We start from the raw sequence: 70,078 nt of genomic DNA, 5'->3' as shown, positions 1-70,078 counted from the left end.
GGGGTCCGAGTCACTCTCGGCCCCCTCCTCGGCCATGGGCATCGCTCGCCCTGGGTGCCGCATGCAGCCGGGCTGGACGGCTCCTTTCCCCCCCGCACGGCTCTGAAACCCCCCAGCAACGCCCCCCTCGCCCAGATCTGGGCCCCGTTTTCTCCCAGACCGGCGCTTCCCCCGCTCTGTGGGACAGCAGGCTGTGCACCGCGGGCCGGGCTTTGCGCAGCCAGCGCGGCCGAGGAAGACGCCGGTTGGAGGGGTGGGGAGGAAGCATCTTGGCGGCGAAGGGAACCACCCCGGAGCGTGTTGCTCTCGTTGGCCTTTGCTGCGGACTCCGTTACGGTTCCCCGCGCAGGCACGGCCGGTTCCCCGGGGGATTTTCCCTGCAGCAGAGCGTCGCTGCGCCGGGCGCCGCTGGCTCCGAGCTTTGCGTGTAACGTCTGCGGGCGGGTGCGCGCGTCCCGCCGGAGGCGCCTGCAAGGGCATCGGCCCCTCTCTGCTCCTCTTGTGCTCAGAGAGGAACGGGTCTGCTCCAGGCCTGCTTCACGGTGCTAAAAAAAAAAATAACATATACCTGTTTATTCTGCCTGGCTGCAAACCATGTGCTCTAGCTGGATGGCTGGCGCTTGGGTTCGCCCCTGTGGTCCCTCACCTGGCAGATGGAGCGTGTACGACACACCCTGCGACGCTCTCCCATCGGGCTGCGGCAGATTTATCAGATCAGGACGTGACTGACAGATAAGGGACTCCCACAGAGCAAAGACGGGAGTGGGGGAAACAGAAAGCTGTGTGCTTGGACTGGATTCAAGGAATTTGCAGCCCCTCTTGTTCAGGCAGGTTCTGACAGAAAATTTGCCAAATCAACCGAACACCATAAAAACTTTTCTTGAGGAAGGGTTGGGGCAGAGATGGGTTTATAAAAAACAACCACCAGAATACCCGTGTCCCACCCTGGTATTTATGAGATGCACACGGAGGGTGTTGATAGCAGAGACATTTTTGTAAGTAAATAAAACGGAAAAAGAGATTCCACTTGGTTAGGAGGGGTGGTGACTTTGAACACATTGAGGGCAATGAAGGAGATCATTCCATTGTTTTAAGATTTCCATAACTCACTGTGCTTAAGCACATAAAAATGTAGACATTTTGGCAATAAAGTTTGGGTAATTTTTGAGTATGAATCAAAAATCTCTCCCTCGTGCTCCTCTCCCCCTTCTGCCTTTTGTTGTTGCTGCAGGCAGCTGCCCCCCCGCTCCGCCCGCTCCACCCCATGGCCTCATGAACGGAAAAATGTCTTCAACAGAAACCTCCCAGCTTTTCATTTTCTAATCTGCAGCATCTGTGCCCAGCCCCGGCGCTCCCGTGGGCTGTCACGGCGTGGCCTTGCCTGGGAGCTCACGCACGCAGGCACGTGCGGCTTGAGCCTCTCTGGCTGGGCAGATCGGCCGGTGGCACCGGCACCGGCACCGGCACCAGCACCGGCACCAGCACCAGCACCGGCACCGGCACCAGCCCCGGCACCAGCACCAGCACCGGCACCAGCACTGGCACCAGCACTGGCACCAGCACTGGCACCAGCCCCGGCACCAGCCCCGGCACCAGCACCGGCACCAGCACCGGCACCGGCACCAGCACCAGCACTGGCACCGGCACCAGCACCAGCACCAGCACCGGCACCAGCCCCGGCACCGGCACCAGCACCGGCACCGGCACCAGCCCCAGCACTGGCACCGGCACCGGCACCGGCACCGGCACCAGCACCAGCCCCAGCACTGGCACCGGCACCGGCACCGGCACCAGCAGTGGCACCAGCACCGGCACCAGCACTGGCACTGGCACTGGCACTGGTGGCGAGGGCCATCACGCGGGCGAGGGCCGGTGCTGCTCGCGCAGGCTGAGCGCGGTGCAGGGCATCCCGTCACCAGGGCTGCTCACCACCACACAGGGGCCTGCCCCGCGGTTTGCTGTCCTTAACTCTGCACCGAATTCCTGCCAGAGAGATCAGGTTTGGGCTATCTTCTGTTTATTTATTTATTTATTGATTTATTTTAAAACTTTTCAGTACTGGCTGCAGAGCAGGGATGGGCTGCGTGAGCTGATGCAGCCTGCCCACACATTCATCAGCATCCCCTTAACTAACGGTGCTGGGGGGGGTCCTGGCCTGTTGCAGGTAGTGCTGAGCGTGGCAGCAGCAACAGCAGCATCAGGGCCGGGTTCCTGCTCCCACAAAATCCACTTTCCCCGGGCAGAGGGTGGGTGCGGGTCCCTGCAGCACCCAGGGCGCAGGCAGCGAGCGCTGTCCCGGTGCGCCGGGGTCGGCAGCTCCTCCAGCCCCGACAGCCCCGGTGGTGGCCACTTCGCCACTGTTGACCCCTCTGACGTGCCAGATGGAAAGTTTTTCACCCAGAAATCGGGCAGCCAGGGTGGTTTTTGCACTGGCCCGGGGCGGGGGGCGGGAAGGCTCCCTGGGGGTCCCTTGAGCAGCTGCTGAAGCACGGTGGTACCGGTCAGTGTGTTATGCAAAAAAGCAAGTTTTTAAAAAATACACGTGCCTGAGAACAGCCACCACCTCCACCCCACCTTGCTGCCGCCCAGCGCCGCCCGAAAACACCGGTGTGTGTTTGTTAGTGCTAGCCCCGACCGACGTTCCGAGAACCAGATGATGGCAGAGGCGGGAGCCGCCCGTTCCGGCACGGCGGCGAGCCCCGAGCAGCAGCACACGCTCCCGGCAGGAAACCTCAGGAACCCCGGCCGGGCGCGCGGCAGGAGGCCGAGGGGCCACGGGTGACAGGCACACGCTCTGTCACTGTCACTTCATCTTGCATTGCGCTTTTAGCCTGCTCCAGGCCCCCAAAAGCCACAGAGGCGGGAGGTGGCGGTGCCAGAGCCGTCGTGCCCGGCGCAGCGTCAGAGCGGAGCCGGGGCTCTCGCGATGCTCCATGTCGGGCTCACCCCGCTCCTGCCCGAGCGCCGGCAGCTCCCATGGGCACAGGCACTAGCACTGTGCTGCTTGGGCTTTTTTGTCTTTTTTTCTTTCTCTTTTTTCTCCTTTTTTTTTTTTTTTTTTTTTTTTTTTCCCCCAGCAAACAACTTTATTTCCCACTTTGACATTTTCCAGACCCACCTGGGAGCCTGCCTGCCAGAAGGAGAAACGGCACAAGAGGAAATACATCTTCACAGCCTCGGGAGAGGAGAGGGTTGGAATCCGAGTCCGTAAACAGCGTTGCTGCGCAGTGAGCAAAGGCAGAGCAGGTTGTGCTCTGGAGAGTGTAACCCCACCTCCGCCACTCCTCTTCCGAATTAAAAAATAAATACGAGAAGCAGAGCCTGGCTGTTTGTCGCTCTCGGACTGGATGCTGAAGGCTTGGGGATGCTGTGTGGGTAGCAAGTGCACTCCCCCCCCAGCTGCTGGGCTGCAAAAACCCCTTTCGCAGCCTGTTTGGGAGGTTTTGTCTTGTGACCCACCCCCGGGGGCACTTACGGCTCTGACCTGGCCTGGCTGGGACCCTCCGGGGAGTCCCTGGTCCAGCAGTGCCCCTCGGTGCCGATCGCCGTGGCCTCCCTGAGGGGCAGGGAGGTGGCACCCGCGGCTCCAAAAGCCACTGCGGCAGGTGTGGGGACAGCACTCCGTGGTGGAGTGGCAGCCGGGAAGAGCAAATCCACAGCCAGGAGATGGGGACCCCCACCCTGAGCTGCCCAGCACGCCCAGCACCCCCCGGGGGGGCAGGATCCCCGGGAGGCAGGTGAAGACCAGAATGCTGCCCCAAACCGTCGGCCGGGCTCCTTCCACTGCCCCGAGCGTGGCCACCAGTGCGAGACCCCCCTGGCCCCCACCCCCGGCTGCCAGCCGTGTTCTCCCCGTGCCGCCTTTCCCACTGCCCACCAGCCGGGAGGTCTGGTTTAACTGGAGCAGTGCTGCCACCTTTGATTTCAACAGGTTTTCTCTGGCTTTGAAGAGGGCGGGTTAGAGCAGTGGTTGCCAGTGGATGGCAGGGAGGTGTCAAGAAGCTGCTTCCTTCAGTGCATTACACCCTGCAGCCCCGGGGAGCTCCACACCATCCCACCGGCCTGGGGAGCCGGGCACGTCGGTCCCATCACGGCTCCGTGTCACAGCGCCTGCCTGCGTCCCTGCTGATGGCCCAGAAAATGTGACAAATCAGAGCCTGATCGTGATTAAAGCCCCTTCCCAGCACTGCCCACCGGCGGTAACCCAGGGCTGTCCCTGACGGTGAATTACACAGGTGTGGAGCAGAATTTCCTCTCCCCACATCTTCCTCCACCAGAGCACGACAGCATTTTCCCGTGACTGAAATCACCAGAATAACCTGTGCCTTCGTCATGGCCAACACCGGGATGAGAAACGTGCCGCGGTCGGGGAGGAAGCGCTGCCGGGGCTGCTCGCAGCCGGACCCCGCAGCCTGCGCCGTCCTGCCCCACCACAACTTTTATCCCTTCACCTTTTTTTCCAACTCACTGAGCAACAACTGCCATGTTTATACTCTCCCCCCCCGCCCCAAGTCCTGCTCTACCTCAAGGATTAAGCTTTCATCCTTCATTATGAGTTTCTCCCCCAGGCAACATTTTCCACGAAGAAAAAGGAATTTCTGGGATTTCGCTTTTAAGAGATTATGTTACTAAGCATGTGTGTGTTTGTGCGGCGGCGAGGAGCTTTCCCACACACCCGGGCGATTTGGCACATCCCGGGGCAGCACAGCAAGTGGGGTGGCTCTGGCAGTGAGGGGTTTTGGGGAGACAGGTCCCCGGGTGCTGCCCGGTCCCGGCGGCTCGTGGCCCTTCCTCCCCTTGCATCCCGCATCCTCCTCCCCCCCAGGGCCGTGCTGGCGGCAGCACATCCATGAAGGCATCCCCGGCTCTGTGCTGGCAGGAGGGTCTGGGGACCAGGAGGGGTTCCTGCCGCCGCACTGGTGCGGGGTCACCCCTCTGGGATGGGGGAGTCAGGGTGGGCATCGCTGGGGATGCGCAAAAGGAGGGGGCTCAGCCTTGCTCACTGTTTTGGGGGTCGCTGCTGTACAGGCCCCACCATTTGAGCCAGAATCACCAAATATCGGTGCTCTCTGCCCGGGGCTGAGCTGCTGCAGCTTTGTGGCTTTCCCCGGTGCCGTCGTGATGCTCCCGGGGGGCTCGTGCCCTGGCAGAGCTGGGACCCCCCCCCGCTCCTGCGCCGTGAGCGCTGACCTTGCGGCGCTCTCGCCTGCACTTACACGAAACCTCAGCTACTTACAAGGAGCTTATACCACGCCTGGAGGCTTGGCGTTAAAAATATTTGGCTGTACAGTAACTGTTGAACAAGGTTGTGCTTTCATTGGCAACAGCTCTTGTTATTAAATCCTTTTCGGGAGCTCATCTAAGCCCAACAAATTAACATAAGGGAAACACGATAGCTCATGTCAACCTACCAAAATAATCCAAATCCGTAGTTACAACAGGGAAGACATAAACACGGCCTAGGAAGAATAACTGCTGCATGTTTTGCTTCAGCATCTGGGCTGCTGCTGCTTAGAAAGCCGTCCAGTTTTGCTAGGAAATAACTAGGGAAGGTCAGGTGCAGCCTGAGAAAACTGCCAGAACCTCGGGCAGCCAGGGATGCCGGCGCGGGGCTGCTCTGGGGACACCCCGGGCCAGACCCCCCGCCCCGAGAGCCGTGGGATCCCCACCCCTGCTCGCATCCCCGGGGCGCGGGCTGGGACCCCCCCGCCCAGCGCCGCCGAGCCTGGACCCCGGGGATGAGCAACGGCTTCACCCGGTGAGTCACCGCGCTGACTCAGACCCTGCTCGCCCTCTGCGCACTGAATACCGCTTATTGTACGTGTTCTGGGGGCAACACGAAGACACGTTCCTAGAGAGATAAGAAGCTTTTCCGTTGCTTTGTCTGCAGCTGTTACATGCAATAATTAAGCTGCGGTAGTTGGTGGTTGCTTACTCTGGATGCTCGAGCGTGGCCAGCACACTGCCCTGCTGCCAGCGCAGCTGCCGTGACCCTGCTGTTTGAAATTAAACAATTATCAATTTTCCACTGCTTTTTGACAGGTTGTTTTCAACTTTCCTTTAGATGTCAATTATTATTATTATTATTATTATTATTATTATTATTATTATTATTATTATTAACAATAACAACAACAATAATAATTAATAATAATAATAATAATAATAGACTTTGCAGAGCTCAGACACAAATAGGAAAGTGCATTGAAAAAAGACTCCTAAACACAGAGGCAGCCCAAGCACCTGCAGCCTGCAGCCCCTCTCGTCCCAAACCAGGCATAACAGTAGGTCTGTATCACACACGCAGACACACACTATTGTGGGTATTAAAGACCCTAAATCTGATTAAAGCCTTTCTATCCCCACCAGTGGTCAATTCCAGAAACCAGCTCACCCAGGAGGCCGAGCTCATTTCATCCCCGAAGTCTAATTAAAGCCATTAGTGTATTCCTTGTCTTTCTGATAAGATCAAAGCATTCCAAGAGCCAGTCATTACCTTATTTTCAAGACAATTATGCAACGTATAGCATCGATTTATTCTGCCTCCAGCTGTATGCATTTATCTCTGTCTATCATCGGGTAATCGGTACCATCAGACGCAGCCCAGCCCGGGCTCTTGGCTGACAAGGGTCTGCTCTCCCCGTGCTGGGTTTCTTTTCCACCCTTGGCTGCAAATTAAAGCCTGAGGCAGCGCCAGGGGTCCGGCCCCCAGCGCCCACGGCCACGGCGGGACACGGGGCACGTCCAGGCCACCGCGGCGATGCTTGGGCGGCTGGCAGTGACCGGCTCCTGCAGCTCACGCCGGGGCCCTGGAGAAGCCGGGACGCCCAGCCCACCCCCCAGCGCTGTCCCCGCGTCCCCGCTGCCCCCACTCAGCCCCACGGCTTTGGGCAGGGGCCGTGGCTCCGCAGAGCCGTGACGGCTGTCCTTGCTCTGGGGCACGGGGGGTGCTTTCCCCTCGCATAAACACGTCTCCAGCATCTCACGGCCCCTGCAAGAGCCGAGCTGTGAATTTTCAGCTCTCAGCTAATCAACTCGCCTGCTAGTCCAAACTTGTCAGGAGCTTTATCCCTGCCCTGCCAGCCTCCTCCCGCCCCACGAGTGACAGAAGACGTTCCCATCCCTCCCCGAGACACATCCAGCTGCTGCAAAAACAAACATCCTCCCGCCGGCGATTCCTCCTCGTCCAACAGGCCTGACCCCGGTCCCCGCGGGCAGCCCCCGCGGTAACATCTGCGCTGCGCCCGTGCCCGGCGAGCGGCACGTCCCGAGCCACAGTCAGGAAAAGGGCGATGTTTGCAGCGGGGACGGCAGAGCCGTGTTACTGCCTGAGCCGGGGGTTTATTAATCGCTGGTTCTCCCTATTCCTCCGTGACAAAAGATTAATCACCCGGCCGAGGCTGCGCTGCCCGTGAGGCTCCTGCAGACGAGAGGCAGCTGTGGCAGAGCCGGGCTCCCGCCGGCCCCTCGCCGTGCCCGGGGAGGACGAGCTGCCCAGGGCCGTGGTGGGACTGTGCTTTCGGGAGGCTCGGCAGCCCCTGGGCAGGTTGCACAGCAAGGAGCTCCTGGGAACCTTCCTGGGAAGCTGCTGCGGGCTGTAGGGTTGAGATGGAGGGGGCTGGTGCTGCCCCTCGCTCGCTCGTGGCCAGGCCATGTGTCTGTCTTGGCCCATTTTGTCACCACGCTGTCTTGCATTAAACACCCTGAGTGCTGCGCTCCTGCTTGGCCCAAACCATGGCTGTGGGCAACGGAGGCTCCAGGACACCCCAGAGATCCTCCTCTCCACCCTCCAAGCCACCAGGATTTATTTGGGGTTTGCAGCCCTGCCGGCCCCCGTGCACTGGATAACGTTTCACCATTTCTGGCACCCAGCTGTAGATGCTGGCAGCAGCAGCTCCATCCTCGGGCCGGGGCAGGGGGGAGCCCTGGGCACTGCTGGGCGGTGAGTGGGCTCCGAGGGGTCTCTGCCCCTGGTGTGTGGGTGCAAGGTGAGCTTGTGCCCAGCCCCAGCGAACGTGATGCTCTTCGCGAGCAGCACATGGAGTTGCAGTAACGTGTAAACAGCTCTTGGACTCCACAAGAAAAAAATTCCCCTCTTGCTTTCAGAGGGGGATGAGAACCATCAGAATCAGCTCTTCAGCTGGATTCCCTCTGCCGCGCCGCGCTCCAGAGCCGTTCACCAACGTGGGAGGGCGGCGCAGGGGCCTGGAGCCCGTGCTGGGGTGCTCCACAGCCCCTGCCCGGGGACGAGCCCGAGACCCGCCCGGCCTGGGAGCCCGCTGGGACCAGAGCAGCCAGCCCGGCTGCAGCACCGGCTTCAGCTTCCAGAGCATCACCAGGCGCATCCAGCGCGGCTCTCCACTGGGCTCAGCAACCCGACGGATCCACCGCGCCGGCTCGCTCGGCACAGAGCTGGCCCCTCGCCACCCCCTCGCAGCCACGGGTTCTTCAGCCAGAGCCCAGAGCAGACTCGAGGCACGTGGTGCGTGGGAACCGTGGCCCAGTGGAGCCGAAATCATGCAGCCGTGGGGGGGGGGATGTGTTTCCACTGGGCATCCACTGGTTCCTAATTAGCTGAGCCGAGCGCAGTTTGTGTGGCGATGACGTCCCTGCAAACACGCGCTGCGATTTTGCCAGGGCGGTTTGCAACCCTGCGGCGGCAGGGCGGGAGCTGCCTGTGCCCCCCCGAGCAGGTACAGACACACGGGGCCGAGCAGCGGCTCCAGCACAGGCCAGCACCGGGAACATGCACCAGCAGGATGCACAAACCGGACGCAGAGGACTGAAAGCCGGGCACGTGGCATTTCAACCTCCGAATCCAGCCCTGCGTTTGCTACTTTCTCTGTCCTCACCCCAAAAGACGTGGCTGCCCCCAAAGTGAGTTTCCCGGACCCTTTACCCTGCTGCTGCGGCTGTTGTGGTGGGCTGTTGCCCGTGGCCGGCAGCTGGCGGGTGACGGGGCCGTGGCGGTGACGGCGGCGCCTGGACGGCGCCCGGGGGTTATCAGCAGCGGTGGCCGCGGCTGAAATAGCAGGGCAGGAAAGCAGGGTGGGCAGACCTCAGCTTCTTGGCATGTTTGCTTGTGCTAAACCTGTGTCATGAAAGCTTTTCACAACAACACTCAGCGCTTGAAGCCTTCCTTGGCGGCGTGCGCCCCGGCGGAGGGCGAGAGCCAGGCCTGGTTCGCGGGCTGGGTTGTGCAAACAAACCGCGTCCGCAGGCACCGCGGCCGGGACGGCCCGAAGCCGACGCTACAAGGTGAATGCACGCCGAAGCAAAAGCTCTTCCTCCCGGCAGGATGGCAGGTTAGAGCGTCTGGGGGGGCAGCCCCGCTTCCCGAGGGATGCTCCCAGGAGCTGCCGTTACACCATGTGCTCGCACCGGCCCCCCTCTCGCTGCCGCCCGACAGAACCTCCCCAGCACCCGCCGTCCCCCCGCTCCCCGCCACAGGCCCCCCCGCCTGGTTTCTCTCCCCAGCAGTGCGGTTTGTCGCCCCGCTGTTGCTCCAGGGTGTTGCTCACCCCTGGGTGTTTCTCACCTGTCAGACGCTCTGGAGCAGCGTGCCCGGGTACCGCTCTCCCTGTGCAGCGGGGCCGCTGCCTGGCCCTGCAGCCCTGCGCAGGGTGGGGACACCCGGCTGCCCCCGCACGTGGGAGCCAGACCCAAACACATCCATCCCTGTTTTGCCAATTAATTCAGCAAACCAAAGCTCCTGGAGCTTGATGGGAGGACTTGGCGCTTGGTGGGTTTTGCTGGGCCGATTTAGTTACGGTTTCTCGTGGCATTTCTGCGACGCTGTCAGTGACGGTGGTGCTGGTGGCATCAGCTGCTCAGCGATCACCCGTTTTCCTGGGAGAAAAACGGCCAAGCGTGAGGCCGGCAGCGAGGCGCAGCAGCTCTGCTGCCGAGCAGCCCGGAGCCGTCCTGCCCTCCCTGCCAGGCAGCTGCGGCCACGCTCGGCGTCACGACGGTCCCGCAGCCCGTGTCCCCCGCAGAGCGGGCGCTGCTCCCGCGCCCCGGCCCGCGCCGGTGCCTCTGCGCTTGCGGGAGCCTGGGGCCGGGGGCGGGAGGGCGAGAGCTGGCACAGGGGCCCAGCGCCTCGGCGGGACTCGCAGCGCACAGCCAGGAGCAGCCCTGGGCGGCCGGCACGTTTTCCTGGGACAGCAGCCGGGGGCCGGAGTCTGCCTCCAGAGCTGAGCTCCTGCTGGGGACAGAGCCGGGGGCCGGTTCTTGCTGGGAGAGCTGGGAATACTGGGAATACTGGGAATAGCTGTCACATCGCGACAGCGCAGCAAAGCTGTGGCTGCTCTGGTGAGGTGGCCTGTGACAGGGCATGGCCTGCGAGGGGGTGCACTGAGAGGGGGGTGCCCTGAGATGGGGGGGTGCCCTGAGATGGGGGATGCCCTGAGAGGGGGGTGGCCTGAGATGGGGGGGTGCCCTGAGAGAGATGGGGGATGCCCTGTGACAGGGGTGCCCTGAGTCGGGGGATGCCCTGAGATGGGGGATGCCCTGAGATGGGGGGGTGCCCTGAGATGGGGGTGTGCCCTGAGATGGGGGTGACCTGAGAGGGGGGTGCCCTGAGATGGGGGGGTGCACTGAGATAGGGGGGTGCCCTGAGATGGGGGGGTGCCCTGAGATGGGGGATGCCCTGAGAGGGGGGTGCCCTGAGATGGGGGGGTGCCCTGAGATGGGGGATGCCCTGAGAGGGGGGTGCCCTGAGATGGGGGGGTGCACTGAGATAGGGGGGTGCCCTGAGATGGGGGGGTGCCCTGAGATGGGGGATGCCCTGAGAGGGGGGTGCCCTGAGATGGGGGGGTGCCCTGAGATGGGGGGATGCCCTGAGATGGGGGGGTGCCCTGAGATGGGGGATGCCCTGAGAGGGGGGTGCCCTGAGATGGGGGGGTGCCCTGAGATGGGGGATGCCCTGAGATGGGGGATGCCCTGTGACAGGGGTGCCCCGAGTCGGGGGATGCCCCGAGATGGGGGGTGCCCTGCAGTGGGGATGCTCTGAGATGGGGGTGCCCTGAGTTGTGTGTGGGGGTGCCCTGTGATGGGGATGTCCTGAGTCGGAGGATGCCCTGCAGTAGGGATGCCCTGCCATGGGGGGGGGAATGCTCTGAGCTGGGGGTGCCCTGCGGTGGGGCAGGCGCACCCCGTTCCCCGCCCCCCCCAGCCCGTTCCCGGCCGCAGGGCTCCCCCTAGCGGCCCCGCCCCGCCCCGCCGCCGCTCCCGCGCGGGAAACACCGACCCGGCTTTTGCCACCCCCGGGGACGTTTGGGGTGAGCCCGGGAGCGGGGGGGTGGGGGGTCAGCCCCGGGAGCGGGGGGGTGGGGGATCAGCCCCGGGACCGGGGGGGTGGGGGGTCAGCCCCGGGACCGGGGGGTGGGGGGTCAGCCCCGGGAGCGGGGGGGTGGGGGGTCAGCCCCGGGACCGGGGGGGTGGGGGGTCAGCCCCGGGACCGGGGGGTGGGGGGTCAGCCCCGGGAGCGGGGGGGTGGGGGGTCAGCCCCGGGATCGGAGGGGTGGGGGGTCAGCCCCGGGACCGGGGGGTGCAGCCGCGGCTCGCCCGGGCCGGGGGGGTGGGGGGGGTGTCGCTTTGCACATCGCGGTGGCCGCGCCCCACCGAGCGGCACCGCCGGGCTGTTTGAATGAAGCCGAGAGGTGACACCCGGCCCCCGGCCCCTCCCAGCCGCGGCCCGGCGGGGCAGAGCCCCCCGGGCGACGAACGGGAGCCTTGGGACACGCAGGAAAGGGCTGCGAGCGGGGCCACGGGGCCAGGCTCAGCTCGGCCAACTGTGAGCGGGTTTAAGCCTCACCCAGGGCTGGAGCCCCCCTGAACGCCGCCCGGTCGAGCGGGGGGGGGGGGGGGGGGGGCAAGAGCAACGCCGGGCGGTGCCGCTCAGAGGAGGGTTTGGAGGCATCAGCCGTGGGCAAAGAGCCTTCGGCCTCCGCTGCTGCACAAAGCAAACGGGGCTGTAGCGGAGACACAGAGCAGCTCAGACCAGTTCCACCTCCTGCCCGGGCCCGGCTGCTCGGCTTCGGCCTCGCTGCAGGAGATGATGGTTACGGGAAGGAAGCGGCGCCGGTTCGGTGGCTGCTGCTCCCGCCCGCACCGAAGCAGGTGCCATCAGCAGGTACCACCGCAGCCCTCCTCCGGAATGTCATCGAGCCTGAAGAGATGAACAAAGAGCTTCTTCCCAGGTTGTTGCAAAACCTGCTCAACCGAAGGGTTGCAGAGATAAGGAAATCAGGTCGCTAGTGAGGTATCTATTAGGGAGACAAAGCAGCTGCGGACTCTTCCCGGCCGTGGGGCTGGGAGGCAGCTGGGGCAGCCCCCAGCTCCCCGGGGCAGAAACAAGAAAGGTCCTGGTCTGCTGCAGGGACACGCAGCATCCCGGGCGGAGGGGACGGGGCTGGGGCCAGTGCCTTTACCGGGCTGGGCCGCTCAGCTGCATCCCGCGACAAAACTGGGCCCGGCTCCTCGGCCGGCGCTGCTGGGGAAGTTCCAGGAGACATTCCCTGCCCAGCCTTAAACAGTCAGCAGGGCGCTGGCACACCTACTTCCCCCCAGCCCCCCGTGTTTGTTAGTATAACGCGCCCAGAGTCCTATCAGTTTAATCACTGGGGTGAAGAGGGACCCTTGGACGATTTTTTTACTGAAAGCCCGAGGTGTCCGGTGCTCGCTGTGCCATGGCACCTGCAGCGCTGCTGGCACAGGGACCCTCCCCAGCCCCAGGGGGAGAGGGACGAGCAGGGCCCCCCCCCCCCCCCGGGGCTCATCACCTACCCTCCTCTTCCTCGGGCATCACAGAGCGAAGATTAAAGCCCCCGTCTCCACAGGAATACAGACGCCCAGCTACCACCACCCTGACCCTTTCCTGCTAGGCAGCCTCAGTCCCCACAGTCCTGACTCCAAACATTTTCTTAAGCAATTTGCACATCTTAAAAATAAAATCCTTTATTGATAATATGAATGTTTAACATGTTTAATGCCATCAGCTATAAAAATGATTAAAGACTTCAGCTCGGTACATTTGGCTTTACAAATTTACAAGTGTTAATGAATTAATACTAGTGTATACATTTTGCACTTCATTATACTCCATTAGCCAGTGACAAACTCTGCAACAACGTCTGCTTATAACAGATGTGACTTATAGAAGAAATATTTAGTTGCTTCCACACAGAATCTACATCAACAGTTAAATACTAACTCTAAATGTCTTACTGAATTAGTTGGATCCATTTTAGTATCTTGTGCTTAGTTTCTCTCAGAAGATAGGCTACTAGCAAAAATACATTCTTTTGCACACCCCCTTCCCATATTATATTTTAGAAGAAACAGTACTCAGTGCATTTCCTAATAGACTTCATCATAGTATCTCTCTCTAGAGCTATGGATAAAGAAAGGGGATAATACCAGTTAGATTAATGTAAAAGCAAAGAAACACATTAAAGCAGTGTATACAAAAGCCTCACTTTTGAATTGGAAGTGATACGTGGGCCAAAATCCATGTGCCCACCAGTTTTTACAGTTACCCTCATCAAGAGGAAAAATCTGCTGTGGATACTTAAACGTTAAAAAAGTTATAAATGTGCTTCCAAAAGCGTCACTGCCCATTTATCTCTAGGCTGTCTCTGTCTCCCTACTGTCAGTACACAGCCTGTTCCCCTGGATTAGGAACAATACACATAATACCCTAATTCAAAAGGCTACTGAAAGGTCTGCAAACCCCTCTTGTTCTAGTCTAAATACCTGCCACGGCTGTGCGGGAGAGGACAGAGGGGCACCTCAGCCAACGGCCGCCTCAAAGCGGCACAAGAGCTCCGATGTCCTGCGGACCGAGGCTCAAAGCCAGACGGAACCCATCGGGTCGTGTACAGTAGTGCATCCCCCCCGCTGCCGCAGGGATCTTTCCTACAATAAAGGTGGACGTGTTTCGTCTAATTAAATACTGAAAAATGACAAAGGAGAAAGTGTCTCTGGCAGTGGGAAGCTGTGCTCTGCGTAAACGTGACACTGCTGCAGAGGGAGATGCTGAACATTGACTGGCACGAACAGCAAGTCCAGTTCCTAAACTGAGGATCAGTTCACATGCACCACCTGAGACAGTTAACTCTGGGTTGTGCTCTTGGCCTCTGCGACTGATCTCTGCTGCGCCTGTCCTGTATTTCTCGCCGTGGTGACTCAGGAAACCAACCGTGCTGTGCTGCAGAGCGGTGGACAGCACACGCAGCGCGCCTGCAGCGAGAACCACGCTTCTTGCAGCCAATGTTTCTGCGCAGGAACCAGTTGCTTCTCCCCTCTTGGGCCCAAGTAATTTTTCACACACATAATTTGCCTCAAAGTTCAGCAATTCCTCGCTAAATGATTTTTTAATCTCCATGAATTCCCACATTTTCTTCATATTAAGCAGAAGATCAAGAATACATAAAGATTTTCCTAATACATTGTGTATTTAGTATGTATGTGTGTGAAACTACTTACACATATATACGTATTCGCTTACAGGACAGTAATGATTTGGTTCCATATTTGCAGCCAAGGAAAGGCAGCAAGATCCCACAGCTAACTAGCGGGTAAAACTCAGGTCAGCCAGGCACAACTGATAGAGATGACGAACAAAATTATTGCCTTTGTTTATAGTAAAAGATCCCACGTTGCAAAAAAACCTGTATCACGTGGACTAGTGATTTTTTTCAAGTAATAGCAAGATCTTTGTCAAATAATAGCAAGATCTTTTCTCAGAAGTTCTACACACAACAGTAGAATGCTTGAAGAGCTTGAAAATTCAAGGTGACACACCAGAAACCAGAGTTTTACCACTTAAAGCACACGTAAAGGCATCTCTGCAGAATGTGTTACAGGAAAGCAAAAATAACTACACAGACAATGAATAGGGAGAGAAAAGTAAAGTAATCTAGATTGTATTATGGCTAAATTTTACCCCAAGAAACTTATGTGTGCTTCCCCGAATAGCTAGGAGCTACGTCCTAAAGGACAAAGTATGGCTGGCTGCATCAGTCTGGTGGTCACCCTACAGAATTTGTAGCACATTTGCCAACTCATTTTAGCAAATGAAAGAATTAAAACCAGTGTTGGTTTCAACATTCAGGACTCAGAATAATTTGTTTCTGCGCCTGGATGGCCTCCCTCCTCACCTATTTCAGAGAATCACATTCATATTGCAGGCTTAGTTCAGGCACTTTTTATAAAATGTTCATCCGGAGTAAAAAGTCTGCAAAAGTTATTTCTGCATAATTTAAAAGTAGCATTTCAGTCCCATTGGAGTTTGATAGTTAGGTCCCATCACATGATTATGGTTCTTGTTACCTCTAATGATCTGACTGTTGCCATGAGACATTTTGAGGCTACTGTATAGCTGTAGTTAAGGTTTCTTCATAAACAAAAATATTTTCTTACCTATCAAAAAAGAAAAAATACACTAAATGCTTTATACAGACAGAATCTGCTACTATGGAAATAAATAACATGGAGTGGAAAAACAGTGTCTTAGCTCTAGGATGCTGAGCCGTGGAATGTCACATTCACATTTTCTGGAGACTAGCTGCTGGTTGGCAGGAGTATCTCAAGGTCTTTGCCATTTGACACCACAGTATTGTTAGAGCAGCTACTTGCCACGTCCATGGGGGCACCCAGAGAGGGTGCCTGGGAGGAGGTTTTGGTTAGTGGAGCAGGAGCAGCAGGCGACTGAGCGAGGCCGGGTTTCTTTGGAGGAATGGGTGGAGGGTTCCCTCTTTCTGCTCTAGGAATGGTTGGTGACTTAATCCCAGGAGACAGCGGGCTCAGTGGGCTGGAAACCTTGCCAGCGCTTGGAGAGTGACCAGATTCGTTTTTGGGGCTCACAGCATTTGCCAGATTTCGATAGTCCGTGCCAAAAGGTGAGCTGTTAGGGGAGACGGGTTTGATAGGTCCCTGCTGGCTGGTAAATCTGGAAAGGACCTGAGTGACTGTATTGCGGGCCAACTGCTTGGCGGCAGAGTTGTCGGCTAGAGTGGGAGACAAATCCCGTGACGGTGGGCTCTGCAGACCACTGGACTGATGGTCCTGTTCCGCCTGAGACTGAAACTTGTGCCGAGCTGCATGGAAACGCTGATTGATCCCCACCTGGTAGGATGACTGGTAGCCCGGGCTGCTTGCTGAAGCTCCCGCTAAGCGCTTAGTCAGAACTGGTGAGGAGCAGGGAGAAGGTGTGAGCGAGGAGGCAGCGGTGCTGCTGGGAGACAGGGAGGCCCCACCCGAAGGGAGCTGGGACATCAGAGGCACCGGTGACTCTGTTCTTACGGGAGAACTTCCATTCTCAACTGCGTTTTCTGAGGCTGCACCGGCAGATTTCTCCTTCTGAGCCGGGTTCTCTGCTGCATTTGTCTGCAGCAGCTCACCACCCGCCTGCACGTCTGTATCACAATGACCATTGGATTTTGCGTAGGGATGAGCAGGTGCGGCAGGGCTGGGAGACGTGGTGCGTACGGCTTTGCTGGTGCTGGCAGGATTTGCTCGGTCTGCCTGCAGACCCTCCGTCTGGCAAGACGTAGACTTCACCGTGGGACTGTCAGTCGCGACACCTCTGGACATCACCGAGGGGCTTGGCTGCAGAGGCTCAGTAGGACTGTGCTCCTGGCAAGAAGCCTCCAGCTCTTTCAGGGCTTTCTTCAGACACTCCACCTCTTCTTTGAGTGCTTTTGTACGGTTTTCTTCTCTGTTCAGCTTGGCTTTCAGCTGTTCTCTTTCAATGTCAAACTCTGAGAGCTGCTTTTCTACCTGTGCTTCCATCTGTAAACCCCGCTTCCTCTTGGATGCCAGCTCCTCTTCCAGTTTACTCACCTTACTCTTCTCCTTCTCCAGTTTCAAGCTCAATTCTGCTGTCTTCTGCCCCTCTTCAGCTGCTTTGGCAGTGGCTTTCTTGCACTCCACGACAAGAATGGAAGACAGTTGCTTGTGGCGTGCCCTTTCCTCCTCCAACTGGCTTGACAGCTTCTTCTGTTCTTTTTCAAACTTTTTCACTTGGGATTTTTCAAACTCCAACTGGAAGACAAGAACAAAAAAGACTAAGGGAACCAAAAAACCTCTTGAAAATAAATGAAGTACAATGCCCCAAAAGGGAATTGGGCTACTACGTATCTTGGAGAAATCCCCCGGTAAGAGGTGGCAATGGCTAAGAAAGAGGTTCTTGCTCCAGCTATCTTGGCCAGACAGTCTTGTGTGACTTAGGTTGCACGTATTACGAATTATTATTTACTAGTAGTTTTACCACGTATGAAATTCAGCTGACCTTTAGTGAGATATACAGCCAGTCTGGCACGCACTGATCGAACAAGCGATCTGGAGCAAAGCTTCCTTCCACCTCATTTACTACTTTGCTGGTTTGCCTTTTAAAGGCATTTAGACTAAAATGCTGGTGTGTTATGTATGTTTAATAAAAGTCTACAGTGCTTCAGTAACAGAAAGTAGTAGCTTAAATATTTATTATTGTCTCTGAATAAGCCCCCTGGGAGATCTTTCACGACCTGTTCTGAATTTTGAGTACTAGAGAGCCCTATAATTTGTGAGTGCAGCCCTGGTCTTGAGAACTTCTCAGGTTTCAGGCTGAAGTAAGATGTCAAAGCATCTGATTGCCTATTAATAGTTTTCAGTGCTGCTCAGCTACCAAAACGCCCCCCAAAATTCAGCTTGTTTGTCGTATCGGAACGAAAAAAGCCAGGAGCACCTTAGAGAGGAGGGAGGTCCCCACTCCTCTCTCCGCACGGGGCGCAATTAGACATCAGCTCCGCCTTCTCCACCCAGGAGCCCGGGGTTTCCGTGGGTGGGGTGATGCCCAGCTCCCAAAGCCTACCTGCTGGGTGAGCCGCTCCCGCTCCTTCTCCAGCATGTAGGTGACATCATCCCCCTCCGCCGTGTCCTGGGCGTGCCGCTGCCTCTCCTCCTCCAGGTCCAGGATCACCTGCCACACAAACACGGGTCCCTTGGGGGCCCAGGCACGGGGCAACGCGCCCGGTCCCCAGCCAAACGAGACGGGAGAGCAGGCCCCGCCGCCGCCCAGCGCCTGCTCCAAAACACCCCACAAAAGCAGCTTTTGGGCCAGTGACTGCGCTATTATCTGCTAGAGCTGAGTCAGTTTGCAAAAGAACTTAGGAAAACCTCGCCTCGTGCGTGTTTCTTAATTTCGCTCTTAAATACCTGAATCGGATGCTTTTCCCCCAGACTGCACCACAGCCTCGCGGGTCCAGGTTACCCGTGCCCGGCGGCGTGGTGCCCGCCCCGGGACCGCCCGGCAGCCCCGCTAACAGAAACCCCAGCGGGAGCAGAGGCGCCGCCCGGGGCACCAGCAGCCACAGCCCGGCCACTGGCTACGCTCTCAGTGCTGACCCGCGCCCAGGCTGCTCCCCCAGCTCCTCACGGGGGATCTGAGGACTGCAGCGCAAAGTTTATTTTAAAGAACATTAATTTGTTCTTCCACTTAAGAACAAGATGAGCTCTTGAAATGAAACTGCTCGCCGTAAGGACCCCGCTAAGGAGCTCCTTCAGCTTTAACACTGAATTACATGAATAATTGAAATTCTATTAACTCAACAGAAAAGCCAGAACACAAACTTCCCAAGAGACTCTGATGTATCTCACCACCAAAACTCTAGGCTCTGCATGAATTTAGCAGCTCCTCAGTCTTCCTGAAATTTAAGCTTCCAAACAATGCTTCAGTATCCTTAAGTACTTTTTGCAGAAGGACACAAGAAGGACAGAAGGAGAAGGGGAAAACATATCTGACTTTAGTAGTAGGATTTAGCTAGATACTTGGCTGAAAAGTGAAACGCAGCCTTGCTGTTACTTCCAGTGACTTAGAGGACAAACCGAAAGCTGAAGATACCTCCAGCTGCCCACACTAAGCACAGGGTCTGTGATGTAAAAGTCAAGCTGGCTGGTTGCTTGTGTCATAGTAAGGTTTCTGCAACAGAAACGCTTCAGATTATTCACAGACTGAAAGGAATTTGCTCTGTCTTGTCCCCAACAAAACAGAATACAGGAAAATAAACTTTAACCCACATGCTGATGGGCAATGAAACAGAGGATTCAACTTCGAACCTTTTGATTAGAAACAGAACGTGACTACTTGCTTTTGAGATCTTTGTACATGATTTAGTAAGTTTTAATCAAAGCAAGAGTGACATACCTGACAAAATACAGGATGGTATTAGCCCAGGCACTAGCCAAATGTACATCTAGATGTGATATTGTAAGAGGCAGGTGCTAGACACCAGGGTAACAGCACCACCTCAGTCTGCCACTGATGCAAGTAAAAGCAAAAATCCCAGCTATTTTTTAAGATGGAAAAGTAGTATGTGAAGAGGCTAAGACAGAGTGCTGCAATGCAGGTGACTGTAGGGATGCTCCAGAGGAGATTCTCCCAGTTGGAGATTCCAGCGGTGCACGCTCCTCTGCCCTGACTATCTAGCAGGGACAAATACTGTAATAATTTTGACTTGCTTAAATATACTGCAGGACTAAATAAACATGTAAACATGCTTTTATTAAAGGCTAGCTAGCCTTTAACAAAGAGAATATGTTGTAGCAAGACTCCAAGAACAGAGTTCAGTGGCCTCTTGCTTTCAGACTTGTGTGCCCCTTTATGTTCCTCTAGTAAACTACGGTATGCCAGAGGAGCAAACCGCTGTGGAAGTACTGACACATGGACCAAACACTTCGTTGGTGTCAGTATATTGTTAAAGCTGTATATGAAGAATAATAGGTGCCAAAGTCCTTACCAAGACTCAAGGCGCTGAAGTGTTTTTACTGAAGTCAACATATTACCAAAAAGCAACTATCAACTTCTGCACATCTTATGTGAAGCAAGACCTACCTTTCTGTGTCTGCTTTCCGCAGCAGCTAGCTGGGATAACATTCTTTCCTGCATATTCTTGCAGTGTTTCATCACCACTTTCAAGATAGATAAGGGATTGGAGCATACTGGTTGCTTTTCACCATGATTTCCTTCTTTTAGGGTCTCAAAATCTCTCTGCAAAGCCATTAAAGGATCACTGATGTTGTACTTCCCATAGCGTTCTTCAATGAACGTGTCTCTATGCTGGGCCTGCAATACAAAAGCAAACTTGCATTTCAATATATTTAAAATAGAAAGCTAGCTAAAGAAGAAGGTACACTCTGTAGTTAATATTCCTCTTCTCCAGTTTTCCACCTAAAGAGATTGTAACACAGTCTGATTCATATCCTGTTATCTGCTAGAATAATAAGAGCTTTCAGACAGGAAAGAACACAAGTGTGTCGTGTTAAAGGCCCTTGGTTAACAGACAAGAAAGAGTAATTCCTCAGACAGGCCCGCCAGGTGATGTACCTGCTGCACAGCGGTGCAGGCTGTGCCACGTGTGACCTCCAAAGCCCACCTGCACCTTGCCATTTCTGACTGGGCCAGTGACAAGGGGACAAACACCGTGCTTTTCACATGCTAGGTGCACATACTGTTCCTCCAGTGGCAGACTCTGCTCCAGCAAGTTAAAACTACGGAAAGTTAAGTGTATGGTGAGGACAATAATCCTTCTCTCATCAAAAGGGATTTTTACACTATTAACATTTAAAGTTTCAGCTGGGCTCCAAGCTAATAAAAACACTCATTAATACATTTAAAAGAAGCAAAAGCTGATGGTCCCCCACTAATAAAGATAATAAAAATCTAGAAGGATCAAATACAGGGCAGCGAGCCCAGGGCTCGCAGGCTGAATCAGCAGCGCCCAGCTGGGTGTCCCCCTGCTTCACCACCGCTCCTCACAGCCACCCGCTCTCCAGCTGAGATACTCGAGTCTTGAAAAAATTTGCAAAAGACACTTGCATTTCCACAGCTGGAACACAAGCGAATGCATACTCTTCACAGGCAGTCCGAAATAACCGCGTGGGAGGTTGTACAAAGGATGTGCTTAACTTCTCACTGTCCCTCCAGTTGAACAATGGCTTGTAACCAAGTGGCCCCAAACAAACTAGAAACAAAGGAAAGTTGCTGAAAAACACAGCATCTCCAGAATATACTGCTCCTACTAACATCCTCATACCACAGCTACCTGCTACGTCCATGACTTACATTCCACAACTGTGAGAAATGAAAAGAAGGTAAATATCAATTCTTCCTCAGCTAATCATTTACTGTTGGACTGGTGGAAGTCAAGAAGCCACACAACTGCTCTATGTCACCATCAAAGAATTTAATGTTGAGCAATTAAAGAGCTTTATTCTGGCAATAGCTTAAAAATCTGTAAATTGTTAATGAAATCCTTAATATTCTCATCCAGACTAAACAAAGTTTAGTTTCTCAAGAAGCAGGATAGGAATGATTAGGTTTCTTTTGGTGACACATAAGAATTAAGGAAACTCACACATGCTAGGCTTTACATTTACAACATTCAGAATCAGCCATTCCACCTGGAAATCTGTTTGTTAGGATACCAATAGCCTTATCCTACCAAATGACTGCTGGGAAGTTCTACAAAACAAAACAAAATTTCATAAGCACACAGATATTAAAATATTATCTACATGTTTACCACCATGATAAGAAACCACATGAAAAGAGATCTCCACGCACCAGAAGACATAAGAGGTAAAACAGACCTAGATTCAAAAGAGCCCTCAGAGCTGATCTATCTCTGCTCCAAGAAATTTAATCATTGATTTCAACTGCAATGGTTTTGGGCTAGACGCTATGGATTTGTGGAAAACTCTGATGGTGATTCATTCCAGTGTATATCGCTGACAGCACAGTCCCGTGCACATCAGAGCTGATGCACTCTGCCAAGAAGGAACACCTTCCCAATCCAAGGTGTACATTTGATTCTTCTTCATTCCTTACAGTCACGGTAACCAGTCCTTGGGACAGAATTCACACCTTTACTTTTCTAGAGTGTATAAATGACCATGTACCGTGCAGGTTCCTAGTGAGGCCACAGAGAGGGGCGTGGGCTTTCCCCTGCACCACTGACCCACACCGCCCTTCTCTGAAACGCAACCGCCCCGGCACCTTCCGCCCCGCTCTCCTTCCCCCCTGTGCCACCGCGTTTAAGGTAATTTATTTTGGAGCGCAGGTTAGCGCGCTTGGCTAGCAAAGCGCCGCCTGACCTGCGGAGGGGAGGTGCGATGCCGGCTGCCCCTCTCCCAGCACAGCCCACGCGGGACACGGTTTGCCTCGGGAGCGCGTCGGCTTTCGAGGTGTGCTCGGCTGGCACCTGGGCAGAGCGCGAGCCATCCCAAATCAAACGCAGAGCTGGTCAAGGGCTCTTTGCACAAGCTGCACAAAGCCCCGGCGCTGCTGCTGCTGCTGCTGCTGCGAAATGGCATTTGGCTGTGGCGGGGTGGAACACAGCTCTCTGCTCGGAACGGAGGGCGAACCTGCCAGCCTGGCTGCGCGCAGCTTCAGAAAGCCCTCCAGCTGGCAAGAACGGCAAACTGTCACTGGGAAACTGTGAGCCCTTTCGGATGGGACTGCTCGAGGACAGCTTTCAGCTAGGGAAGACTGAGTCTGACTAAAACGAAAAGACAACTTAGAAGGCAGGAACTGTTGGAATGGCTGTTTCCTGACATCCAGTAAACTGTATCGAAAATGCAAACACTTCCCCCAAGCACACAAGAGCAACAGTGATGCTCTAGACACCTCCCCACACACCGCTCGGCACAGATGTTCTAAAATAGAAAAGCAAACTGCTGTAACTGAGCTGTGTAGGTCAGAGGACGGCTAGACAAGCAATTTGCTTAAATAACTGATGAGATTTGCTGGTCCTGACTATATTTTAAGATGCAACCATGTGATTAGCATGAAATAATCAATAAAAGTCAATCTCTGCTTCCAAAAGGAGAAGGGTATGCATTACCCTGACAAGCGGCATAAAAATCCCTAAACCAAAACGTTCTTCCTTCCATTTCTCCTCCATGACCAAGCCCAATTAGGGACATGATACAGGTTTGGAGTTGTATTTTAACCCTTGCAGTAAATAAATACAGAGGAACAGCTCACACTCACAAATACCCCTCCCTCTTTATCAGTAATATCCACCTGGAACGGTGGATACCTTTGATCAGAGCTGAAGATATTGTTCTAACTTTACATAATAATAATAATAAAAAAAAAAAAAAAAAAAAAAGAGGAAGGAAAAGATCAGCCCTGGAAATGGGAGGGCAGCCCTGGATAATGAGCCACCCCTGGTTTAATGAATCACAGGAAAAACTACAGGCTTTTGCGTTTTTTTTGAGAGGCAGGAAATCTTCAGTTATTCTGAAGAATTTCTAAAAATGACTCAACCAAACCTCACTATAAGTGTGTTGGGAATTTCTAGGTGACTCAAACATTAAGAAGTCTGTAAATACAAATTGGGACATTCATCACGCTGACCCAACTGCTTTGACAGATGAGCTGCTCTTCCTTCAAACTCAACCCACCCCAGTGCTGGTCCCTCCACGGCCACACAGAAACATGGGCGACACCAGCACTTTAACAGCATAAGCAAACCAGGGGACATTTGGAAAGTGTACTCCTGGGCAAGGTCTTTCTAAGAAAATCTTAAAGAACTGGGATTAAGGTCACAGCCACTACCTCTAAGGTCTGATTTTTTGCAAGACCGAAGGTGTAACAGGAGCCACGTTCCCCCTCTGCTCCTGGCAGCACTGGGCTCTGAATTGTTGAATTTAGCGGGGCAGTTTATTTCCTGTGTGGGAAAGAACAAGAAGTTCTTCCTCGCTACTTTTGAGCAATTAAGTATTTTCCTGAACTAGCATAACAAACATGAGGCTATTATAACATTAATAGCTTTCTGAAGTCCACCAATTCTTTAGTAGCCAGCAGAGCATAAACATTAATTAAAGTGGTCTAGACTAGGAAAAGTCTTAAACAGGCGATCTTACCCAACCACATCCAGTTCACAAACCCAAATCCAGTGCTTTGGCATTTGGGCTGCCATGCACATGGAAATGAAGATGCGGATTTTTCAGTCTGCTGCCTGTGACACCTCTGAGCAGCCACCTCTGTCACCAAAATAACTGGGACAGCTCTTCTAAAACTAAGTCACAGTGCCATAATCCACACAGGTTATTTCATACTGAACGGTCACATACATGAGTGACTTCTCCCCTGGCTTATGCTCCTCACTGAGGCAACTCTTCAGCTCAACTTTTACCATCACTGGAGGTCATGTATAAACATCTCCAACAGTTTTTTTTTGTCCCATCTGAACAGGAATCCAGTCTTAAATACGGTTTTTGTTCAACTTTCAAAAGAGAAGCAACTTGATGATTCAACAGGAATATTCTATTAGTGAGCCCAAAGTGGAAAAATCCACTTAGACCTCAGATCCCAGTATTGACCTATTAAAACACAAATCCACAGGAAATCAAGGCTCAATAATAAGGAAATAAGGTTACAGTAATCATTGTTAGCTTAGGAGTGGAAAATGTAATCTGGAAAACCAGAGACAGCATACATACTTCCAACATCAACTGCGCTTTGAAAGAAGATACAATACTATCTTCTAATTCAGTACCTTCGCCTGTAACATCTCAAATATGTAGGCTTATGGTTTTCCTATCAAAGCAGTCAAACTCCAAAAAAACAACAAAATTTGGCAATTTTGGCAAAACAGGAAAAAAAATAACATTTAAAGCGTGGGCTGCTCTGAAAAAAAAGGAAGCAGCTACACACGTTAACTACCCTTAAAAACGAAACTCCTGACTATCAGAAAAATCAGGCATATGCGGAAAGGGCACCGTTTCGAGCTGGCTGGCTTTCAGCTCAAGCTAGGGTAACTGACCACTGCTAGTCCATTTGAAAAGAGAGGATTTTGATTTTATGGAGCAGAAGCAGTATCTGACAAATGAAGAAATGTTTCCTGTGCAGGCAGGCAAAGCAAAGGCTTCACTTTGTTAGGGAAAAGCTACTGTTTCCTCTTGGGATTTCTAGGCTGTTTTGGGATGAACGTTTCCCATAACCTATTTGTGTAATTTTTTTTATATGAAAGGTTTCCTTTTACTGAAACCTTGTTTATGTGACAGCATTTTCTCTCTGCCTTCAATAATCTTTACAACTTGTTTTACTGGAACATCAAACGGGGAGTTTCCAAGACTTGTTTCAAGCATTTTTTTGGACATAAAGGAGAGTATTACTCTTGCCTGTAATTTTAGAGTTTAGGTTTTAACCCTCGGCACTGCACAAACACACTGTTAATTAACTTTAGCTACTGTGTATGCAGTTCTCCAGTAGTAATTTGCACAGAAGTTCCTCCTTTATGTTGCAGAGAGTGGTTATAATCTTTAAATAGCTTCTTACTGCCTTGAACTTCCTTATTAGCTTCTCTCCCCGGAGACAGATATTGGGAATAAAGACAAGCTGAGGTCATAGCAATCACTGACAGGGAGAAGGGAAATGGGGGTGGGGACCACTTGCTTAGCACAAAAATAAATGTCAAAATTCTGGAGTGGGATTCTGAGTCTTACTTTGGTTGCAGCTCTGAAGCAATGCCTAGCAGAGCGCCACACAGCAGACACTACATTGCTCAAATACAGTAGCTGTCTTAATTGCCATCATTATATCATATGAATAAAACAGGTAAACAAGAGCTACTCAGATTTGCCCACATAAGGCCTGTTATCAGCTTTGAAAAATGTACGAAATTTTCTCAGGAAACATCAAATGGCACAAAACTGCAACTTCTTTCCCTGGGACCTTTTGGTCCACAGTGCAGACGGTACAAATCCCAGTATGAGCCTGGCCGTGCCGCTCCCAGCACGCTCATGACGACGGCCCAGGGACGGTTTCGTGCTCACGACCTGCACTTTGGTCACCGTTAAAACAGGGAGCCCGGCTGAAATCCAGATCTGGAGCCATTCCAGCATGGAAGCCACTCCCACACCTCTGCTCCTCGCTCAGCACCTATCTGGGTACTGAGAAGCTGGAGAGAATCAGTCTTTCAAAAGACACTAGCAAACAGGGCTGCTTCAAGTAAGAAATAAAAAATTCCCCAAACTTGCAAGAAAAGCGGTAAGAAAAACCTGCATTCCAGCAGGACAGCGCCCATGGGAACACTGCTAGATCTAAGCTGCTTTATAAGTGATGCAAAAGCCCATTTTGCCCCATCTGTGAAAGATTTACTAGCATCTGCAGTAAGGTTTTATATTACTGAACTTTTTTTTTTTTATTTAAATAAGAGGTAGACTTAGTTTTTGAAACTGCACTGTAAACTTAATTTCTAAATCCACTGACAAATGAACACTTAATTTTGCAATGCATTAATACTGCTTTATAGAATGAATCACTGAATTCAGAAGCAAAGCAATGAATACCAGCTCCCAGTCATTAACACAAAATAGATAGTTTCTCTTCCAGTGTAAATTGCCTAGGGCCTTATTAACATAAAAAAGTAAGCCAGAAAGCTGTTTCCTGTTTTCTAAAAGTAAACAGAACTTCATTTCTAATGTATGGAAAACTCTTGTTTAAAGACCATGGGGCAGGGAACAAAGTGCTCTAACATTGTGAGAGAGACCCATTTAAATACTGAATTGTTTCCAGCCATGGTGTCCTATTTTAGGAGACTAACCTGTGGTTCACGCATGCAATCCTTTTTACATTGCAATAAGGATTGAGAATCTAGCCCTTAGCATTATGCAACTGACAGCATCTGTTTTTTTTTTGGATGATTTAAATATGATTATAACTACAGGAAAAGGAGCACAATAAGAAGTGAGAGAGGTCTGTTCTGAGAAGATTTATTTAATGGACAAGAAGCTACTTTTAGGAAAAAAAAAAAAAAAGCTTTTTTTTTTCAAAGGTTTTAAAATAGAGAAAGCAAACTGAAACACTGGAAAAGAATATTCTGAATACGGTATGTATTCCCTTAATCCTTTATACTAATACCTGATGTTTGAATCGAAGCAGCATTGCACTTTGAAATGGATATCAAAAGTCAAGACCAGACCCACTGCAAATACACAGACAGAGATGATGGTGCCCATCACAAACACCCACCACTCAACTTAAAACAATACTCAAGAAAAAAGTAAACCGCAGAACAAACCCAGTGGAGGACGGAAGTCAGCAAGGGCAAGTGCTAATAAGCTAGAGGCATCAATTAGAGGTGATCTCACAACTGCTCTGTGCAATATGAATCCGAGCAGCAGACAAATAAACCTCGGGAGTGAAACCTCTCATCCCAGCACGCAGGGGAGGGATGCTGCCTCCAGGCAGGGCGCGAAGACAGACCCAGGGAGATTGCAGCAAGGAAGATCAGGGGAGGGGCAGTGGAGAGGAGGGAGGAAAGCGAAGGAGTGAATTAAGCAAGAGGACTGTGGGAAGCCAGGCTCAGACACTTGATTTTGACAGTGAGAAACAGGGCCAGTGCCAACCAACAAGTGGGCTGCTATCATGAGGCAGAACAAAACTATTTTAGGCTTTGTCATCTGCATGCATGGATTCCCTCTGGTAAATGCCAGATAGTAAACGCTTTTCTCTAAGCATGTAGGAGTATCAATTATTGCAGACTGTACTATAGTCAAATTACAACTTTACAAATTAAGGTACTTTTACGCTGCAAGTGCTTGTTCTTTCCTATGATGTAACCAAGGACCTGCCTCAAACATCCAGAGGGTTCAGAGGCATTTAAATCTGAATTAGGAGTCAAATTAGCCCATGCGGGGAAAAGTATTTTTCTTACTATATGGGAAGTAAATAGGCAGATAAACCTCTGATTTTTAACCACCGACATCTACATGTCTAATGTAACTGCTGGAGAAAAACACCGCCATTGTTTAAGATCATGCAATCCTCTAACAAAGGTCAGGTTTCACCCCGCCTCTTTCCCACATACACATGCACTTAATATAAAACCATCCCGCCTCCAGAGAAACCCGCCTGCCGAGGCCGAGCAGGCTGGTGGGCTCACGGGGGGGGGGGACAGGGATGGAGCCAGCTGCCAGCCCACAGCCCCACGGCTCCTCCAGCCCCGGGCGCTCGACCCCTCTCGGTGTCGGTCACAGCTCCGTTTGTCCAGCGCGTGCCAGCCAAACTCCATCCTCTCAGAGTTTCAACCTTGAATTCAGCCTTAGAAGGCGTTTTCTTCAGGGCAGCACTCTTGTATGGATCAAAACATGAGTAAACAGATTAGCAAGGTGGGTCTTCCTTTAATTAGTCACGCACAATAAAACCACTTCAGCTGGTGAAGCCCTGTACAGCTGTTACCACAGTTACTATCAGTAAACAAAACGCACAGTAAGGCCAGAATTTCTCTGCCTGTATGTTCCAAATAAATGGACAAAGCAGAGCTGGGCATTTTCTGCTTCTGAAACTCTGCCCAGCCACCAGAGTAAGTAGTTACAGAACTTTTTTCCTTCCCTAACCCGAAGGGCAAGGCAGGCTCCTGCCAGCAGGACCCGAGACGGGCAGCACCTCGCCGCTCGCACGGGCCAGCGCTGACCTGAGGTCGTGCAGCCAGAGCCAGATCCCATTCGAAGCTTTTACTGCCCTTTCCTACCACCTTCAGCTTCCCACGCATTCTTAAGATGAAAGTCTACAGTGTATCCCTTACAAAAGAAGGGGAAACAGCAGTAACCTTTGACTAGCTTGGTATTTTATACTACGTAACAGGTTACAACCTCCTTTCTTCTCAGTTATGACTACTTGACAAATTATGTCAAAGGTATTCTGACTATATTAATCTCCTCATGCAAGAGGGGACTGCAGGTTAAAGTTCAACAGAAAAGATAATTGCTTGATGCTATTGGAAGGTACACAATAAAAAGCCCTGGGAAGGGAGCTGCTGCATTCCTTCCCATCGGTCTCTCTGCGCCCCACTGCGTGCATTTCACACCGCAACACTAACGTGATGCTTGTCTTGGTAACACATTCTGACCACACAGAACTGGAAAACTGATCCCAGGACAGAGGAGATATTTGCAAGTCTGATCCAAGAGAGCAGCCAAGCCTCCCACCTGACTGGTAGCTCTGAGAGGGTAACAACATTCCTCCAAAATAAAAAGATTCTCTAAATGCGCACCCAATTATCAATAAGCACATAAACATCCTGACTGTTTTGGAGGAGGATCTCCTTTCACACCCCCCAAAAGGTGTTTGCATTTGGAATCAAGCTACAGAAGCTTTTGCTGGAAAACCAAGTCCCTGCAGCTCTCAGGCCTGCCATTCTTCTTTTCAAATAGCTGAAAGTTTAAACATTACGAGCAGCGACAGGTCAGCTTGAAAAAGCCTTCAATGTTCAACCCTGCCACAATTCATTTCTTCAAAAACTGACCCCTTCCATCATTCACACCACTATTTTTTTTCTCCACCTTACTGAGGCCGAGTGCCAACCAGGCATCCTTCAAAAAGCAGCAGTATTACACATGGACTACATGGTTTTAAAGTATTTTCTAGGCTCAACGTTAGCACTTCACGGAGTACCCCAGCCCACACCCTCTGAACAAGGGAAGCAGAAGCACAGAGCGCTGACATCACTTCGGCCAGTTTTCCTGCAGCATGAGCCACCCCTGCGAGAAGAGGCGTGCCTGCTCCAGCACCACCCCTGCCTCGTCCCATCACACGTGCTCACACAACCCTGACGTCCGCTGCACTGACACGGGTTGAAGCTAACTTTTTTGATGGGTTCGTTTTAGCTGGTGTCTGCCTCACTGGCAGGTTACACTGTGCTGGCTTGTGCCAGCAAAGGGAAAGAATAAGGAACTGAGCACCCAGGTCCGCTGCTCTCAGCGCCAGCTTATTCTGGCTTCGTACAATACCAAGCCACAGATGCTTTTTTCTTAGTGTGATCGCATTCTCACTAGAAGACTAATCTGTGATCCCTCCTGGCGAGGAGAATTTCTGCTTTAAGAAGCCCTCCCTACTAAAGGAGAACAAAACCAACAAAGGAAGTCTGACAGACCTTTCGCATTTCTCTCGATAGCAGGAATACTTGGATCTTTATCAGAAAGGATGAAAGCACATGCATAACACTGTATTTCAACATTGAAATGCTTCTTGCAGTCAGTTTTCAATAACAAATTCCAAGACATAGAATGATATACAGCATTTATTACCTCGTACTGCTGATATTAAGCTGGTATTCTGAATCACTAATAAATCTTTGCCTCTGAACTTCACCTTGGATGCAAGCGCTTTGCAGAACCTATAGTAGTACTGTTGTCATTTTTGTCTCTTACCATGGTACTTACAACATACCTTTAAGGCTTCTATGACAAGATCTCTTGCTTCTAATTCTCCCTCAAGAATGCTAAACAGCGTCAGTAGTTCTGGTTTGCTGAGTTTTTCCAGATTCATCCTGAAAACCTGAAAAAAAATGGAACACAGTTTACTAGGTATTTCTTTGTACATTAAAATCAGTATTCTAAGCTATGACATAAAATCTCCATTTAACTTCTGCTTCCAGTTTTTTGGACTGCAAACTGCCATGGGGGGAAGGCAACAATACACAGGGTGAACATTTTCTCTTCAGCTTCCAAGACCAGTTGTAGAAGATTCATTTTTCACCTTCTCCCAAGGGGTCATGAACATATGCACACCCAGATGGTGCAGGCAGAATGTATGGGCTAATGTGACAGTATAATATTCACCAAGAAGTAGCCAAAGTTAACAGGAGAGGGAAAACCATGGATATTTAAAAGCCATATTACTGTAAATTACACAGCTGGATCGCACAGCTGCAGACATCACCAAAATGAGACTGAGAGCTGTGCTGACCGCAGCCCGAACTGGGCCACCTACACAAACGTAACGGTGGAGTTAACGTTTCAGTGCTGCGATACGTTTCCTAGGAATGCCATTATGCATCACTAATGGATAGGCCCAAACCACTTTACAAAAATCAATGCCACAGAAAACACACATTTAATTACCCTTCTTTCAAACTGTTTCACTATCACCATCATTTATTAAATATAATTTTACTGCCCACATAAGAACAAAGATCCATCATCTGAACTGCACGTACAAAAAGCTTTTTTTCCCCCTCCCTGCATCTTTGCTGATACGCTTGACATTGCCGAGTAATAAGCCTTTTAATTATGTTATTTTGTTAACAATGGAAATAATTTCACAGACCAAATCCTTGTTTCTAATGCAAATATACCTGTAGATACAGCCTCGTGCTTTGTGCAACAATCAAATATACTTTTTTGAGTCCAAATCACATCCATCTTTCGCTACTCTCTGTATCAATCAGAAGATGCTACAGCACAAAGCCGCCACTCAGAGATCGCAAACTCCACTTCACTGGCAAGTGCTAAAGGGTTAACTTAGACTTCTCTAGTAAAGGTTATCCAGCTAAAACATTCAACTGAACTCTAATTTTTCTGAAGTCACTGCTACTTTACAACTGATTTGCATAACTGTGCCTTGGAGAATTATGCACAAATGCAAGTTCTGTCTTGTTTATGCCAAAGCAGTTTTCCAGTTGCTGGGAACAGAAAGTTCTGCTTGCAGAGTGGAGTAGGTAGCCCTTACACACCGAGAGAAATCAGAAATCTACTTCACGTCCCCTCTGCTAAGCAGGTAAGTTTCTCATCATGTTCTTAAGTTCTTGCTTCACACGGCATTTCACATGAAATTCTGTAAAGCAGCAACGTTTCTTACAGACTCTTCTGGCTCGTCCCACGTTGGCGTGGGCTGCTCAAGGAAGCTTCAGTGGAAGTGACCATGACTGTCCGGGGTACCACGGCTGTTCCAAACCAATTTAACTGGACACCATGGGTCTGTCAGCATTGCAGTTATGCTCCCTATTGCAGATCCATTAACACACGTTCAAGAGGAAAATGCACGAGCAGAGCGTTTGGCAAACCTGTTTGTGTCTGTCACAGTCTCAAAAAAGCCTGATCAAGGCTTGACACAAAAGTGTAAACCAGGCAACTCACTATATGGACTGAAATCGGGTTTCAGCAGGTCAGGGCCACAGCTCAGCAGTAGCTACACTGTCAGGTCAGAGAGCTGCCCAGGACGGGACCCGACCGTCCCCCTCCGCTCCGGGTACGTCTGCTGGAGGTTCTGCTGCCATGGGGAGCCTGCCCAGCTGAGACCCCGTGGAAGGAGTGTGGCTTACAACTTGTTCAGCTTATGTAAAAAGGGAGAGAGTGTAACAGAAGCAGCAAAGTAATGCTAAAACGAAAATGAGGAGCCATACAGAGTGAGAAAAGAGGGGGTCTGGTTTTACCCTTTAACATTTACCATGCTTATGTTGGTACTTAAGTCCAAGCTGCATCACTTCCCGGGGCAGGTGTTAATTCTAGAACATCTGAATGTCTCCTCAAGAGATTCACAGCTTAATTTCAAAACCGTCTCAGTCCTTGCTCAGATTAAATTCACAGGTGCTAAGACTGAATCGGTCCTGATGGGAAACAGCAACAACTTTTTTTGCCAGGTATTCCTCAAGTTATATTAGTTTTGTGGCATTGTAAGCCAGAACTAAAAAGGTTTTTTTGAAATCTTAGAACAAAGCTTATCATCTAACTCCATTACCCCAGAACCATAAAATTTGAACGTGGGCTTTCACTCTGTCTGTGCTTTTCTCTTAAAAAGAGATGATGTGGAAACGTGCAGCGGCAGCTCTCCATTAGCCACTGAACGGCACACTCTTAAAGCGAGGACGGCTACCAGCTGCAGTTTGATATTTTAAAGCTATTAGTCTGGGCAGTAATCATTTCTATTCTACATTCTAAATATTCCCATTGTGACTTGTACTTAATGTTATAGAAATAAGCCATGCTATTCTTAACATGCCTCTGTAGCTATAGTCTTTAATCAGATTAATAACATAAACAAGCCCTGTCCTAAAATATACAGGTAAAAATACTTGCAGAAATAAAGAGCAGTAGCCAGTTTGCACAGCAATCACTTATACAACAACAGCAGGTAACATTAAAGATGTAAGTGGTATAGCCTCAGCTTCCTTGTGTGCAACCTGCTGCTACAGAAGACCTTTAACTGCTCTGTTTGCATAGGTTATCCCGTGCTGCTGAGGCGACAGACTGGGAGCAGATGCTACAAGTAAAAGTCACTGCCCTAAAAAAGCCCGCTAAACTGCACTTGTATTCTGCACTGATTTACAGGGAACCATTTAATGCATTAGAGCACACCTGGCAGATGCCTTTTATGCTGAACCTATAACCAACCCAAGCATTCCCTTTTAGGGCCACTCAATACGAGGGACCTGGAAAATGTAAAAGAACTCTACCCATCGTACGTTATTATTTTACAAGAACAAGACACACCTCTGAAACAAAGAGTTAATAAGCACATATTTGAGCTCTTCCTCCCCTGTCCAAATCCGAATCCTTCCCAGCCCTCCAGTGTCACAAGCTCCTGAGCTGACCTTTCCCAGACTGCTTTCTGGTTACACGTCCCTGTGCCTTCCCCTGTCCCACTTTTTAATAAAAGATCACACCAGCCCTATTCAATTACCCAGTTCTTCCCCTTGCAGACAGTCCCATTCTGCCAAACAGATCTGTACTCATCAGCTGGGGAACCTGACCTATTATTTCAAAACATTTAACCAAGAGATAGAGTTTCACAGCATTAGAAACAAGATCTAGAAATACCCAGGGCATATTACCCCCTTTACATTCAGCAAAATATGCTGATGAGTCCAATCACACAGATCACAAAACCGCAAAGACCTCATTATTTAGTCTGATGGTATAAATATTTTCCCTGAGTCTGAGATAGACCACCATTTTTGGACAATAATCAAGACTTCAGAGCATAAACAAAGATAATTACTGCTGTGTAAAGGTAAACTTCCTTTTAGCTATGCTACGGACCCTTAAAGAGTCTCCTCAGCAGACCCATACCTACCCCTGAAAGAGATAAAACTCTTATTTTAGAAAGTTATTTCCGAGTATTTAACTGAATATAAATATCAAGACCAGCTCAAGTGTATGTACAACTGTGCAAGCTAACAAACCAGGCTAGTTATCTTTGGCATGTGTCACTTCAGGAACAAAAGAGATAAGCTTCTAGACCGTGGCAGCTCTTCCGCGCCCTGAATCACGCTACGATGATTATGAAACCATTAGAGGTTGGATTTCGCTTGGGCTCAGGCAGATCTAAGCACGAAGCAAGTTAACCAACGCTGCCAGAGCAGAACTTCACCCACCGGCTCTGGCGAAGGTTTGAGTCACTGCGCAGCGGGCACTAAGCAAGAGCAGCCGGAGCACCCGGCCCAGGGCACAGACAGGGGAGTTTGTCAAAGGGAAGTTTCAAGATACTCTCCAAGTGCTTGGCTCAAAACTCTTCTACTTTTTAAAAAAATGTCGTGAAGAACATAGCTTGTCGTTCCTTTTTTCTTCTGAAGGAGGGTATTTCCTTTCCTTTCATAAGCCACGGTTACAACCATGCCAATGCAACAATGCCTCTATGTCTATAATCCTGAATCAGCTTCATTTTTTTTTTTTTCTTTTTCCTGTCCCTGAAGAGGAACTGATATTTTCCAGGAGCCTGCACGGGCAGCCGCGTAATCGCGTTCATACGAGAACCTAAATGACTAGTTTGAAAACTCTTGATAGACAAGTTTCTAAAAATGCTGCTGCATGTATAGCGTGATGTTTGAGTTGCTAAAATAATTACATGCTATGTTTATATAATAAAAAAGCTAACACACACTTTATAATTGTGCATCCACAATGCTACCTGGCATTGCATCAGAACTCTAGAGAATTAGGTTAAAATGAGCCGCGTTCAAACCCCCTAACTCTGTGCCTTAGAGCTGAACCAAGACAGGACACCTACCCCCCACGGCCTCACCCCCTCAGTTCCCGAGGTACTGCTTCGGACGAAGCAAATACATGAAACTCGCGTTCAGGTTATCGCTGAAGTCCTTGACCCGCCGCTGTGCGACAACTGCAGCTCCGGGAGGCCAACCGGCCCCGGCTCCCCTGAGCTGCAGGGCCCGGGGGGAGCCCAAACCGCTGCCCGGGCCCCCCCCCCCCCCGCCCCGGGCCCGGCGGAGCTCCGCGCCGGGAAAGGTGGGGGACGAGGCTCCGCGGCCGGGGGGGTGTGGGGGGGGGGGCAGGCAGCGGGCAGCGGCACCGGCCGCCCCGGGAGGGGATGGCAGGGCCGGGGTCGAGCTACCCCGGGCCGGTACAGCCGCGGCGAACAAAGGGAGAGCCCGCACCGGGCAGCGGCGGCGGCGGCGGCGCGGCCCCCCCGCCCCCCGTGGGCCAAGCCCGTGGTTCCCGGGGCGGGTTCGGGGATGCACAAGCCCCCTCCGCCGCTCTGCTGCCCCTCGCCCCGCCGCAGCGCCCGCCCGCCAGGCCCAACCCGCCGCCGAACTCCCGGTGACGCCCCGCGGCCTCCGCCCGCCCCGGTCCCGACCGCGGCCGCCTCCGCCAGGGCTCGGCCCCCACCCCCGCAGGGGCAGCAGCCGGCCCACCCCCGGGGAGCGGGGCCGCGGGACCCGCCGCCCTCCCGCCGCACCGACCTGCCCCGGCCCCGGCCCCGCCGCCGCCGCCGCCGCTCCGCTCCGCTCCGCTCCCCATCCAGCCGCCCCGCCCCTTCGCGCGCACCCGCCCGCTGAGGGACGGCGGAGCCGCCAATCCGAGCCGCCGCCGGGCGCCCCCGCCGCCCAATCCGCCGCGGAGGAGGCGGGGCGAAGGCGTGGGCCGGGCGGCGGCGGCGGCGACAGCCAATCAGACGGCGGGGCCGGGGCGGGGGGGGCGGGGCCGGAGCCCGAGAGTCCCTTTTGTTCGCGGCGGAGCAGCGGGCGGCCGTGATTGGCGGCGTCACTTCCGCCGCGGAGGGGCGGGGAGGGGCGGGGCGGGCATGGCCGCCGGTCCCGGCCGCCGGTCCCGGCCGCCGGTCCCGGCCGCCGGTGCCGGGGCTGTCCGAGCTGCTGCTCCTGCCACGGCCTGAACCCCGGCGGCGGGAAGCGGCTGCAGATCCCCGCGGAGTGGGAGCTGCGAAAGGGCCGGTGCTCCCCCCGCGGGTCACGCCGCCCGGTGCCCCAGCCCGATCCCGGCCTCGCCCCGCAGAGCCGTGCTCTGCCCCGGGGTGTTTTCCGAGATCCGCGTTTTATTTGGGAAGGAGCGCGGTGATGCGCCGGGTGCCAGGGTGGCTGCCCCGGGCAGCCCGCCGGCCCGGGCACGCTCCGACCCTCGGCCACAACATCCCGCTGCTGATGCCTCGCCGCCACGGCGGACACGGGCACCGGGCGGTGGAAACACTCAGGTTTATTTTATCGCTGAGGAAAGAGCCCAGAATCCATTGGAGTGTGTTGCCGGAGGGCACGCCACCCGTGGGTGCTCTCCCGGCGTGGGACTGGCAGGTTTTTTTCTTTGCCAGAGCTGCTCACCCAGCAGCTCATGGCAGCTGAGACAGGAGCCGACCCTCTGGAGAACTCCCCAAATCATCCCGTCTCCAACCTGCCTGCGAGGTGTGCTCGGCGCTGCGGATGCGCTGGGTTCTGAAGAGATGGGAAGAGTTTTTAGCGGCCTTTCCCGCGGCTGGAGGCCGCCGGGCGCTGCAGCACCGGGCCTGCAGGGTCGGGTGGCGGCACCTGATACAAAACCAGCTGTTTCTGAAGTAGAAACTTCTGAATCCACTGCAAAAAGTGGTGTCACATACTGACAGGACTCTACACAGTGATAATGCCAGAGATAAACCTTGCCTCTAACCATGGCAGCCTGTCTAGTATGGTCAGAAGAAGATGGTTTTATCTAGACAGGGTTGTCTGAGCATTATTTCCCAGCTTTGATAGATATTGGAACTTTTGCAGTGCCTCTGGTCTAACAGTCTCAGAGCCCAGAGGGAAAAAAAAAAGACATGTGGGTTACCTCTCCTGAGCTGTGCCATGCTGGAAGTGCCCCTGTGGCATTGCCAAGCAGCTGCTACGTTAAGACCTCTAATTATGATTACCTTTCTCTTAATGCTGTGCTTCTCCCAGCTCTCTGCTTTTCACCTGTTGTCTCTTCTTTTATCCTTGGAGTATGGTTTTAGGGCAGACATCCTTTCATCACGTACATAAAAATGGTAGCGGCTTGTATCAAGGTTCCTGCTCACAGGCTTTCCTTTACTTGCCATGCACCATATTCCACCCCCAGCAGAGAAGTGACGGTGCTGGGTGAAGCCCCTGGGAGAGCGAGGGTGGGCTGGAGGGGGTGTGAGGGGAGGGGGGTGCTCTGAGAAGGCCGGGCAGCCCTGGGGGAAGAGATGGCTGCTGGCAGAGGGAGGTTGCTCACTGTCTGCGGCTGGAGAAAAGGGGAAGGGGGCTAGTGGAGTGCCACAGATGAAGGAAGTCAGACAAAACAAAAACCGAGTTAACTCACCACATCCTGCGAGCGCAGGACATGGAGCCTGCCAGGGAGATGGGGGCTGTAAGCTGGCACAGCATCTCATCTCCCTGAAATACAAAAAAACTCTGGGCTTTAGCGAAAAAAGCAGGTAGAGACGGAGCGTCACGTGGAGTGGTTCGGGCCAGGCCCGGGATTCACACTCGCCCCTCACGGGAGTGAACATCCATCCCAGGGCGGGGGGGCCCGATCCCTGCCCGCGGCGTGGGCTTGGAGAGCCCACGAGCGTTCGGAAGCCAAAGGCCTTCAAAAACCGAGGGGCATGCCCGTGGGGGTGGGCGGCCGCGGCCGCAGCCCCCTCCGCAGCTCGGGCGGGATCCCCGCGCCCGAAACACGGGTGGGCTGGAGACCCGCTCCCTCGTTGGCGGGGCTGCAGCTCCCCCGCGTGTCCGCAGCGCTCGCTGCACGGCGGGGGCCGCCGAGGACTCGGGTGGGAGCCGTGCTGGTCGGGCCCCGCCGCCGTTTTTCCCCAGAACCGAGCCGAAGCGGTCGGGTTGGCGCGGGTGAAGTGGCAGGACTCCCCGGGCTGGCCGCTCCTCTGCTGGTGCTGCTCAGACATTCCTGCCGCTGCCCAGTCCCGCTCTTGGAAACACAGGAGAAAGGAGAGCTTTGTGTGGAAAGAGCTTTGCATGAGGCTGATGACTGGCTGGCGATGAATTGAGCATGTAAAGGTCACAGATGCGTGAGTTACATCAGGGAACATCTGGCACCAAAAGCTGTTCTGTTCTGGGGCTTGGCGAGGACACGCCGTGGACTCGGCACAGCTGAAGAGCAAATGTCCGAGGGACGGGGAGTCCTGAACATCCTAGGTGGTCTCAGGGAGGGCAAACTAGGCAGCTGCATCCTTGAAGCCCAGCAAATGAGCAAAAACCATTTCTGAGCAGAGCCCCTGTGCCCATGCAGAAAAAAATATATTCAGTTGCCTGCTGGTCTGCATTTGGGAGGATATAAATCAGCTGCACAGGAGGCGGCAGCTTTTCAGGTCTGGAAGACATCTCACTCCAGGCTGCTTGGCTGCCTTCTTTTTGTTTATTATTTTTAGCATGCAGCGGATTGCCAGGTGTGTCAGATATGGGCAGAAAAATGAGGTGCCTGCCCGAGAGTGCGTGTGGTGTGGATTCCTGACATAAGGAGACAGCAGGGATGGGCCAAGGTGAGGGCAGACACAAATCACTGCGGTGCCTGCCCGTACGGCGGGATAAGCACGAGTATGTGCAGGTGGTTCTGGTTTGCCCATGTGCCTGTTTATAGCCTGTGACACGAGTCAAAAATAAGAGCGAGAGGCTCTCGAGAGCTGTGGGGGGGGCTGCAGGTCTCGTGGGACCGAGGGGTGGGAGCCACCCTCAGCCAGCCCGGCGCAGGCTCGCGTCACGCTGGAGAACATTAACAACCAAAAAAGCTTCAGCCGCCAAAGAGGAGGGGACACGGTGGTAGGAGAGAGGAGATTTCTCCTGAAGTATCACAGGCAAGAGAGATGAACCACAAATACAAACAATTAGAAAGAAGCACATCTGTCATGTTTGTGATACTGTCAGAACAAGAATCCATCTGGGAGAAGAGCCAGCCCTGCCTCCCTGGGAGTTACATATTTTTTCTTTTTAAATATTGTATGACATCCATCTCTATAGCTGTGTGTTGTTTGTGCTGGCATGTGGGTGTGTATTTCTGAAGGCTCCCCATATTAGCAGAAGATCTATAGTCTCATTCTAGAAATTTTGCTGCTATAAAAATATATTCTGTTTTTGACTGAGTGTTTTTTTCTTCTCTCCTGGAACTCTGGAGCTGTGTGAAATAGCTTCATAAAACTTGTAAGGCTTTTTAAAGTAGAAGTTACTGCCTTGTCTTGCTTTTAAAAATGCACCCTTGATCTTAAGCGTCGGGATATTGTTTGCTTTTAAACAAGTGAATACTGAAGAGATGCTATAAACTCCTTTTTTACTTTATTGCTTATTGGAAACATCCAATTATACCTAAGGGGAACAGGAATGAAGCATTTCATGAAAATATATGGAATATAAGCAGACAAAGCCACCATCTTCCAAAGTAAGCGTGGAAAAAAAGGGAAAATCCTTTCAGCATCATCCCTGGAGTAAATATCCTCTCCCGGGAACACTGCGGTACCCGAATTACCAGCACGAGCCCTTCCTTGGTGCCAGAAAGCCCTTTGGACGGCCCCGGCGGGGAGCAGGACTGGGCCCAAGCGCCGAGCCCCGGTAGCACGGAGCAGCCGTCCCCAGTGTCCGGCTGGGGCCGCGGGGAGGGGGGGAGCGCGCCCCGCACCCAACGCCGGGCCTGAGCCAGGCTGCAGGCACCTCTCCTGAGCACAACTCTCTTTATAAAAGCCACGCGGCAGATGTTGGTGCTGCTCCCAGTTATGACCTTGTGAGACGAGACGCTCGGCTCAGCAGGAAAGCGAGTCTCGGCCGGGGCTTCCCTGCCTGCGAGGCCGGGCTCTCGCTGCTCCCATCTCTCGAGTGTTCTGCCTTTCGACGGAGGATGCGAAGTGCTGGAGTGAGCGTGTTAGAGCAGCTCCCGTTGAAAGGAGTCTGGAAAACCCTTTTCGCAATCAGGCAATTTGCAATTTCAATTGCTAAGCGTTCCCCTTTCACTCCCTGGCACTCTAGCTCCATCCAAACTGGCTTTCTCAGCACTTCAGAAAGGCTTATGTTACATTATGTGAGATTTAACAGCCATCGCTTCTCCAAAGGTAATACAGAAATGTCTTTTTTATGACACAAGAGGGAGATTTCTCACTTGGGAAGCTAATTCTTTGTTGTCACCAAATGACTGCCTTGGTGCACCCTTTATGCAACTTTGATCTAGTAACTAACTTTTTTCTATGAAAAAACTAAAAGAAATTTTGTTGATATTTATGATAAATGAAAGTACCTGCTGAAAGGAAAGTAAGTTTTCTTTTTTCTACATACATATCATACATATTCATATGTACATACTTAAATACAAAGACCCCTCAGGACGCTGCCTGCCTTCGTGTAATTCTGCGGCTGAACAAACTGGTTGTTAGGTCTCCAGTAGTGACTTGTGCAGAGCAAAGCTGGGGGTGAACGTGCTCTCTCACATCAAGCTGAGAGATGAAGTCCTTGCCCAGTCCTGTCACAGGCCCAGCCCAGGAGCCAGCCCAGGCTTTCTAATCTCTTCGGATAATTTCTCTTTCTCTCCATGAGCATTTATTCAGCCACCGGCCGTCCACGCAGCCGGGACGCGGCTCTGCTGGGAGCAGTGGGGCAGCCTTGGCCTCGGGCCGGGGGTGCTGGAGCCCCCCCCGGGCCGGCTCTCCAGCCTCGCTGGTCGAGCACAGCCAGACCCCCCCCCGGGCAGGGAGCTGCTTCCTGCACCCGGAATATTAATTACAGACAGCGAGAAGAAATGGCACTTTGCTCTCCCGAACCTCTTCAGCAATCTACCAGGAAAAAGCACTCCAGGAGCTGCTGGGTTAGTGGATGCCTTTTCCGACAGTGATTGAATGCTTTGATAAGAAGCAGGAGTGAGTTTGCCACCTCATTTACCATCCTGGGCTTTCTGCAAAGCACATAATACTGTTCCTACCAGACCAGGGCATAAAAGAAGTAGAAAACAGAAATATACTTGGGAATGACCCTCACCTAACAACACAGCCCATGGTCTTGCATTCTTTGAATTCGTCTACACTCTGTGTGTTGGGAAATTGCTTTATTTGATGGACGATTGGCTTGCCAAAGCCGTGGGACCCCAATTGATTTCTGTGCCTCTGCAGTCGGGAGAGCAGAGCAGAGAGGAGAGAAGCATGAAAACCAGGACAATAAATGGGAAGGACAAATCCTCCCTGAACTGACCAAGCAGCGGGCTGGCTGGCTAATGTTTTCTAATCATCCCTCTAAGTGGAAAGGAGGAGGAAGACGAGGAGCCGTGTGGTGCTCATACAGCTTCACAGGCAGCAGCAGTGCAAATTGGTTCTCTCTTTCTGAGCTTGCAGCAATTGTGGGTCCCCCGCAGCCCCCCGACGCGAGGCCGTGCTGGCGACGGCGGGCACTGCTGGGGAAATGCAGCCCTGGAGCTCATCTGTCAGGGTTGGCTCTGACAGAAATCCTGGGACCATGACGGACCATTTTGCAAAGGGACCACAGAAGAAAAAAAATGAAAAATCACATTTTATCCAGAACAGGCTTTTTAGCCAGCAGTGACAGTCAGCTTACAGAGAAGCTTGCCAGGGGTGACATGAGCCACGGTCTAGAAGCAGGTTGTCCGAACGAAAGGACGCCAGCTGTTCTGCACAGTGGCACAGCTGGGAAGAGAGAATTCTTCAGCGGTCCTCCAGTTTACTTTCAGTTGATGTGAAAGACATTTATTAAATCAAATTATTCCAAAAGGCAAACCAAGCTTATGAACATCAGCTCCCTGACCAGTCCAAAATTTCAGAAAGTGTCTTCCTGCTGTAATGAAAATATTTTGTATTTGAATTATCTGGGGTTAGGGGTGACCATGCCAAATTGTGATTTTCTGGAGAGGTTTTCTGAATCTGAATTTGTGAATATTAAAGCTTCTTGCACTTTTCTATTGTATCTCCCTTGCCCAGCATCTCCTCTGCAAGATGAACAGTCATAATCTGGTTAGGACCTCTTAATACAGAAGTCTTTCCATAATTCTTATCTCTATTTTTGCCCTCCTCTTTTCTAATTCAGCCCAGAGCTTTTCTCTGGGAAGGCGTGACTGATAGCACATACAGTATATGAGGTGCAAGTCCTTCAGCTTACATGCAAACCTCATAGCTTATCCAGAGTAGTTAGATGCACAAGTTAATTGCTAATGGCAAAGCATTTGCAGAAGGGTTCTGCACCCTATTTTCAGGCCAAAACAATACAGGATAAGCTCTGATTTGTTTCCAACTGCCACTGGGTAAAAAAAATATATTGTTTTAACTCTGTCCTGGTTTCTTGATGAGATGAAAGTAAATTACATGTTTTTCCACCAGTCTATTATTACAGCTTAAACTCTGCACAGTTTGTTGAATAGATATGTTTTGCTCACATGAGATGAACTTCCTTCTCTGGAAGGATAACAGCTCAGTTGTGTCCAACACAGCAATTGCTAAGCCAGTTCTCCAAAAATAGCACTTTCCAGACCAATGGCACAAAGCACGCGCTCGAGGCCAGCAAGGCCAACGCAGAGTGCAAGAGCCTCTTCCGCTACTGTGTTTTCTCTCCCCTTAGGGGAGGCTGTGTGGCACCACGGCGGGGCTTCGCGGGGCGGCAGGTCACAGCACCGGCCGCGGAGCACGTCCTGCACGGCCCGAGGCAGCCCCCGCGCCTGGGTGTTTCCAGCAGCCAGGCTGGGAATGGGGCTGTGGAGCCCGTTTACACGGGAGGCTGCTGGGCCAGGCTGGAGACACGGAGGCAGGAGGAGACACAACAGCAAGCGGCAGCATCCAAGCACAGGTGACAGCTCGGGCTGGTCACACAACCTCCTCTTGCCTCACCGCTATCACATTCATGTTTCTTCTGGCTCAGATGGCTGCAGGAAGGTCTCCCTCTGCTCCGAGAACAGCGTTCCCCGGGATTTCAGCAAGAGCAGGATCATGTTGGCGGTCACAGAGCTGATGTCCTTCACGCTCTGGGGGGGGCATTCAGTCGTGGAGAAACTTGTATGCGGGCAAACCGCATTTCTTCCGAGCTGGACCTGGGCATTCTCCTTCCACCACCTGCGTCGGGAGCGGCAGGGTTGGCTCACGGGGCATAATTCAGTCTCAGAGAGACGGCCAGCCCCCCGCCGAGGTTCGGCGCTGCCCGGCCTTGCTCGGGGGAGGTTTCCCTGGCGGGGTCCCAGGTACCGGGCAGGAGGGATGCGGGGGGCGGGCAGAGCCCTGCCATGACAGCAGCTAAAAGGCAACAGGCTCCTGCCTCGGCGCTGCCGGGCGGCTGCACTGCTGGCAGTGAACCCGGATCGCGAGCGACGCTAAAAATAATCCCTTCCAAAATTAGCGTGCTTCGTTAGACAATTTCTACACCTAGGTGAAAATCGTACTGTTGAGATGCACAGTTTGAAGCGTGGCAGCTGGTGTATATATTTATCGTCTCCCGATGTGTCATTTCTTTCTGAATGATGCAAAACTGAGCGAGTTCTGTTTGCTTTCAACACAGCAATTGCCACCTGGTTACCCAGAACAGAGGATTTTATTAGCTGAAGTACCCGCAGGACAGAGGCAGTGTTTACAGGTTATTCAAATCCGTATTTTGTTACTTCACTGAGTAATCTGGAGAAAAAAAGTGTTTCTCTTTCTGTTTTGTAGAGTGTCACCTTACTGACTGGGGCCCTGAAACACTGACGTGGGTTACTTCAGATAGTGAACATGGTCTCTTCTCTTTTTCATCTTATTTTAAATTTGAATATTTAAACCTAGTCAGTTTTTGAGCAATATATTTCTGCATGGCACCTATTCTTGCCATTGCTCCCAGGCTGTATTTCTCGTGTGTCCCAACTGCTTGCCTTCACCACGTGTCACTATGTGACACCTCAGGCATAAAAAACAAAAAAAGAAATCTCTTTATTATAACTTTTAAATCACTGTAAACCTGCTTTCTATGGAGGAGGTTTTGGAACTATTTAACATAATTTTTCTGGTTCTGGTAGCTGGGTAGTGACAGTTCGAGCATGCACAAGTACATTTGTTGAAGTTCCAAGAAAGCATGTTCGTATTTTCCAATGATATGCCTAAAGGTAATTTGATACATCAACAGCTTCTCCCGTTAAGCACCAGGGCTCGCCGACTCTATAATCTCAGTGAGGAAAAGAGCTGAGCTTAATGAGTAAACAGACTCAGTTTCATCCAGGTTTCTGGCACTCACCAATTGCTTTTCCCAGAGCACACCCTGGTTGGCTTCTGAGTAACAGACTTGACGATCGCTTTGGTTTTACCAGCTAGCGAGGGTCTGCCCACCTGAGCACGCAGCAATCCGGACCAGGCTCCAGCTCACCTCAAGTGAGAGCATCTGGAAACCTTGCCATGGCATCTGTCTTTTTTTTTTTTTTTTTTCCCCCTATTTTTCCGGGTCTGAACTGTCCCCAGCCTCCCAGGCTCCGCATCCTGCAACCGCTGTGGCTCCTTTGCACGTGGATGCAGAGGCTGTGGCTTCACTGGGATGCTGTGGATTTGCCAGGATGCCAAGGCTTCACTGGGATGCTGTGGATTTGCCAGGATGCCACGGCTTCACCGGGATGCTGCGGATTTGCCGGGATGCTGCAGCTTCACCTCCCTGGAAAATGTGCCAGGACACCAGCCCCCGGGCCCCTCCGCACCCCCAAGGATGAGCCTGCAAACAGCATCTCCCAACTGTCCTGGGAACAGAACGATATTTCCAGTGTGTGTCAGCATTTACTGAGATGCTTTTATCTCTTCACCAAAGTAGGAAGAGCTGCTGTGTGTCCTGAAAATCTCTTATAGCATTTTAATTAAAGTCTCCAAGCAAAACCTTTTTCCTGCCTCTGCCAGCCTCCCTGCCCACAGCACCCTGCTTTCCATTTTTATTGGATTGATTTCCAGGCTGACCATATTTGACAACTGGACATTGCAATCACAGTGATTTTTCCTCCTCTTTAATAGAGAAGCTTATGATGAGAAAATAACCTCAGTGTGTGCTGGGGGCCCGTGGTTTTTACAGAAGGGCCCTACGAACCCCCCAGGACCAGTGCATCTACCTGGGACGAGCACTCATTAACATTTTTCTTCATAAATATCCTATTTATAATATATAATATTCCCCTGGAATACAATGTATAGAATATAATATTCTATATAATATTCCTCTGGACCAGGGGAGCTGCACTGCTGCTGCCTCTGGAGCAGCCAGGGCGAGCTGAGCCGTGCTGCGCCCGCAAGCAGATTAGTTTTGTTTTATTTCTCCCTCATGGAAACTCATTTATTATTTTACAGTACTGTCTGAAGCCTTGGAGCATCTCTTCCTGCATTTAAAACAGGTGAAAAAACCCTCTCCATTCGCAACATCCACCTGCAGGGTTAGCTCTCCCAGCCTCACTGCACAGCTCGGAGAGTTGGGGTGGGGAGGCTTGGCTGAACCCACTGTAATGAGCAAAACGATCTCCATTTAAATAGCCGTTAATAAAAGAAGCCTATACAAGGGCTGTAGGCATCCTGACACTTGATTAATCGTACTATAGCACAGTACACCTAACAGCACTAAAACAAACACACAAACGTTCAAAAGGAAGTAATTAACTCAAAGCGGCAGCCAGCTGGTACCCGGCTATGCGGAGAGCGCTGCCAGCCCCACTGGCGGGGAGAGAACAGCTTTCGCTGAGCGTGCAGGTTTGCTCTGCTTTGGAGTTCACTATGGAGGGGAAAAATTCACAAACCCAGAGGTTTGGCCCTGGGGCCCAGGCTGCTGAGTTGGAGACCCAAGTTAAGGAGCTCTCGGGAGCAAACACCAGCCCGGGGCGAAGGGCTTTGCTGGCCATCTCACAGCGGGCGTCACGGAGCAGGAAAGTTTCTAGCACAGGAACCTGCTGAAGCATGGAGCTCACCTCCTGAAACAGTGCGGGGAGCTGGGGCTGGGGGGCACAGGGCAGGTGCTCTGCCTGCCATACGCCTCCTGGTAACACCACAGGCAGAGCATGCAGCCAGTTACCAAGGATGCAAAAATTAGATGTCACACTGCATCACAGGGTACAGGGGAAGTCAGTAGAAAACAGCTTTATTTTCTATGGGTATTTTCTGGAAATAAGAAATGCTGCCTGCTGTAGGAACTCAGTATCTTTAGGGAGAACCCTGCACTTTTGGAGAGGATGGAGCTTCCTCAGAGGAGGAGCAAACCCTGCGGCACTGGCAGCAATGGCTCTGCACTCCTTGTCCTGTGCCTAAGGCGCTGTAGGAGCACGAGGAGGACTCTGCCCTCCATCTTATTTCATCTGGGAAACAGAAAATGCTCCTGCAGACAGCTTGCAAAATGTGTTGAATCTATCACTGAAGATAAAAAAAAAAAAAAAAGCTAATGCTAAGATTTGGTTTATGCAGAAGCACAGCCAGATAAAATAACACCCAGGCTAGGAGCTGCTCACATTCCGGCCTCCGTTGCAATGCAGATACAGAGGTACATTTTCTTTGCGAGGCAGCAGCCAGTAGTTTCCATGCTTCGCTGTTTTTTTTTTTTTTTTTTTTTTCCATCAAAACGAGGGGATGAGCAGCTGGTGCCTACAGCAGCAAACTTATGTTTTGGGGGCATTCACCCGTTGATAACAGGGCTCTTGCACTGCCAAGGGCCCTTCCCAGGGAGGGTTGAGAGGGTGACGGGCCCCCGGCATGACCGCCCGGGGGGGCAGGTCGGCAACGAGGAGCGCCCCGCGGACGGGCTGCTGCTTTCAAACAGGGGGGCATCAGTAGAGCATTAACAGAGGAAACCATGAGGGCTATCGCTCGGGGCATGGCAATGTTTCATTTGGGCCATCTACTGAGGACTCGCCCCGGACGCGGTTCGCCTCCTCTGCCTGTTCGGTCCTTCTGGTTCGTGTGCTCTTCGGAGCAGGGACCGCGCTGCACGGCATGTTTGTTCAGCCCGAGCATAATGGGACCCTGATTTCATTTAGTGTTCCCTAGGCGTTACTGTAATATAAATGTTAATTAATAATAAAGCTGCTTAAATTCCCACATCCGTAATGATATATGTGGCCTGACTTTAAAGATGTCTTTAAAAACCACCTCACTGCATCTCCACAGAAATAAATTCAGGATTCCGACCTCTCCTCTCAGCGGCAAGAGTGCTGTAATCCCAGTCTTGCCCTTGGAGGTGTGTATTTATATCTTTTCTGAAAACCTCACGTTCAGGGCTTTACAAACCAAGCTTGCAAGATCTAGATTTTCCTCCAGCCCCTTCCAGGAATCAGTTTTCCTGAGCCTCTCCTACATGAGTCCTGGGGAAACCACTGTCATGGGAGGGGGAATGGTGTTGGGAAGAGGCTGGATCAGGCTTTGCAGGAGCACATGAGCCTGGGATCTTCGTGCTTCCCCTCGGCCCTGGCTGGTGCCGTGCAAGACGCAGGGTAGGACCCTGCTCAGCTCTGAATTCCTGCCGCAGCCCAGGCAAAGCTGGGAGCCCAGGCTTCCCAAAGCCGCTCCCGTGTGTGACAGATCCTGGTGTCATTATCCAGATTATCCTCTTGCACGTTCATGGAGTGTCCTCTGCCCACAGAAACTTGGCCCTTGCCTCATCGTGGCCCCTGTGTTTCTGAGCTCTCCACACTAAGTCTGCCAGCAATGGCAAAATCCTCGAGCAGCTCCCTCTGACTCTGCATTTCTTGGCTTTTGTCAGTTATTCGTGTGCCAGCTTTGCTGTTATGTTAATGTGCTGAGAAGGGTTTCTCTCAGCAGGTAGCACCACACCGAGGGCTTTCCTAATGGGGATCAATGGGGCAGAAAGAAAACTGGGCCAGAGCTCTGCAGCATCCATCCTCCAGCAGCCTCTTGCGACCAGCTGCAGTTGGGCTGAACTCCTCCTCCCTCCCCAAAACTGGGAAAATTATACTATGGCCAGAAATTCTGGGTTAATCCACCAGTGGCTACTTAAACCGATGATGAGTGTGCCGCAAGGTGGTTTCCTCTCATCTGTGAAGTGCCGTTGAGATGCGGAGCTGCTGGGGGTTGGGGACAAGAGGCAGAGGAGATTCAGCAGACCCACAGCCCGGGACGCAGCGAACTGCCTCAAAATTTGCAGCCCCCACTCAAAGCTGAGAGAAAAGAGTTGCAAAAAACCTGAGAATAAATAACCCCCGGCGCTGTTAGCGTGCTTTCTCGCCTAACTCCTCGCAGCCCCTCGCAGCACGTCCCCGGCCCCTCGGCCGAACGGCTTCGCCCTCGCCCACCCCGCGCACCGCGGCCGGAGCGCTCGGAGTCCCGGCCCGCGGCGGGGTGGGTGACGTGGGGCCGGCGCTGCCCACCCGGCTCACGGACGGATCGAGGAGCAACAGCCACGTAGCTACACAACAGATACATCCCGCAGCAAAACAGACCTTGGACTGACTGGCGGAGCGGCCGCGTGCACCTCGGGGTGCAGAGAGCACGGGGGGGACACAGCCCCCCGTCAGCTGCCCCCCCCTCCGCCCGCACCGTGCCTTTATCAGCTTCAGCCACAACACACCAAGTCTTCTGAAACGGAGAGAATATGAAGGAATATAAAGAAACTTTACTCCTGCCTGGAGGGATCTTTGGCATGTTTCTCAGCAGCGTCCTCACAGGGAAGGGGCGGGTGGGGGAGAGCTGCGGGCACTGCAGGCCTGGGGAAACCTTTCCCGGAGACTCTGGCCGCAGAGATTAAAGCAAACACGGGGCATTTCTGAGCCATTTAACGTGCCAGGCCCCCTCCACTCCCTTGCCCCTAGCAAATCCCTTCTCCCAAGAGCTTCAGAGAGATTCCTGTTTTTGTGAGGAACATGACAGACGTCAGCCCGCGCTAACGCGGCTCTGACGGAGGAGCAGAAGTCACCGAGAGCAGGGTCCAGCTTTGATTACATCTGAGCAGGAGAAGGGGGAATGGGAGAAGAGAGGGAAGACAGTGTGAAAGGAACATTTTAAAGGCCATGGGCAATGAGGCAAGTCAGGAGGAATAATAAGAGCCCCGGTCTGTATTAGAACTTCACTTAGAAGTAACTTGTGGAAGGCAGCCATGAGATCAATGTGATTTCATACCCGATTAAACCGCAGTGCTCGGAGTCCTGGAGGCTGCGTACAAGCACGATTTCTGCTACGTGCTGCTCACAGACGTAACGCTCCGATAACATTTACTAATTAGGTATTTACTCTGTCCAAGTGCTTTCACAGCCTATCCGGGCTGGGGTGTGATCAGCGGGCAGCGAGCTGGGGGGCACCCGGGTCCCGCAGCTCCTCCGCCCCCCAGCCCGCCCCGCCGGCGTCCCGGCCGGCGCGGGAAGGAGCTGAGCACCGTCCCCAGCACCGCACACGCCGCAGGGTGCGCGAAGGAGGGAGCAGGCAGAGCAGTGCTGCCGGTGCTGCCTCACCTGCAGCCGGGTGGGCCCCATGGAGGAGAGATTTGGCTTCCCCTCGCCCTCAGCATTCCAACAAAGCGCAAAACGAGCAGCAGATTTTCACAGGTGTTTTTTCTGTCCTTTTTTTTTTTATGGAGCCCTGTGCCTGCTCTGGCTGTCCTGGAGCCTGCCAGCACGGGCTCCCACAGATGAGAGGCAATTAAGGGTCGGTTTGCCATGAGCATGGGGAAACGAGATCTGAGCTGCTCATCTGACATTTCTCCCCCTGCGCCCCCCGTTCCCTGGGAAGGCCTAGAGCAGACGTGTCTCTGGTTATTGACTTTCAGAAACCTTTGACATTCACAGGCTCTTCCATTCGTGGGGAAGGATTCCAGCAGCAATTTATTCTAAAGTTGCCAATATAGATACTCTGCCACCCTTGCTCTTCACCTGCCCCCAGCCCAGCCAGGCCCCCCTCCCTTCCCCTCCTGCCCACGGCCGGGGTCCCCGTGTCCTCATGCCTGGGTCACCCACCCCCCCCCCTCGCTTCCACACATCCCGGGGCAGGGAGGGGGCTGCACACCCCTGCCAGGCCGGGGGCTGAGCCGGGTGCTGAGTCCCACCAGCCCAAAGCAGAGCTGGAGGGTCGCCCCCCCCCCCCCCCCCCGCCCCCAGGTCCGGCTGCCCCCGGGCGCTGCCAGGGGTGGGACGCGCCTTTATGCCAAAAGGGATGTGCTGGCACCGGGGGGATGCTTTTTAACACCGCGGCCTCACAATTCGGTTGTGCTCTCGTCAAACCTCTCCTCCACTAACCAGAGACGCTGCGTCCCGCGGCGGTGAGCTCCAGGGGACCCTGCCGAAGAGCACGGCGCAGCGGTTCGGCCGTGGGAGCTCGAAACCGGAGGGTTTTAGGGGCAGCGGCCCCCCCGTCGCCAGCACCCGCTGCCAGGAGTGACGTGCTGCGGACCACCGAGCCGCCGGCTCTGCCCCCTGCAGCCTCCCCCCCCCCCGCAGAGATGTCCCCAGGTCGTGCGAGGCTGCGGGCAGCCCCCAACCATTTCCAGTTGGGAACCGGGACCCCGCAAGCGTCACCCCGGGGGGCCCCGTCGCTGCCAGACAGTTATGGAAGGGAAAGCAAGAGCCCGTCCATGGGCGCACCCCCAAAGAGGTTGAAACACAAGATACACAAGAGAGTCAAACACCAGGAGCGCATTTACTTTTCCTCTCTCAGGCACTTGCTATTTTCACAGTGGCAGTGAGGGGGGGAAAAAAAAAAAATAATTCTGAAAACAAACCAACCCAAACAAGATCTGGGCAGCAGTAAAACCCAAGGCTGGTATTTTCTCCCTAACATATTTAATAACACAAAGGCAGAAGGGAGCAGCAGGGTCAGACATTCGAGAATATATCTTATTCTTCAGGTTTAGATCTTAAAAAATTAATACAGTGACTGGTGAAGATTACTTTCCTTCTACAGATGGAGGAGCAGAGGTGCAGCAGCACAGCTCGAGTGAGATGTCAGTGCAGGAGATGGAACACAAGGGCAAGTGCTTGTTTAAATATGAAGATTGCAGGGAAGAGGCTAATGCATTCCAGGTACATGTGAGAAACACCTGGGGAAGACACGGGGTGACTGTTTCAATCTGGTAGCTGTAAGGTTTAAAACTCTCTCATTAAATGCATATTCTTTTCTCAGAAAGCATAAATTACCCTGCACTTCAGCAAAGTCACAGTAGCATTAAATCAGCGCGAGAGGAGTCAGGCTCGAGCCCTCTGCCATGGTTCAGGAAATCGCTGGTTCACGGGGAGGCAACTACAGCATCGAACGCTGCCGCGCCCCAGGGAGCTGGAGCCTCTCCCCGGGTGATGGATTGTGTCTCGGACACTGCTCCAGAACTTGGTCAAGTTCTCATTTTATTACATCTACTGAGAAAATACAGCTGAGGGTTTTTTTTTTTTACCCAGGAAACCCTTTCTCTAGCACATATAATAGTTTAATGAAAAAATTACTCATTCAGTTTAATAGCGAGAGGACACTTGTGTGGCCACCACTCCTGACTCCAGGCCAGCCCGCCAGCATCTCGGAGTCCTTGCTCATTCAGTGGTGGAAGTCGCCGGGTTTGCTAGAGCGCATGCAGAATCCTGCTGGCAGCTCTGCTGCAGCCATGCGAAAGATCTTCCTGAAAAGCCACCAGTGCAAGAGGGAGCTCAGAGGACAAATTTCCATAAAAAGCCAATGCAAAAGAAAATCTAAGGGCCACGGAGGCAGCCAGTGGTCCTTGCAAACTGGTGTGCAAACTCTCCCGCACCGGAGCTAACCAGCTCTCCCCTCCTGGCAGAGAGCAGGGGAATGTCCTAAAGGATGTATAATGCTGTTAGAATATGTATAATATTGTTATATGTATAATATTGGAGGGCAGGGAAGTGAACTAACAGTGTCTGATGGAGGTTTTTGCTCCACCCAGCACAGAGGGCTCTCCAGGCAAGACCCTTCATGTTGCTAATGGGCGATTGTTCTGGGAAGCGATGCCTCTCGGCCACTGTCTTTGGTGGAGCAGATGCAACCAGGCAGCTCCGGGCTCTGCGTCCTGCCCGGGTGGTTGGAAGGGTCTGGGGGGGCTCAGTGCACCCTGCTGCCCCCCCGCCGGTCCCTGGGACCACCCTTCCAGGGCTGGCGTGGGAAAAGGAGCAAATTCCAGTGGAAAGCTGCTGCCATTGACGGCTTCGCTGTTTCTATTTTGTTGGATGAAAGAAGTTACTTTCCAGTCTTGGCTTTGTGGTCTCTGAAATCACAATTTGCTCAGCAAGCAGAAAGGTGTCGGGGTGCAGAGGCTGCTCGATAAACCTCAGCGGCTGCTGCAAAAAGCCAGAGGCTGGTGCAGAGCACAGCGCTTCGGCCCCGCAGCACAGAGGACCAGGGGAGCTGCCCTGATAATATCATGCGTGTCAGGCTTGCTTGCATTTAGCAGATTACTTCAAAATTTGCATTCAGGCAACGTGACTTGAAATAGCAACCACAAAGTTTATCAGTCTAATATATAAGGTGATTTGCATAATTTCCTATTTGCATGGAGCTCCTATTTAAATTTTTTTTCCCCCTTGTATGATCAAATATACTCACTTCCAGTTGAAACGTATTTCAAGTTTAGAGGATTAACCTGCCTGCAAGAAGTGACAATGCTGACTGCTTGTTATCTACAAAATACAACTCTGGGATCCCTGCAAGGTGGAGAAGTCTCAGCTGCCTCCATCCCTTGTCACCAGGAATTGCACCACCACCACTTCCAGGGGTCTGAGGAAGAAGTCTCATACGATGCCTGCCCAGGGCCCCCTTTCCTCCCCCTCTTTTGGTGCCTGGGCCACACGTAGACCTAGATGGGGATGCTGTAGATCACAGAAAGCTCATATACGTCCACCCAGAGATCCCAGGTTTGCTGTCCAAGGCTCCCAGTTCCCACAGGGGTGCAGCATTGCACCTTCTGCCCAGGGGAAGGGAGCTGGTTCGTCTCTGCCAAGGTTTCAGCTCCTTCTGGCACTGACAGAAATGGGATTCAAAGCTGCGCCTGAAGGGAAGCGGCTGCTGGGGCAAGAGCAGCTCTGTGGCTCGTCTGGGGGACGCAGGGCTCGGGGAGCAACGCGGCCCAAACAACTGGATTGGTAACGGGGATAAAACATCGGCTCTGCTAATCTACGGAGGGCACAGGAGAGATGCGTCATCCCTGCCTGCCTCAGTTTCCCCACATCAAGTACAAGGGTGGTGGTATCAGCCAGCAGTGCAAGAACAAGGGCATTGCCAAGGTTAATTAATATCAGCTTGCAAAATGCTTTGGACTGAGCTCCTCAGTGGATTCGTACCCAATGCCATCTCCACCCACGTCTGTCACCTAATCCACGGAGCCATCATCAGCGTGACACAACGAAGCTTTCGGCTTCCTGCTCGCTGGAGGAGGGGGAACCCCTCAAAGACGGCAGCACCCTCCTGCTGCCAGCCCAGCGAGTGCCCCGCTGCCCCGAGCCCGCCCGGATTTTCCATCTGCGTCGCCCCAGTGACGGAGACGACATGGCTCTTTGTCTAACAGGAATTAATATTTAACACGGGCTTCTTCCCACCTGCCATGCTGGCTGGACAGCCTGCCTTTCCCTTCACCGGCAGAAAAGCCTGCATTGATCTGCTGCTAAAAATAGGCCCTGCGAGGTTCGGTGGCAGCCCCACCAGCTCCCCAGCAAGGCTGCAAAAGGTTTCTTGCGTCTGTTGCCTGGCAGAGGCCCCAAGTATTTTTCTGGTACCAGGGGCTTTTTTCATGCATCACCACAGAACAGAGCTGCTATTTTTAGCTCTAATAAGCATATTTAATTTCCTACTGCCTCATTTCAACTGTTTTTTGCAACTAGCATTTCTGAGTGTGTCCCTGGGGACCAGGTGAGGACCAGGACCAGGCTGAGACTGGTGCTTCGTGGCTGGTTCGTGTCCCCTGAGCATCCAAACCGATGCTGCTCCTCTCGGCACCGCCGAACCTCAGGATTTGGTAAGGAACAACATGCAGGGCTGTGCCAGCCTTAACACTGAGGCTCCCACCCCCGGGGGTGACTGCAGGCTCCCCTGGGCAAGGACCCCCACACCCCCCCGAGCATCCCTGTTACTATCCGGGACAGCAAAGCACTCCCATTACACAAATAATCAACACAGAACCAAAGGTCGCTCATTTGAAGGCATAAAATGCAGAGTAAGGCAGTTCAGAGTCATTCCCAATTAAAGAAGAGCTGCAGTAGGAGCAGGAATGGCAGAGCCGTTTCCCAGGTGGAAACGCCGCGGTGCGGGGGGCTCGGCTCCTGCACGCTTCGCTGGTCACCAGCATCATTCCTGGATCACCCAGGACAGAGTCACAGGCCCCTCGGAGTTCAAGGTGGGCAGCCAGTATAGCACAGACAGAAAATACAGAGAATTTCCAGAAGGCTTTTTTTCCCCTTGATTGCAGAGAGAAAAAGAAAAACAGCAACAACAAAAAAATCTCTTCAGTAGATGATTGGCAAAAGCTCTACAGAAAAAACCTCCCACTTGAGAGGAACTGGAATGTCAGGAGGGACTGGGAGTTTTGTGCAGCTGCAGAAGGGGGGATCCGAGGGTGAGGGATGAACACAGCTCCACAGGAGCCGCATCTCTTACACCAGAAAGCTGACCCCGGGGTGTGCGGGTCCCCTCGGGCTGAGGGCACCGTCCTGCTCTGGGTGCCCCCGTAGGGGAGCAGCCCTCCTGCCCCCGAGCCAAACCACCGCTACAGAAACAGGGGATTTTTACACGTTTTTGGGGAAGAAAGTTCTGTGGCTAATGACTGCCATTTCAGCATTTTGCTATTTCCCTGTTCCTGCACAGGCCTACCAAAGAAGAGTTAATGCCTTTCAGTTTCCACTCAGTTAGCTTAAAAAAAAAAAAAAAAAAAAAAGTAATTTCCAGCAACACCAAATGTAGCGTGCCTCCTTTGGAGCAGAGAGGCAGAAATGTGCTGGATGAAGAATGAAAAATGCATCTGTCCCGGTTCTGCAGGGATCGCCGTGCTCTGCTTCTCTTGGCAGCGCCGTGCCAGCCCCAACAGCACAGGCTGGCACGGAGCTCACCGCCGCAAGAGTTCCTGAGAGATGAAGAAGGGAAAAAAAAGTCCCAATCAAACCCCAAAAGCTGAGGGAGTGGAAAGCCCGTAAGGTTTGATGCATGCATCAGAGCAAGGAAAATTAAAACCAAAATCCTTTTGTGTTCCAGAAGTACCAATTGAGAAAATAACGTGGCCGCGGTGTGCTGCGCAGCAATCCTCGCTGGCTGCAGAAGCACCAAGGGCTGCTCCCATCGCCCGGGGCGCACGGCGGCTTCGGGGGGGAGAGTGGGGGAGCCGGCAGGGAACGGGTTAATCCGGGCTTCACACGCAGGTTCATCACACCCCTGTTTTCGGAACATCAATTCCTCCATGCATGACGACGGACGGCACGACACCCCCGACCCGCGCGGAGCCGGCGCCTGGAGGTTTGGGCGACAGGAGCTGGGGAGGTCTATGAAACGCGGGTGAAGAGGGAGAGGGTCTCGTCTGCGCTCACCTGAGGGATCCCCAGCGCCGGGGCCAGGAGGGACCTTTGAGCAAACCCGGCCTGGCCCAGCCCCCGGGGGAGAGGGGACGTCACCCCCGGGACGGAGCTGCCGCCTTGGGAGAGGCTGGAGGTGAAGATGTTGGGCCACGCGGGGGATCCGGTCAGGGCGCGGGGGGGAAATGTTCCATAGCCGGTTTGGATGCTGGCCTCTTGTTAGGAGAGTGTTTGTAGCTGACCACCGGAACGGTGGAACTGGGAGCACGGGGGACCCTCCGCGCCGGCCAGCCCCAAGCAGGCAGCTGGCCCGCAGCGCGAAGGGAGCGACCGGTGCCACGCCGCGGCCCCGCCGTGGAGCGGGGGCACGTGTTCTTCAGACAGCTGAGCCGGGCGATTTCAATAATAAAATTAATTCCAATTCTTTGCCGATTCATTTCTACCCTGAAAGCAGACATCGAATTCCCGAGCGGGGCCACGCACCCGCTCCCACCAGAACCGCGCTGCGCCGGCCGGGCACGGAGCTGCTGCTGCCGCGGCCGTGAGCCCCGAGCGCACCGCGCTCTCCGCCCCCCCGGCATCCTCCTGCAGGCACCGGGCAAAGCAGGGTCCAAATTCGCTTTCCATCCGTTATTGATTTTGGTCACAAGGGAAGGGGATGCAAAAGCTTAACTGCGCTTTATGTCAGAAGTAGCGTCACAGCACGCAGCATCCCGCATAACTCACTGTCAAGTCCGGGCTGCAAATACAGATCTAACAACCAGACAAATAAAGAATATGGGCTGTTTATAGCTCGGTCCTTATCCTCCAGTAATCAATATGGCTCATTAGGTTTATGAGACAATCATGTCTTCTGCTACCCTGGCCCAGAACCTCTGAGTAATGGCTTGCCAATGCCAAGTAATTATAACGATGTCTTGCAATTGAAGCAGAAACAACCAAGTAAACTGATTTAAAGCAGTTTAATCGGGCTAAGTTTTCCTTAAGCTCCATGTCTTTCCAGTGTTCTACCTCTAACTTTATCAGCCCAAACCTCCACTTTATTAGATATTCTGGTTGGATTTCCACTCTAGGGACTTGGAGAGCGTTCTGCTTTCAGATCCAATGACACACCAGGCCGTTCCTCTCCCTCTCTCCGTTACCTGCCCTTTCTGCTACGCCTTTGTTTCAGGCATAAGTCAGCTTCATCGGGGGCCCAACATAAACGCCCCTCTGCAAACACACGGACCACGGGGAATAAACCTGAGGAGCCGGAGATGTGCACGCGGCTGCAGGGCTGCGGTCTCAGAGGCTCCCCGGGGACATGGTGGGCTGGCTCCTGTGCCTGAGGGCTGGGCTGGGGGGGCACAGGCTCTTTAGGAAGGACAGGCAGGGGGGGCGAGGAGGGGGGGGTCACCCTCTAGGTCAGGGACCCGCTGGAGTGCGGGGTGCTCTGCCTGAGGATGGGCGAGGATGAAAGGGGAGGCAGGGACAGGAGCTGTTATAGTGGGGTCTGCTACAGGCCACTTGACCAGGAAAACTGAGCAGATGGGACCCTCTATAGACAGAGAGGAGCAGCCTCACGGTCACAAGCCCGGGTCCTCATGGGGGACTTTAACCACCACGGTGTCTGTTGGGGGGACAACACGGCAGGGCACAAGCAGTCCAGGAGGTTCCTGGGACGTGTTGATGAGAACTTCCCTCTCCAAGTGATAGAGGAGCTGGTGAGGAGAGGGGCTGTGCTGGCCCTTGTCCTCACCAACGAGGAGGGACGGGGGTGGTGCGAAGCTCAAGGGCAGCCTGGGCTGCAGTGACCACGAGGTGGTGGAGGTCAAGATCCTCAGGGCAGCGAGGTGGGCGCGCAGCAAGCTCCCTACCCTGGGCTTCAGGAGAGCAGCCTGTGGCCTCTTCAGGGCTCTGCTTGGCAGAGTAATGTGGGATAAAGCCCTGGAGGGAAGAGGAGCCCAAGGAAGCTCGTGGGTGTTCCAGGATCACCTCCTCCAAGCTCAGGAGTGATGCAGCCCGACAAAGAAGTAGTCAGGTAGGAACACCAGGAGGCTGCATGGATGGACAAGGAGCTCCTGGACAAGCTCAAACACAAAAAGGAAGCCTAGAGAGGGTGGAAGCAAGGGCAGAGCCTGGGAGGGATACAGAGAAACTCTCTGAGCAGCCAGGGACCAGGTTAGGAAGGGTCGGAGCCCTGATAGAATTAAATCTGGCCAGGGACGTCAAGGGCCCTTGGTCTGGTGTTTGGTTTGAAATGCTGCGTGTTGGCCCAGGCTTTGCTGCAGAGCTGGCTCGTACCCCCAGCCTGGGGGGCAGCATCTGACCAGCGCGTGTTGGCTCGTGATGGCTGGTTTGGGAGCAGCTGTTGTACGTGAGATTTGCAGACTTTCAGAAACCTTGCATCTCACTGGAAATATTTGCTATTCGATAGCCCTTCCCATCTCTGTTTCTTGTAGGGAAGCAGCTACCCCGAGCCCTGCGGTGTCTGCGGGGCTCAAGCTCTCCGAGTCCCCCAACTCCCTTCCACCATCTCCTCCCTGCAGCTCCTTCCATCGTGGTGCTCCAGCTCGCACTCGGACATTTGCCCTACGAGGGCTGAAGTGTTTAATTTTATCACGAGCTCTATGCTTGACTTGATAGCCGAGGTTAACTCTCTTCCACCTCCTCCGAGCGGCCCCTCTCTCCCCTGCTAACGTTTGAGCAGGGGAGGGTGGCTGTTACAAGGATTAGCCCCTGCCAGCGGTACTGGGCAGAGCCCACCGACGGCTCCGGGGTGAGGGTTTCTCTCCCTACAGCACCTGCCGATGTGTTTTGCCGGTGTCTCTGCAGCCCCCCCCCCATTCCCGACACCCATCGCCCCGGTCCCCGTCCCCTCGGGGCCCAGCTCCCCGCTCCCCCCGCTCCGGAGGGACACCCAGCTCCCGCGGGGCTCATCACCGCGAGCACTCTGGGTTACTACCTTGGCAGGGCTGAAGTGTTTGCTGCAGACATAAGCCTTGTCATGCTTGATTTTATTTATCGTTGTATAAGTGTATTTCCAAATAAAACAGAAAGTGAGCAAATAAACTAAGTGACAGAGCTATAAACCCCGTGCCTGCTCATTCACTTGAAGAAAAGCCTGCCTCGACTAATTAACCTTTGCAAGCCTTGCGCTGTTCATAAACAAGCCATGAATTAATATTGTCTTTTTTCAAACAGCCAACATACACCACTAAATCTTTATTGGGCAGCAAAAAAGAAATAGCTCCCCCCTCTCTAGGGTAGCCACAACAACGACAACAAGAGGCTGAGCTCTTTAAATGAGAATGAAATATTAGAACAAGTTTTTTCCCTGCTTTTGCTGCCTGTGCTGAGCTTGTCTGGACCGTGCTGAAGGAGCGAGGTTTGTGGGTGTGGAAGGGGCTGAGCTGCAGCCTCCCCGGCATCGGGGAGATTACAGAAGCAAGCACCAAAACACCGGTTTTCTGCACCAAATCTCCTCGCGTATCCAGCGAGAGGATGGATTATGCTGTACAACAGGCTGGGAAGCTGAGGGCTGGCTTCCTTCCTACAACTGCAGAGACGAGCGTGTGAAATGGGTAAATGAAGCTGTGGATCTGCGGGAGCAGGGGGAGGCCGGTCACGGGACGTGCAAGCAGCCCCTAGGAAAAGCAAATCACAGGGAAAAGCTGGGAGAGGACGTGTGCTAGGGCCACGGGTCTGCTGGCCACGCACACGTGAGCGCAGATGTCCGCGGGCTTTTCTTTAAGACAAGCCCTATGCATTTACTGATCATACACACATAATGGGAGACTTCAAGAAAAATAGAGAGGGGGCAGAAACACAAATCAAGGAGTAACATTTTTGAAGGAGAAATTACAAATTGCAATTTAATCACATAATCACTTTGACACTCTCAAGCAAGCTAATTTCTTCCCTTGCCTCATTTCACCCACTTGGCAAGATGAATCTTAATGAATAATGTCCTATGAATATTTAATTTTTTGATCAATTTGAATTTTTTTCCCCTCATAGCCCTACCTGCTGGATGGATAAATCAGTTCTCCTCTTTTCCTCCTGCAAACTTACAGAGAACAATAGCTTCTGCTCCGACTTCCATCCTCCTCTGGTTTTCCCCTTTTTCCCCCCCGTTTGGCCCAGCAGCCGTCACTGCCGTCCTCGCTCCCCCATCCTCCGGCAGCCCCCCGGGGCTCACCCCGCGGGCGAGGAGCCCCTCGCCAGGGGACTGGGGCCAACGGCACCAACCTCTTTCACCCCGTAAACCACCCACCGGCTCTGGGGAACTTTTTCAAACCGGGAAAACTTTGCAGACAGACAAGTAAATTGATTGCCGAGAATTGCAGATCTTTAATGCAGATTGATTATCTCTAATGGTTTTAAAGCAATTTAAATATAACTGGATTGTTTGGGCAAGAATTTGGCGTCTAAGGAGAGGGCAATAGCAATTTCCCAGCTAATGAGTATTGATGGCAGCGTCCCCGGGCTGCGGGGCCCCGGGGTCCCTGCAGCTCTCCTGGCCCTTCCCCAAACCCAGGCCGCGGGGTGCTGGGGAGCTGCGCACCCCTGCCAGGGCAGGATTTTAGGAGTTAGCTGGAGGTGTCTGCTAGGGCTCACCTAAAAATGGCCAGCCACCTCTCAGAGCAGGAGGGCAGGATGAATGGTCCACCCTAATCCCCATCTATCTTATCTGCTGTTTTCTTTTGTCTCTCCGGACCATTTAATCAATTCTTGCCTAAAATTACTGAATTAGAGAAATATTTTCAAATTTAACACTGGTTTCAAGCTGCGAATTGGTGCCCTTGACTTCACGGTATGATCCTAACAACCCGCAGTGAATAACCAGGCTGTGCTGAGGTGATGAGAAATTCAGAACAGACTTTACCCTGAAAGCCATCGGATTTGGGTTTCTTCATGTTTGTGCTGAGGACTGCTGAAATCTCCAGTCTGAAGGAAAAGCAACACTCCTAGCTCAGCCTGACAGGGTATTTTCTAAACTTGCTAAGTACGTGTGGCACCCAAAGAAATGCTGGAGAAGTTACTGCAGCTGCACTCGGGGATGGTGTAATTTTGCGCGTAAAGGGGTTCAGGCAGCGAACAGGCTGGGGCGGGGGCCTGGCTCGGGGGCAGGGAGGGCTGTCTGTAGGAGCCAGGACACTCCGTGGGGTCTGTGGGGTTTGTGCTGCACCGCGGGATGGGACGGAGCGAGAAGTCACGGGCGCATCGGCAGCGCCTGTGCCGGGGCCGCCCCTCCACGGGCTACGAGCTGGCTAACGTGGAGCGGAGCCAAATATTACGCTTTTCTCTTTGGAAAGGAGTGCGCACGCCCCCCCCCCCCCCCCCCCCCCCCCGTCCCCTCGCCGATGCACGGGCTTCCCCGAGGTGGGGACAAAACGCTGCGGTCCACGGCTGCAGGTGGGGGGCCAGATCCTTCCCCAGAGCCCCCAACTGCCCGGGGCCTCGCCGGTCCGTGGGTGCCCGTGGCCAACCGCCACGCAACAGCCGAGGGGCTGCGGAGCAGAAGGTTCGGGGAGATCCCCGAGCATCAGCCCACTCCCACAAGCAGTAGGAGATGGACGTCAGGCCCAAGAGTTTAGGAGCCACCAAAAAACCACTCCCAGGAGAGCTGTTACCACTCGGGGTGCTGGGCGGGTTACGGCAGACCAGTCTGCTCTTGACGGAGCTGAAGAGAGACTCCCAAGCACAGAGTGCTTCAAGAGGATCACAACTTAAGTACTTATGGGTTTAGTCGCTTGTTTTCTTTAATAAGATCTCCAGGCCAATTGAAGGAATTCCAGGAGCTTTTGGCTGCCTCTCACTGGCACATCAGGAGCATTAATGTGCCTTGGGCCAGAAATCAGCATTTACAGCACCCGGGAAGGCTCCCACGGGCTCTAAAGTGCAGCTTCTGTAACCGTGGTCTTGGTTAAACTCAGTATCCCCCATTCCTTATGCCATTTCCTGGCACACAGGTGATTACTGCTTAATGTGATTTGTACCTTCTATAAATTATTCAAAAGAAATTTCAGATTACAATTTATGAATGTACCGCAAAAGAAAAGTACAAAATTTAAGGCCTGTTTTGATCAAAAAGTAAACATGCTGCCTTCTCATGAGGCTTGCAGCCTGTTAAGTTCGATGTTAGTGTAGATGTGATTTTATCCCATCCTGACCTGGTTCTCCCAGTCACCTCCCTCTTCAGTCCTCTTTGCCAGCAGGCTTGACCATCCATCTCCATCTTACAGGACTCACATTTGCTGCTTTTTAAATACCTCAGGTTATGCAGAAGGTGCTAGACAGGCTTCACCACTGCCAGGTGAAATCTCTGAGCTATTTGTACATAATCCTGATACACCAGCTCCCCCCTGGCTTTCACTGTGATCTTGAATCCCTTCCCCGGCCATCACCCTTCCCCAGATACCAACTCTCACCTCAGAGGCGTGCAGTGGAGCTGTCATGGGGGGCACAATGCCCCACAAACCAGTAAAACCAGTCCCAGTTTTTGAGAAGGTCGGGGATCCATTGCTGGGGGTCCCTGCCGGTTTGCATCATTGATTACAACTGATGAGAGGGAGGAACTGAGCTGCACGGTCTGTCTGCAAAGGGTGAAGCATCCGAGAGCATCAGCCACAGCTGCAGCAGCCCCCGCGCTGCCTGCCCTGCCTGCACCCCGAGCTAGTGCATGAGCAACTGTGCTTCACAAATCGGCAGAAACACTGCACTTAAATTCATCGCCCAATATTCAAATCTGCCAACTGTTTGAGCGAGCGAGAGGCTCTAAGGGTGGTTGGCACGTGCCTGTTTGTTTAATCTGTTTATTAAAACTGACAGTCAAATCGCTAGCAATACAGCTGAAATGCCTCCGTGCATCCAAGGGAGGAGAAGAAAGCCTGAGCACTGTGGCACGGGGGGTTCTGGGCTGAGCTGTGCACGTCAGATCTGGAGAGGGAGAGCGGGGGGACAGCGATGGCCTGGGGAGGGCACAGACTCCGAAATGCTGCATCTGTCCCCGCCTCTGCCCCACAGTCCCTCCGTGCTTCTGGGGGGTTGGTAGCTAGGAACCCCGCTTTCCCTCCGATGTGATGGGATTTCTCAGAGCCCGTCCTCGCCCTGTAGTTCTCACAGGGTCAGGTGGCTCCGTGCATGCAGCAGCCCTGCAAGGAAATGCAGATCCAGAGCGAGCTCCCGGGCTGTGCTGAACACCGGTAGCTAAAGCTCACAGCATGCTGTGGAGCATGCAGATGTTTCTTCATTCCCTATTTTTTTGTTTTAGAAATAGACATTCATTTACTAGGTCCTAATTCATCCCTGCATTAAAAGCAGCCAAGCTATTGGCTTCCCACATTCATCGTCTCTCTGGTAGCACCTCCAGGCTTTTCATCAGAATTTCTCAAGCAGTGTGGGGAAGGGAGTGACAGTTTATAAACAGAGTTCAGCCCCGTTAAGACGATCAAAGGGAGAGACAACAGCATTTTATCTCCTTCGGATATACTTCAGCACAATTTGTCTCCGATGATGAAGATCCTAAAGCTGCCTTCTGGAGTGGGCACCAGTGGAAAACAGATTGCATGGAAAAGCCGGTGTGAGCTGGAAGACAGAAGGGCTGGCTGTGCCGGAGCGGCTGCTGGGGCCGGGGCTGAGGCTCCGTGCACTTGGGGTGGTCGCGGCAGGGCTGGAGCTGCTGGGGGGGGGGGGGGGGGGGGGCAGAGCCCCCCCGGCTTGTCAGGGCGCCAGGAGGAATCCAAAGGGAACGCCTCCTAAACCATTCGCGACACGGCACTTTGAGGCCATTATCGTGTTGGGCTCCTCTGCCTTTAGTGGGGGCGAAGGGGACGCGGTCCCTGGTGACTCGGCCCGTCCGGCCGCGGGGCAGAGCCCGGGGAAGCGGCTGCCGGCAGAGCCTTCCCATCAGCGAGGGCACAGACGGCTGCGGGCCGTGAGCACTGCCCGCGTTCCCAGGTAGAGAGGCAGCCAGGCTGAGTTCGAAGGTGTTACAGATCTTGTTTGCAATAAACCTGTTCTGAACCTTGAAAGGCCAGGAATGCACCTCCAGTGCTCAGACCCGAAGCCTTTCGACTGCCTGATGAGGCTTTCTCTACACTAGCAACAGTAAACTTCACAGAGGAGCCTTCAGAAAATCACTGCGATGTACTGGAGAGCAGAACAGCTCAAACAGGCGTTTCTGATGAGCTGTCAAGAAAGGGGTGCTTGGCCAGGGACAAGGGGAGGACTTGGCCCGGGATGAGCAGAGCTCAGGAGTGAACGAGGACAAAGAAGTGTGGGAACAGGAATGAAGGAAGGAAGACAAAGAGGGAAAGAGATGACTGTGAAAAGAAGAGTGAGATTTAAATCACAGTACAATTAGACAAGCCATTCCTGCTGGAAATGAGCACAGCAATACAGCAGCCCAGGCACAATCCACAGCAAATTCAGCCAAACGTACCTAAACTTGGCAACAGGGGAAGTCTCATACCAACCATTCACTTTAAATAACTAATATTAAAGAAGAGAACCAGAAGAGAGGCTGCCCCAGCATAATTTTCAATTCTCACACATTCTGTAGGTATCTGGAGCTGGTTTCTGCGTTATTTCCCCCAGCCCACCAGACGCCCCGGCCCCCCCGGTGAGGTCCAGGGGCGGAGGCAGCGCCGGTGGTGTCACCCCCACGCCGAACCGCGCCGCTGGCGTTGTTGACAGAAACCCCCTTTTTTGCTCAGCCGGGGTCTGTGCCCGAGGTCGCCGTCGGGCCCCATCGCCGGGATCTGCCGGGCAGCTCCTGGCGCAGAGCAGCCCAGCCCCGGGCGGCGGGTCGGGCAGCGGGGCACGCGTGAAAGGTTTGCTCTTTCGCCCGCCCGGCCCGTGTTGCCATTTGTTCTTGTCAAAGGGGAGCAGAGTCACGCTTTGAGACACCCGACGCTTGCGAAAGGTTACCCTCGCTTTGGCATTTTCCGAGTGGAAGTCACAAGACAAGCATCTGAAGTTCACAGCCGAGCTGCAGAATTAATACTTTGCTGCCGTTGCTGGCTTGTTTGCTCGATAGCTTTGAACGGCTGGGGATGGAATTGAAAACAAACCCGCTGGAAAAGCCACCCTGCCTCACCCGCTGTCGAGCCCCCCCCCCAGGGCGCCGCCGATACAGAGGGTCCAGTTCCACACATTGCACGTGGGGAAACTTCCCCAGAGCAGCACACGGGACTGACTGGTTTAGACTGGGCTCTCAGTGGGCACCGAGCCTCTAACAGGGTGTTGCTAACCACGGCCCCTCGCCCTGGCTCCCCGCCGCTGCATCGTTTCTAGAGCATCTTTAAAATCTGCTTCCCTGGGCCCGAAGAAGTCTGACAGGACAGCATGACAGAGACCAAGCCTGCTGCTTGTAAATGCAGCTGTTGGAAAGCTGTTCCAGGCAAACCAACACACTACTGATAATTAAATAATTCAGCACATTTGACAAGCCGATAAAATAGAGGAGCCTCATCTCCCCGTATCCCTTGAAACCCAGGGCCCTCCCGTCAGTGGGCTGGGGACGTCCTGGCCGCTTCCTCCCCTCCACCCGCTCCGGCAGCGCCGGTGCAAACCCCCCTCTGCCCACAGCATCTCATCCGAGCCGGCTGCCAGCTTCCCTCCTCCTCCTCCTCCTCCTCCTTCAATTATCCTCACGGTTCATCTCTCCCAGCTCTTCCCCGTGACCTCTGCCTCTCAACATCAAGTTTTCTGTGAAGCTTACGCTAACACTAAATTAGCCCTGCACAGACTTTGGGGGCGAGAAATACTTCCCGTCTAGCAGAAATTCAGCAGAAATTTATCTCTGTGTTATTTTAAAGCCTCACCAGCACAGCTTCTGTGTGCTGCTGCTGCATGGAATTGCATCTCTCTGAAGTCATCTTAACTTTGGCACCTTTGCTGTGCGTCTCCTCTCCGTGCCCGACTACATCCTGTCTCAAGCATTTTTCTTCATTTGCAGGAGCAGCCGTGCTGCTTAATGAGGGATACTGCGCGCCGCCGTCCCCTGCTAATGGGAGTCACTTCATTACAGGAAGGGCCCTTCTTTAAGCCACAGCTTCGTGCTACACAAAGACCTGAGTCTTACCACAAGGATTTTAATTTGGGATTAACCGATCGGGAAATTGGATCACTCCTTACATCAATCATCCCGCACTCCCTGCGACTTCCCGCCCCGGGTCGCTTTGCTGCGGCAGGAGCTGGGCACCAGGCCGGGGGGGCCGGGGGGGCGGCAGCAAAGCGCCTCAGTCCTGAGGCTTCCTCCTCAGAAGCTGCCTGCTAACAGCCAGGGCTCTCCTCTGACGCCGTCTTTGGTTTTCAAGCTATCTCAGCATCTGAGTCTTTCCCATAACTTGCATACAATTGCTCAGCTACTCAGTCTTTATGCTTTAAATAGGAGCTGCTTCTATTCTGTGACACAGGCTTCTCTCTTCGGGATGAACCTATCCTTTAGGGCTGTGTTTTCTTACTTATGCCAGTAAATTTTACTCAGAAGAGTAATTACTTGAGACTCAGTGAAGATACCTGCATGTGCAACCGCTTACAGACCATCCCCACTCCTGAAATAATCTGTTTCCACGAATGCTCCCGCTAGCAAAGTGGCTCACCAGTACATTCTTAGCACAGAAATACAAAATAGGTGTAAACACAGATGAAACCATTTTGTACTACTTAAAAGTCACAGGAAAGTTTTTATCTGCCAGTACAGATAAAGATTCAAGATAAATATTTCTTTATCAGCTTTTGATGCCAGAAGTTACATTTTTTGCAGTCCAAAGCAGCTCTGAGTCCAGCAGCACTTCAGCAGCCTGACGGCTGCCCAGGCTCCCAGCCCCAGGTGCTGCTCTTCACATCCCATTTATTGACTCTCCCTTCATGTTTGCCAGCTGGTTTACATCAAAGCCAATTAATAATGATGCTCAATATTCTGCCATTGTTTGGTGTGTGTGTACTTTATATTGCGTGAGTGCTCTTTAGTTTAAAAGTCAGGAAATCCTGTATCTATCGGAGAAAAGTATCCTGTCCATGTACTGCGAGCCCCAGACACATAACCTGATTTATACAGTGAGTCAGCCTGGCAAGCAGGCGTGGATGTTATGTTACTTGTTGACAGGAATTCTTATGGACTGCAAGCTACTTCCAAAAGAAATCCAAGTGAAATATTTATGTGCTGTAAGCAGTATGTGGGAATACCTTTTCCAAGGTCAAAATCAATTCATTACACTGTTAAATTCACGGCTGTATACATAAACATTTGTGTGTATGTCCTGGCATACGCACGCACGCACACATACACCCTCTCTTGTCAGTTCTTGCTTTTTGCTTTCGTTTCGAGGGCAACACTTAATAGAAGATGCAACATAATAGAAGCCCTGGCTGGGGAAGCCATGATACAGCCGAGGTCCCAGAAAGTGAATTACACTGTAGGAGAGGGCAACGATAAGTAATGAGATTTGTGTGGAAATAACTGATCTCCTGATACAAAGGATCACACAGCCTGTGCAGGCAGAGAGTGCTGAAGGGAAAGGTAAAGGCAGAGGAGCAGAACACATCAGACATGCCTGTCGTAATTAGCGTTTCTTTATTCCTTTGTTAGAGACAGCCATGCAGGAACTGGTGGTGATCTGGCTGCATTCTTACAAAAGCCATTCATTGAAAATTAATGACAGCTTAAGTTTTCAATTAAATTTTAATTTAAAGTCTGTGACTGGTGCAAATCAGCATAGTTCCACTTGTGTCAGTGATTTATGTTAGCTGAGGATTTGGCCCAACATCTCGAGTGAAAGCCCTGCCAAAATATGCTGCGACAGAGATCCTCTGGCCAGATTCTTAAATGTGTTTAAGCCCTGAAAGGTGTAGATAGGCATGAAATCAAGAGCCAGGCTCTTCTGAAAACTCCATTAGGTGCCTGTCTGAAACTACTGATGTTTAAAAAACTGACCCCAAGTAATACTTTGCCATAAAGGAAAAAGAATCCTGCAGCCCCCAAAGTCTCTTTTATTTTCCCGGCGGGATCTGTTCACGGCACTGCTCTGGTTCCAGCTGAAGCTCCCTGGAGCCTGGGGGTCTCTGCTCCAGTCATCCCTGGTGTGGCTGAGGGACGGTGACATTTTCAGCAGGGCACAAACCCCTGGCCACCATCTGCATAAAACACAAGCCCTGGGCTGGCCTGGTGCCTGGCACGGCCACGGCTCTGCCCGGGCCCCGGCGCCTGCCCACGCAGCGGGGATCGGGCAGGATCGGGCCCATGGTGGGCCCCGTGAGATTTTTTGGTCACGCTCACTCGGAGGTGGGAGGCAGGAAAGGCAGCGGGGGGCTGCTGGGCTTCACCCCTCCGTGTCATCCGCACAACCGCAGCGTTTCAAAGCACACCCAATTGATTGCTGCCGTTTGATTTTGCAGAGTCTTTTAGTTATGAAGGGTTTAACCGGCTTTTCCGCAGCCCCGCTCCCATTTTTGCACGTTTTGCCTATTTTGGTCTTAGCCTTTTAAAACCTAAATGGGGGGCTGGGATAAAATCAGGAATCAGACTTTTTTTATGTTTGAAAAACACCTCGCCCTCTTTGGACAGGATATCAAATAATCGGCCACCGAGAGACATTATCTATAATTAATAAGCCATTACTGCTGTATTTTAGGTAAATAATGCATCTAAATGAAGACATTAATAGTAATTGTAGAGGAGGCGGATGAGTGAGGTGCCGGGGGGGGCACTGTGCCCCCCTCGGCTGCACCGCCCCGGGGCTCGCAGCACCGCGGCTGCCGGGCGAGCGGCGGAGAGATCGGCCCGAGCGCGGCCACGGCCGCAGCCCCCGGGGGTCGGTGCCCCCCGGGCTCGTGCCGGGCCCCTGCCGGTCGCCCCTCCGGGGAGCACGTGCCGCGGGAGGGGGGAGCAGAGCCCCGAGCCACAGCCCCCCCGAGAGGGCTTCACCCCGCTGCTCCCGCTGCACGTCACCCGCGCTCGGCGCCGCGCAGGGAGCACCTGTGGCCACCTTAGGCAGAAACAGCCGTTCAGGAGCCGCAGGCGCGCCGTAGGTCTTTGCCCGAAACACATCCTGGTTTTAAACGTGGCCTGGGGCGGCGTGAGGATGGTTCCTGCTCTTTCCTTGCGAAGGGGGAACCGGAGGCCTCAAGGACATCTCTGCTGCCAGAGACAGCCGGCGCCCCGCGGCCGAGCCGCAGCTCCCGCTCGCCTTCCTCGCCTGGTCTGTCACCTCTCCCGCTGGCACCCAGTGCCACCACGGGCCACCCAGCAGAAACCTGGGTCCCTGCTCCTTAAAAAGCATCCCTCCGCAGTGCTGCAGCACGGCCGCTCACGTTTCCAGGAGCACCACCTTAGCATCACCAGGCACTGGGACCAGATGATCCTTGTAGGTTCCTTCCCTTTTCCCTTTCCACCTTTTCCCCTTTCCCTTCCTTCCCCTTCCCTGGAAGTCAAGAGGACTCGGTGGCTCCTTTACATCCCATTTAACAGATCTGTGGCAGGAAATTTAATAAGTTAGGAAGTTTTTCACACTCTTTTTCTTTTTTATATTTAATGCAGTCATTTCTCAATATGCCGTTCTCAAAAGGTTCTTTTTTTTCTCCTTGCTGTTGAGATCTAGCTGGACTGAATCATTATTCCTGATGTTCTACAAGTCCTGCTCTGAATATTTTTAGAAGAAAAAAGTGAGATTTCTGATTGGGACTTTTTTGTTTATAAATTTTGCATAAATTTCCAATACAAAAGCAGCAAAAGGCATTTCACTGAATCTTTTCAAGAACAGGAACAGCTTGTGATGTACAGAGCAAAACCATTGGGTTTAACAGGCTGAGAGGCTGGAAGAGAAAGAAGCAATTAAGTGGAAGGAGGGATGTGGAAATGAAGGTCACTCACACTTTACAGAAAACCAGAACAACATTTAGTTATCTCTTAAGCTGCGAGGGCTTGGCAAGTCCAAGGACAGAGAGGCAAAGGCTCTCTTGACATTACTGCTTACATTTTTTCAGGGAACTATATTGAGGGTGATGACAGAAAACACTTGTGACTACAGCTTGAGCCCCGAAAGTTCATGTTTTTGTGCATTACGCTGGAATAGCCAGTTGCAACTCATCTGGTGATAACTGGGCTGCACTAAACTTATACAGAGCAAAAATTCAGGAGGCGTGAATCGCGGCCTCCCCGCTCCCCAGGGTCAGCAGCGATGGGGCAAATCTGACTCACTCCCAGAGACTCGATAATATTAATTAAGCACCTTGAAGCAAAAGTCTGTGGCGAGTCGTGCTTGTCAGGCTCATCTGCGCTGTTTGTGGAGCTGCCCCGTGCTGCTCCTGCGGAGTGGGGGACCTGCGAGGGGATGAGCTGGGGGGACACTCCCTCGGCACCCCGAGCCCCACGGCCGGGGCTGCGGCACCCGCAGCACCCAAAGGGTCTCACGGCGGGGGAGCAGCTCTGATTTCTCCATCAGAGCGAGGTTCCCGGGCCCGTCTGTGCCCCCCTCCCCGCCCGCATGGATTACCGGCAGCGGCGGGAGCCCCGCGGTGGGGTGGCATCGCCCCGCGGTTTTGTGGGCACGGCGGTCACGGGGGACGCTGCCCGGCACGTCCGTGCCCTCCTCCCGGGGTTCTGCGGGGGGAAGCAGGCGGGGGGGACCCCCGGGACGCTCCCCCCGTGCCCCACACAACAGCCGAGCTCCGGCGTGGGGGACAGCCCCGTGCCGCTCTAGACACC

General features: G+C 52.9%; 1 protein-coding gene and 1 long non-coding RNA gene across 5 annotated transcripts; both read right to left on the bottom strand.

Moving 5' to 3' along the window:
- Positions 1 to 12,941: 12,941 nt before the first annotated feature.
- Positions 12,942 to 35,498, bottom strand: CTTNBP2NL (CTTNBP2 N-terminal like). Of its 4 annotated transcripts, none has more exons than XM_042800110.1 (5): positions 35,469 to 35,498; positions 30,221 to 30,328; positions 19,874 to 20,104; positions 17,855 to 17,962; positions 12,942 to 17,046 (listed from the first exon to the last, which is right to left on the bottom strand). In XM_042800110.1, the coding sequence occupies exons 2-5, from the start codon at positions 30,317 to 30,319 to the stop codon at positions 15,565 to 15,567; spliced, it is 1,920 nt and encodes a 639-aa protein (XP_042656044.1). In that variant the 5' UTR covers positions 30,320 to 30,328; positions 35,469 to 35,498; the 3' UTR covers positions 12,942 to 15,564. The 4 variants fall into 4 exon arrangements, with proteins under 4 accessions (XP_042656044.1, XP_032862356.1, XP_032862357.1 ...); XM_033006465.2 differs by lacking the exon at positions 35,469 to 35,498 and adding an exon at positions 34,778 to 35,232; XM_033006466.2 differs by lacking the exon at positions 35,469 to 35,498 and adding an exon at positions 34,793 to 35,232.
- Positions 35,499 to 58,575: 23,077 nt separating this feature from the next.
- On the bottom strand, positions 58,576 to 62,009 carry LOC116964982. Its single transcript, XR_004409068.1, has 2 exons — positions 61,800 to 62,009; positions 58,576 to 59,012 (listed from the first exon to the last, which is right to left on the bottom strand). It is a non-coding gene; the product is annotated as an uncharacterized LOC116964982 (long non-coding RNA).
- Between the last annotated feature and the right edge of the window lie 8,069 nt (positions 62,010 to 70,078).

The sequence above is a fragment of the Tyto alba genome, unplaced genomic scaffold, assembly GCF_018691265.1.
Source record: "Tyto alba isolate M040663 unplaced genomic scaffold, T.alba_DEE_v4.0 Super-Scaffold_30, whole genome shotgun sequence".
Classification (NCBI taxonomy): domain Eukaryota; kingdom Metazoa; phylum Chordata; class Aves; order Strigiformes; family Tytonidae; genus Tyto; species Tyto alba.
Note: the sequence above shows the minus strand (reverse complement) of the source record. Positions and strands in the feature narration are given on the sequence as shown.

What these genes read in the sequence shown, in the direction of transcription:
- CTTNBP2NL (XM_042800110.1), bottom strand. Translation starts at nt 30,319, where the DNA reads ATGAATCTGGAAAAACTCAGCAAACCAGAACTACTGACGCTGTTTAGC. An exon ending in CGGAAAGCAGACACAGAAAG is followed by an intron (nt 17,963 to 19,873) that starts GTAGGTCTTGCT and finishes TTTGTGTGGCAG; the next exon opens with GTGATCCTGGACCTGGAGGA. An exon ending in GGGAGCGGCTCACCCAGCAG is followed by an intron (nt 17,047 to 17,854) that starts GTAGGCTTTGGG and finishes CTTGTCTTCCAG; the next exon opens with TTGGAGTTTGAAAAATCCCA.